Source organism: Camelus ferus, chromosome 19 (assembly GCF_009834535.1).
Source record: "Camelus ferus isolate YT-003-E chromosome 19, BCGSAC_Cfer_1.0, whole genome shotgun sequence".
NCBI lineage: Eukaryota > Metazoa > Chordata > Mammalia > Artiodactyla > Camelidae > Camelus > Camelus ferus.
The window spans coordinates 5,621,311-5,692,870 of NC_045714.1; the positions used below are offsets into that span (position 1 = coordinate 5,621,311).

At 49.0% G+C, this 71,560-nt stretch overlaps 1 protein-coding gene across 1 annotated transcript; it reads left to right on the forward strand.

Moving 5' to 3' along the window:
- Positions 1–15,382: 15,382 nt before the first annotated feature.
- On the forward strand, positions 15,383–17,277 carry CEBPB (CCAAT enhancer binding protein beta). The gene has a single exon (XM_032461360.1). It carries the CDS (start codon positions 15,609–15,611, stop codon positions 16,647–16,649), a length of 1,041 nt encoding a protein of 346 aa, XP_032317251.1. The 5' UTR covers positions 15,383–15,608; the 3' UTR covers positions 16,650–17,277.
- The last annotated feature ends 54,283 nt before the right edge of the window (positions 17,278–71,560 follow it).

Below are 71,560 nucleotides of genomic sequence, written 5' to 3' on the forward strand. Positions count from 1 at the left end.
CATAATTTTTAAAAATGGAGGTGGTGGGGGTTAAACCCAGGACCTTGTGCATGCTAAGCATGTGCTCTGCCACTGAGCTATACCCACCCACCAAGCCTGATTCCTTATAAATGCTCCGTATGTGGTGGACTGCTGTCTTATGGCACAGAGGAAAGGAGTTGAAGGGAAGATTGGAATCCATTTTCCAGGGTCTGAGGCATTCACAGGAAGTGAGAGATTGTTCCCTGGGGCTTGGCAGGCGAAACGTCTTGGACCTGAGCTGACCCAGCTCTGGGTGGCCTTAGGGAAATCACTGTCTGGGCCTCCATTTCTTCATTTGGAAAACAGGACTGATAATGCCCACCGTGTGAGATTGGGAGTCATCAAGGGCCGAAATGTGCCCCCTCACTCCCATTCATATGTTGAAGTCTTGGCCCTCAGGCATCTCAAAATGTGACTGTATTTGGAGTTGAGGTCTTTAAAGAGATGACTAAGTTACAGTGAGGTCATCAGGACGGGTCCTAATCCAACATGACTGGTGTCCTTATGAGAAGAGGGGATCAGGGCACAGATGCACAAGGGACGAGGATGAGGACACAGGGAGAAGGCAGCCATCTACGAGTCAAGGAGAGAGGTATTGGAAGAAACCAACCCTGTGGACACCTTAATCTCAGACTTCTAGTCTCCAGGACTGTGAGACAATAAATTTCTGTGGTTGAAACCACCCAGTCTGTGGTTCTTTGTTATGACAGCCTGAGCAAACTAATGCAGGATGATGTGTGAATACAGACAGGCATACGGGAGGTCCTTGACAGAGGCTGATTTCCTTGGCCCAGAGCCACACGGAGCCTCGCAGCCTGACTTGTGAACCTTGGCATCTCTGTGGACCCCGCGGCCTTGGGATTGCTGTGGTTACTCTGCAGCCTGGCCCACACCGGGCCTGGGCTTGGCCCCACCTTGGGAACTCAGCCCACTTAATTTCTGCCCTCCTCTCTGGTTCGTTAATCAGTCAATCCACAAACTTAGCATGGACCACTGTGGCCATTCTGTGAATTATGGCATCACTGTTGTGTCAGCAAAGGTCCAGTTTTGGAAAACGGAGACCATTTTAGTCATTACAAACAGAAGGAATGGAACACAGGAAATTGCCTATACAGATGATGGAAGAGCCGAGATGCCAAAAGGGCAGGATGAGGCACCACACGATGAGCTTTAGTGGAGGCTAGAGGGACAGAAGCAGGGTGTGGTATCACTAGATCCCAGAAACCAAGGCTAGAACCATGGTGGGGACTGCCTCGTGGGCACTGGGACCAGGAAGAGAGGGCCTGTTGGGGAGGGACTGGTCCTTTTTGCCCCCAGATCGCTGATCTGCCCTTCCCCTGTTCTGCTCTGCGTTACAGAGGGGCTGACCTCTGCAGGCTGCATTTCCCAGGCTCCAGGTCAGCTGACCTCCCATTGGCCAATAGGAGGTCCTGGTGGGAGATGGGAAGCTTGAGGAAGGGAGAAGCCAGAGTATTTTTCCTTCTCTCCTTACACCTCGGGCTGCATCTCCATCAACAGCCGAGTCTCTTCCATGGCTCCAGCTCCTGCGGGACAGTCGCTGTGTTTCCAGCTTTGCTGAGTGACCACAGGCCCTGGGCTACTGTAACGATACCTCCTCCCTCTGTCCGTCAGAGGCAATGGCTTTCTGCTGCTGCTAATTCTGAGTTTCTTCACAGTCCCTTGGTTGGCTTCTGGGCTCCTCTATCATCTTTGTAACCCATTCCTTGCTGGAAAGTCTGTTTAAATACTCAGTGGTTTCCTTTCCTGATATGAGTGGTTTCCTTTCTTGACATGAAAGCAGACTGGCAAGTGGCCAGCCCAGCAGGCCTTTCCAGCCCTTACCCACTTCTTACAGATAAGAACCCGGCAGACTATAGATGAGAGAGGCAGCTGGGTGCTGGGGCTCAAAGGGTGGCCCTAGAGTCAGATAAGCCTTGTTTCGTTCTACTTCTGTCATTTGTCAGCTCTGTCAACTTCATCAAGTCACTTTCCCTCCCTGAGGCCTCAGTTTCCTCACCTGTCATGTGGGGATGCGGAATGTACCCATCGACACTGGGCTGTTTTGAGGATTTGATGAGATGTGGCAGGAAAAGAACTTAGCCAGAACCTTACAAAAGAATAGTAAAGAGGAGACTTACCCATCAGCAGCCAAAAGACATATGCTATTGTATTAAAAAACAGCGAGGGTGCTGGTGCAAGGAGAAACAGACTGACAAGGCAGAGCGGTGACAGTGGAGCGGTCTGTAGGTATATGAGAACCAGAGACACAATAAAGGCAGCCTCATTGCCCAGTGGGGAAATGAGAGATTGTTCAGAAGATGGTGCTGGGAAAGTGGCCCCAAATAAAACTGGATCTTTAATTCAAACTGAAAACAAAGGTGGATTCTAGGTACATTAAAGTCTTAACATGGAGTGCAAAATTATAAAATTAGTAGAAGTTACATATATGCAATGGAATACTATTCAGCCACGAAAAGGAATGAAATTCTGACACAGGCTACAATATGGATGGACCTTGAAAACTTTATGCTGAGTGAAATAAGCCAGACACAGAAGGACAAATATTGTGATTCCACTTATGAGGTACCTAGAATAGGCAAATTCATAGAGACAGAAAGTAGAATGGTGGTTATCAGAAGCTAGAGGGAGGCGGGATGGGGAGTTACTCTTTAATGGGTACTGAGTTTATACTGGGGATGATGCAAACTTTTGGATATAGATAGTGGTGATGGGTGTAAGGCATTGTGAATATAACACCACCGAATTGTACAAATTCCATAAAACCACTTAATTACAAATGGTTAAAATGATAAATATTATGTTATATATTTTGTACCACAAAAGGTCATACCCTCACCCCCAAAATTAGTAGGAGAAAAGTCAGGAAGTATCTTTATACCTAGAGGTGAGGAAGGACATCTTACAACAAATTACAAAAGCACAAGCATAAAAAACCCAATTCAAAAATGGGCAGACGACTTGAATAGGCATTTCTCCAAGGAAGATTTTCAAATGGCCAAAAAGCACGTGAAAAGATGCTCAATATCATTAATCATTAGGAAAATGCAAATCAAAAGCATAACAAGTTACCACTTCACAGCCATTAGGATGGCTGTTATTAAAAATACACATGCACACACATACACATGCAACAGAAAATAACAGGTATTGGTGAGGATGTGGAGAAATTGGAACCCCAGTGCATTGCTGTAGGGAATACAAAATGGTGCAGCTGATAAGGAAAACAGTTTGGCAGTTCCTCAGATAGTTAAACATAGAATTACCATATGGTCCCCAATTTCACTTCTAGCTAAATACACAAAACAATGGAAAACAGGGACTCAAATAGATACTTGTACACCCCTGTGCATGGCAGCATCTTCACAACAGCCAAAAGGTGAAAACAACCCAAACATCCATTGAAGGGTGAATGGATACCCCAAATGTGGCATATACATAGGGTAGGATATTACTCTGAACAAGGAACGAAGTTTCTACACATACAACAGCATGGACGGAGCTTGAAAACGTTACACTAAGGGGAATAAACCAGTCTCAAAAGGAAAAATATTGTATACTTTCACTCACACTCCTGCAAATAAGCAACAACAGAAAAGACAGCAACTCCAGTGGAAAAAGGGCAACGGATGCGAAGAGAAATTTACAGAAGAGAAAAACCACAAGCTTGGGAAGAAGGCTCAGACTCACTAGTTATAGGAAATGCAAAAGGAAACAACTAGGAGCCATCTCTTTACAGCTATTGGACTGGTAAAAATTAAAGTTGGACATAATAACCTATAGTGGAGAAGAATATGAAAAAGAATATGTGTGTATAACTGAATCTCACTATGCTGTACACTGGAAACTAACACAATATTGTAAATCAACTACACGTCAATTAAAAAAAAAAAAGGTGGGCAGCACCCAGATTTTCTCTACTGAAAGGAACCAGGGCTGGGGCAAGAAAAGTAGAAATTGAGCCTGGAACATCTTGTTATGCCAGAAAATAAGGACACGCTCCAAGAATGATGGGGACATGGTAAAATGACACAGGAGCCAGCTGAAAGGGGCCAATTTGAGCAACGCGATAAATAATGGTAGTAATGGATTTATAACCCATGAAATAAAATAAAATCCACGAGTTCATATGGATATAAATGAATAAGCGAAAAAATAGGGGTATGGTGATTTTAAGATACAGCCACCAAATCTTTGACACTGTTCAAGAAGTGGAATCGAATTCACTTCCTTTGGAGTAGGGGCTGACCTTGGTGATTTGATTCTGATAAATAGAATGTGGCAGAAGGGATGCTGCGTCCCCAAACTAGGTAATAAAAAGCATTGTGCTCTATCTACCCTTGCTCTCTCCCTCTCTCAGATCACTCTCTCTGGGGGAAGACAGTTCCATGTCACGGAGACACTAATCAGCCCTGTAAAGAGGCCACGTGCTGGGGAGCTGAGCCCGCCCACAACAGCCATGTAAGAGCGGCATCTTGGACGTAGATCCTTCAGTACTGAACTGTCAGCTGTGATACCTGCTAGCCACGTAGGGCTGTTAAGCACCTGCAGTGCGGCTGGTCCAAATTGGAATGTGCTGTGTTAAACACACATTGAATTTCAAAGACAACATGAAAAAAATGTCAAGTATCTTATGAATAATTTTTGATATTGAGAACATGTTGAAATGAGAAGATTTTAGATATACTGGATTTGATAAATTTTATTACGAAACTGAATTCCACATGTATCTTTTTCTACTTTATAAACTGCAGCTACTAGAAGATTAAACATTAAACATGTGGTTCCCATTTATGGCCCACATTCTTTCTACTGGACGTTGATGCTCCAGCCCCAGCTGGGCTTTTAGATCATTGTAGCACCACCAACGTCTTGATTGCAACCTTCTGAGAGATTCTAAGGCAGAACCTTCCAGTCATACTGAGGAATTCCTGACTCACAAAAAGTGAGAAAAGGAATGATTATTTTAAATTGCTAAGTTTGGGGATCATTTATTACATGGCAATAGATTGATTGATTTAGGCAAGCATCACAAGTGGAAGTTCAAATTAGTGAAATTGTGAAAAATTAGTGAAAGTTGGCAGAATAACAGGCTATTTAAGTAGTGTAAAAATATCTCCCCATAAGATACTTGTTACAAAGAGAAAATACAGTAACTTGAGTGGTGAAACCTGACACACTCGACCGAGGGATCAATATTAACATCACCAGTAATGGAACAAACGGCTCTGAGGCGCCCCCTGGTGGGCAGTTCTGAGAAGGACACACCACCACTTGGGTGGTTCCTGACAAAGGTGCACAGCCTGGGTCCAACCACGAGGAAACTTCAGACAGAGCCACAGGAAGGACTTTCTATAAAATAACTGGTCTGTCCTTTGCAAAAGTGTCAAGATCATGACTTTTTAAAAAAGACAGATTGAGGAACTGTTCTCAATTAAAGGAGACCAAAGAGATAGGGCAACAAAATGGCAAAGTAATTTGCAGACAGCAGTTCACCTCACCCCTAAACACTTCAGCATGCACACCAGGAGCTAGAGTTCAATATTTGTTTCTCTGTCTGTGAAACTGACATTCGGCGAAATGCACAAATCTTAGGTGTATTTTAGATTATTTTTGACAAGTGCGTCTACCTGTGTTATCCAAACACTTTCCAAGATACAGAACACGAAGTGGGCTGAATTGTGTCCTTCCAAAAGATACCTTCAAATCCTAACCCTTGGTACTTGTGGGTGTGGCCTTATTTGGAGATAGGGTCTTGCAGGTATAACCAGGTGAAGATGAGCTCATACTGAATTAGGATGGGCTCTAAATCCATTGACTGGTGTCTTTTACGTAAGAGAAAGGAGATTTGGATGCAACATACCTACGGGGAAGAAGTCCACCTGAAGGCAGAGGCAGAGGCTGGAGTGATGCAGCTCCAAGCCAAGAAATACTACAGATTGCTGGCAACCACCAGCAGGAAGAAGCAAGGAGGGGTTCTTCTCGAGAGATTTCAGAGGGAGCATGGCCTTGATTTCAGACTTCTAGCTTCCAGAGCTGTTGGAGAATAAATGTATGTTGTTTTGAGCCACCTAGGTTGTGGTGCTTTGTTATGACAGCCCTGGGAAACTAATACAGAACATTTACCATCGCCCCAAAAGTGCCCTCGTACTTTCCCACTCAACCCTGCCCACCCCCAGCTTGAGGCAACCACTGTTCTGATATTTTCCATCACAGAATATTGTTGCTCGTTCTAGAGCTTCACAGAAGTGGAATCACACAGGACATGTTCTTTTGTGTCTGGTGCCTTTCACTTGGCACAAGATGATCCAGTCAGGTTTTTGCACCTATGAATGGTTGGCATTTCTATGATTAAAGTCAGTTTGCTTGATGGGGGAGCAAACGGTGAAGTTGAAGAGGAGGGGGATGAGCCATGAGGACGGGAAATTTCTCTTCAAAGCTGGCCCTGGGGTCTCTGACGTCTCAAGTTCACCACCTACACCTGCTTTCTCAGCTCAGAGAGCAGCTGCGCAGGTTGGAGGCTGGGCTCCATCGCCACCTGGTGGTGATTCTAGACAATGCAACCAGAGGTGCCAGCACTGGGCTTGGCTGGGTGGGGAGATTGTGGATCAGGAAAAGTGTGTATTTTCCTGGATTGTGCCCCCAAATCACTGAGCACCTACTCAGCACTTGAATAATTTCTCTCCCTCTGTGTGTGTGGTGTGTGTGTGTGTGTGTGTGTGTGCGCGCACGCAGAGATGACCTAGGTTGGGCTGACCTTGATGGGCCCCAGGAGAGGGAAATTACACAAAAGTAAGTCCAGTAGGGGCAGAATAAGTTCCTAGAGGCACACGGTCTAGGGAGCACAGAGGAAGCAGAGAGTAAGTAATCTAACTTGGGTGTTCAGGGAAAGTTTTTCAGGGCATTTCTCAGCTGGTGGCGGAAGGGAAGGGTGTTACAGGCAGAGGGAACAGCAGAAGCAAAGATGTGGAGGCAGGACCATGCCATGAATGGCTTTCTAAACTCAAACAAATAATAATACGGTAATAGATATCCAAAGTCAACATTTTAAAGTGGGTCTTCCTCCCACCTCCCACCTCAAGACCCCAGCCCTCCTCCCGTGATAGACTTACTTTAGGGGCTCCCAGTGAACCACATGCTCTTGTGTAGTCCCCTGCCCTGGCATCTGGGCTGACCAGCAGAAGGAGACAGAAATGGTGATGTGCCAGTTAGGGGCTTAAGTCTAAGAAGGCATAGCAGCTTTCACGTCCGTGCTGTTTGAGAAGCCAGCTGCTGGGTAAGGAGTGTGGCTACGGTGGTGGGGAGACCGCCAGGAGAGGCCACCTGGAGAGAACACCAGCAGAGACAGCGTGGCCACATGCAGGGGCCACGGAGAAAGCCACACAACAATAACAGCACGTGCAGAGGCCACTTGAAGAGGCCATGTGTGCAGGGAGAAATTGCATAATGGAGAACCAAGAACTAACTGGCAGACACATGCTTTGGCCATTCTTGCCATTCTAGCTGAACTGCCACACACGGGAATGAAGTCCCCTCGGATGTTCCAGCCAGCAGCCAGGCCTGGAGCAAGAGACAAGCTACCCCTCTGTGACCTGTCCAAATTCCTGACCTGCAGGATCGGGAGCAAACAAATGGGGTTTGTTTGAAGCCACTAAGTTTTGAGGTGCATTGTTATACAATATTCACATCACCCCGGGCCCTACACTGTTGCCTATTTCTTATGGGCCTTCCAGTGGGAGACTACACCCCAGTACAAACACATGAGTACATTTCCACGTCTTCCCTTATTTATGTAGGTCTTTGCACACCTCACATCCTGGCTTGCACTTCGCCTTTTTCTCTTAGGGATACTCCTTGGAGATGATTCTAGACATGTGCAGTTCAATACAGTAGTCACTAGCCAGAGGAGGCTACTTAAATTTAATTGAAATGGAATAAAATAAAAAAATCATTTCCTCAGTCACACTAGCCACATCTCAAGGGCTCAGTGGCCACACGTGGCTGGAAGCTCCCATATGGCGCAGCACAGATGTAGAATATTCCCATAATCCCAGAAAGCTCTCTGGGACAGTGCTTGTCTAGATCCTTTCCTGGGGAGCTGCCTCATTCTTTTTTAGTAGCTGCAGAGTATTTCCAGAAAATGGCAGCCACAGATGTTATATCACAAGGGTTGCTATTACAGTGTCCATTGGTGCAGGTGTGAGTGTTTCTGTAGTATAAATGCCCAGCATTTCTGGGCCCAGTGACGTTTCCCATTTTGATAGCTATGCCCCAAATACAGCTAGAGGTCGGACCACTTTGCAAAGTCACTAAAAGTATGTAAGCATGCTTTTTCCCCCGAAACTTTCATCAACACTATGTAGAATTCAAAATTAATTCTTTTAAAGCTAATGGCAAAAATTTTCAAGACAAACGTGACTCTACTGGGAAACTGCTCTGCTACATCCTTCTTTCACCTCACAGTGCCATGGGGCATCTCTCCATGCTGACGTAGGGATAGCGACCTTGTCTTAAAAAAAAAAAAGTGTAAAATTCACATAACATAAATTTACTGTCTTAAAAAAATACTTGATTTACAATTATATTGATTGTGAATACAATTACAATATTGTGTTAGTTTCAGGAGTACAGCAAAATGATTCAGTTATATGTATGTTATTTTCCATTATAGATTATTACAAGATATCGAATATGGTTCCCTGTGCTATATAGTAAACCCTTATTGCTTATCTATTTCATGTATAATAGTTTGTATTTGTTAATCCCGTACTCTTACTTTATTCCTCCCCCTACTCTGTTTCCTCTTTGGTAACTACAAGTTTGTCTTCTACGTCTATGAGTCTGTTTCTGTTTTATATAGATTTATTTGTATTATTTTTTTAGATTCCGCATGTAGGTGTATAGTATTTGTCTTTCTCTGCCTCACTTCTCTTAGTATAATATTCTCTATGTCCATCCATGTTGCTGCAAATGGCATTATTTCATTCTTTTTTATGGCTGAGTAATATTCTGTTGTATATATGTATACCATATATTCTTAAGCCAGTCGTCTGTTGATGGGCACTTGGGTTATTTCCATGTCTTGGCTATTATAAATAATGCTGCTATGAACATTGGGGGTGCATGTATCTTTTTGAATTAGAGTCTTTGTCTTTTCCGGATATACATCCAAAAGTGGGATTGCTGGATCATATGGTAACTCTATAAAATTTACCATCTTTACTACGATTCAGTGGGATTAAGTACATTCACACTGTTGTGCAACCTTCACCATCATCCAACTCCAGGACTTTGTCATCTTCTCAGACTGAAATTCTGTACCCATTAAACAACTCCCCCTTCCTGTCTCCCCAGCCCCTGGCAACCACCATTCTATTTTCTGTCTCTGTGAGTTTGACTGCTCTCGGTACCTCATATAAGTCTAAGCAGACAGTGTTTATCCTTTTGTGTCTGGCTTATTTCACTTAGAACCTCAAGGTTCATCCATGCTGTAGCATGTGTCAGAATTTCCTTCCTTTTAAAGGCTGAATAATATCCTTAGTATGTACAGACCCCATTTTGTTTACCCCTTCATACATCAACGGACACTTGGGTTGCTTCCATCTTTTGGCTATTGTGAATAATGCTGCCATGAACATGGGTGTACAAATATATCTCTAAAACCCTGCTTTTAATTCTTTTGGGTGTATACCTAGAAGTGGAATTGGTGGATCATATGGTAATTCTATTTTTAATTTTTTGAGGAACTCCCATACTGTTTCCCACAGTGGCTGTACCATTTTACATTCAAGTCAACAGTGCACAAGGGTTCCAGTTTCCTTATATTTTCACCAACACATGTTATTTTCTGTTTCTCTTGACAGTAGCCATCACAGTGCATGTGAAGTGGTCGCTCATTGTGGTTTTGATTTTGCGTTTTCCTAATGATTAGCGATGCTGAGCATCTTTCCATGTGTTTATTCGCTATTCATATATCTTCTTTGAGGAAATGTCTAAGTCTTTTGCCTATTTTTAATTGTTTTTGTTGTTCTTGTTGTTGAGTTGTAGAAGTTCTTTATATACTCTGGATAGTAACCTCTTATCAGATATATGACTTGCAAATATTTTTCTTGAATTCCGTAGGCTGCCTTTCCACTCTGTTGATTTTATCCTTTGATGTCCAGGAGTTTTTAACTTTGATGTGTCAGATGTATCTACTTTTTTCTGTTTGTTTCTAGTGTTTTTGGTGTCATATTGCTTGTCCCTTTAAATGGCTGTGGAGTGGTCCACTGTGTGGTTGTTCTACAGCTGGATTTATCAGCAGATTCTGAAGCTTCTACCTTTAAAATAGGTTCAGAATCTGTCCACTTCTCACCACCTCCATGGCCTGGTGGAGTCCACAGGCATCTGCCTGCACAACTGCAGTTACCTCCTCCCTGGGCTCCCTCCTCTGCTCTTACCTCCAGTACAATCCATCCTTCATAGGCCTCCAGAGGGATTCCTTTAGAACCTAAGTCAGATCCTGTCCCTCTGCTAAAAAGTCTCCATGGCTCCCACTAACCCAGAATGAAGGCAGTCTTTACAGTGGCCCACAAAACCTTGTGCAGTATGGCTCCCACATCTCTAGGAGATCATTTCCTGCTACTTTCCCTGTACTCCACCCACAGCAACTACATGGGCCAGGCAGGCTCCTACCTCAGGGCCTTTGCACTTGCTGTTCCCCCTGCTGCTATCTGCATGGCCCACTCCCTCATTGCTCTCATGTTTTTGCTCACCTGTCACCTCAATGAGGCCTCCCCTGACCACTTTAATCTAAGGTTAAAATCGATTTCCCGGCACTCCCTATCCCCCTCTATGCTGTATTTTTCTCCATGGTGCTTACCAGAATCTAACACATTCTATACTTTATTCTTTCATTTTGTTTATTGTTTGTCCTCCCCAAGGGGAATATCAGCTTCATGAGAACAGCAATCGCTTCTGTCTTGTTCATAAATATATCTCTAGGGCATGAACCATAGTAGATGAAAAAAAAATTGATGAATGACAACATGAAAATGAGTACCTTTTGTCTGTTTGCTGGACATTTGTATTTCTTTCAGTGGTGGCTTGCTCATGTCCTGTGAGCATCTATTATATCCATGGTGCTGACCTCTGTATCCCGTAAGCAAAGTATCCAGTAGGTCCTCCCTCAGTCAAAAAGCTTCATTTAAATCACTCCTGCATTCCCAGAGCTGGCCACGTGGTGGCAGCATATACCCAGGCAAGTTTCACTAGTCAGCTCAGGGTCTCCCAGGACTCCAAAATTTTGGATCCCAGGACACTGGACCTGGCAGCTCTTAGGGATCTAATCTAGGCCCCATTTGGTAGATGGAGAAAGTGAGGGCTCAAAGAAGACGTGTGGTGGGAAAAATCTCGAAGATAGGAATCAGGGGAATCTAGCCTTTAGGTCCGGCTCTTCTACCAGTTCACTGTGATTTGGGGGGTTGGGGGAAGCTGTAACCCACTCTGGGCTTGTTTCCCATCTGCCTGCTTTGTGAGGTTTTCATGACTCGCTGTGTTCAGGCCCTTTGTGAGGCCAAGGGGAGGTAATTCGCTCCCATGTGTCGAGGCAGGCCAGTGTGAGGGGGAACAGCAGGCCCAGAACACCCAAGAGAGAAGGGATATATTACCACCATTTAATACATCAGAGACTGAGATCTAGAGGGGACCCCAGGGTGCCACAGCCAGGAGGGTACAGGGCAGAAACAAAAATCCAATCCCACAGTCCCCCAACTCCATATCCACTAGTGACAATCTCTCTGATGGTTCCCTCTTCAGTCGTATTTTTTGACCTGCTGGCTGATTTCTAAGCCCCTCTGCAAACACCTTTACCACTCTCTGTCAAAGAAGCAATAATGGGACCCTTCTTGGGCAAGTCACCTCAGTTTTCTCCTCCTGGAAATGGGGCTAAGGAAAAGCTGCAGACACTGGGAAAAGGATTTCTGGAAGCAGCCTGGGGACAGAGGAGGGAGTGTATCTGGGTAGAAAAGTGTCTGTTCCTCCACAATCCCTGCCTGGCTTCTGCTCACCACTTGTAGCCATGTGGTCCCAGCCCACAGCTTCCAGTTTTAAAAGAGAAGCTGGAAATTTGAATTTTGATGTGAAGTGTCTTGGTTTTTAAATGTTGGCAATAAATTCATTTAAAAAACAAAACAGACAAAAAATCCAAAGCAAAACACCATGGGGTCAAGCCAAACACATCTGTGGGTTGGATTTGGCTGCTGGCTGCCAGTTTCAGACCCTTCCCCCCCCCCCCCCCACCGCGGTTCCTACAAACACCTACGCCAGACAGTAACTAGGAGAGGTCATTGTGGGTGGTGTCAGGTGGATCCTGGTTTCTGGGCCCTCGCTGCCTGCAGGGCCACTGGGGCGTGCTCCAGGCCTCTGGGCCATAGTGGTTCAGCTCACATCATCCCCCTCCTTGAGGAAAGGCTGAGCATTAATGGTGGGGCAGCAGGCAGGGCCTGTTGAGCAACGAACCTTGTAAAAACAAGGGCTTACGTCACCTGTGCACGCAGCCTCCCTGCAGGACACCTGGGGTGGCACTAGGATGGGAACTGCCACTGATTTCACCGTCAGGCCAGAATGGGGAATCCAGGGCAGGGCAGAAGCAAAAGGCTCAGTATTTGGTGGGTGAGGACAGAAAGGCAAGACCCTGATGGGGCTGAGTCTGGTACTTGGGGGCTAGTCCCTAGGGTCTGGGTTGTACCTTGACTCACTGTGTGACCCTAACCACCCTTCTCTGGGCCTCAGCTTTTCCATTCAGAAAATGGGGTTCACATCACCAGACCTATTATGATTTATTATGAACCCAAAGTTCAGGCTGAAAGATTTTAATCCTTCCCACCCCTTGAATGTGGCCTTGAACAGGCACACTTGTCTCTGCTGGGCCTCAGTTTCCTCATTTGTAAAGAAGAGATAATAATAGAACCTCCTTCCTACAAATTTTCCAGAGGATTAAATGAGTTAATATGTGCAAAGAGCTTAAAGTGTGGTTCAGAGAGTGTGAAAGATTGGCTTGAGGACCCACAGCAAATCCTCCAATTAGCTGCAGACTCCCCCAAGTCTCACTGCATCTCCCCAGAACCCTGAAGGGGGGTTGCTGAGGCTCAGAGAGGGGAGCCATCTTGTCCGAGGTCACACAGCCCAGCTAATAGTGGGGGAAGGGGAACCTCACCTTCTCCTCAGCTTTCTCTATTGAGCACCTGCTGTGTGCTGGCACTGATTTAGGCACTGGGAAACAGCTATGAACAAAACAAAAATCCCTGCCCTGGTGAGGCTGACAATGGTAGGGGGCAGTAGGGACAGAAATCAAAATGGATAAGGGGTAGTGTTGATTGTAATACGAACGGTGAAGGAAATGAAGCAGGGGGATGTCTGGTTCTAGGTCCAGAGGGGGTAGCAAATGCATTCATTCACTGGTAAATTTTGAGCATGCCTGGCCCAGGGGTTCCCATATTTGAGGGCCAGTGCTCATGGAGGGGGCAGTCTGGAGGGGGACTGAGGTAGACAAGACAACTAGGATAATGGTGACTGGAGATAAGGGCTGGGAAGGAAGTTCACCAGCAGGTGGGGCAGGGAGGGCCTCTTGGAGGCAGTGGCCCTCAAGCTCAGCCCTGAGTGTCCCATTTTGCAGCTTGGGAGGCCTGGATGGATGGCCCTGGGGCCTTGGATCCCTCCCCAGCCCAGAGGCTGCTGGGAAGCCTCAGAAAGCCAGCAGGCTGGGCCAGTGTTTCATCCTGTCCCTCCCTGCCCCCCCCCCCCCCCCCGCCAAGGGCGCTCAGATATGTCATTTCTCCAGCTCTCCGGGGCGGAGGTCACCCCAGCTCACCAGATAACACTGAAGGTTGAGCAATGCCCGCCTGCCCGCCAGGGCCAGGGCTGGGGGCAGTGGGCCGGGGGTCAGTACCAGGCAGAATGGGAGCTCCTGCCTGGATGGCCTGCACCGGGAGTGGCAGAGGGGTGGGTCCAAGGAGCTGCCCAAATGACCCAGGAATGGTGCCAGAGAGGGCAAGGGGCTGCTGGAGCCCACGGCAGGGGACAGGGAAGGCCTCTCAGGCCTCTGTTCAGATCTAGGTGGCCCATCTTGTTTCCCCATCTGTGAACCAGGGGCAACAAGGGCATCCTCCTGGCAGGGTGAAAAAGCAAACTCTTGGTCCAGGCCCACCCTCAGTGCACAGTAAGGACCTGGTGAAAATAGGGGAAGTCCCTTTTTTCTCTTGCATGGCTGGAACTCGGCCCACCAGCCTCAGAAACAGATGTTTTGGCCTTATGTTGACAAATAGGTCTGCAGGTGCCTGGACAAGGGCTTTTCTTTTTAGAATAGTTGGGGACATTAGGCCATGTCACCAATCTGGGCCTCTTTGTACCCTGGGAGGAAGCCCTTCTTTCTGATGCGTGTCCCAGAGCAGAAAGCTTTATGTTTGGGAGTCTGTGGTGGAGAGAGTAATATAACTAATAATAACAGTAAAGACATCTGCACGCACTTAAGCTTGGATAAGTGAAGTGACTCCCCCAAGGTCACACAGTGGGTCAGAGCCCAGCACCCGCACCGCCCCAGGTTGAGGTGGGGTGGGGCTGGTGAAGACCCGGGTGTGGTCTGAGGGGGCGGGCAGGTGCAGAGGGCGGGGCTGGAGGAGGGGCGCGGCCGACCCCCGCAGAGGCCCCAGAGAGCTCGCTACTGACCTGCACTCCCCAAGCACCCCCGACTTTTCTTACTTAAGAGGTGAAGTCACCGCAGGTGTGAAATCCCCTCCTTCCAAGAGCTGGGGATAAGGGCAAATTTAGGGGCGGGGACGGGCCCAGGGAAGGGTCGTGGAGTGTGGAGGTGGGTCACCTCTCTGCTAGCCAGAGCTGGGGGTTGGGGTCTCCAGGATCCCGCCTGGGGCGCGTCCCTTCCGTGGGGCGTCGGGACTGGGTGCTGCAGGATCCTGAAGCCATTGCCTCCTCCAGCAGGGGGCGGGCCGCGGCCGTGTTTGGGGTAGGGGAAGGCGATCGCGTTGCCCCCTCCCAGGATCCCCTCCTCCCTTCTAGTACAGCCTCCAGCCCGGAGGGGGCGGTCCGGGGGCGGGTTCGCACCTCCTTGTTCCCAATCCCGGGGCCGACGGGTGGGGGTAGGCAAGGGGCGTGAAGCCGCCCCCTCACCCCCGGGCCAGGGGACCCCCAAGGGCGCGCTCTGGGTTTCTAGTCTGGTCACTGTGCCCCACTGCCGCCCTCCTGGGGGTCTTGGGCGGCCACAGCGTGTCCTCTGCGTGCCCGAGGAGGGGTGGGGCGGACGTCAGGCGTGACGCCGCCGTTGCCATGGCCCGCCTTTATAAATAACCGGGCTCAGGAGAAACTTTAGCGAGTCAGAGCCGCGCACGGGACCGGGAAGGGGACCCACTAGAGGGTCCAGCCGCCAGCCCCCGCACTAGTAGCGGCCACCCCAGCGGCAGTAGCAGCAGCAGCAGCAGCAGCAACACAGCAGCGACAGTTCGGAGTCGGGAGGCCGCGCCACCTGCGGGCCGGCCGGAGCGGGCAGCCCCAGGCCCCCTCCCCGGGCACCCGCGTTCATGCAACGCCTGGTGGCCTGGGACCCAGCATGTCTCCCCCTGCCGCCGCCGCCTGCTTTTAAATCCATGGAAGTGGCCAACTTCTACTACGAGGCGGACTGCTTGGCTGCTGCGTACGGCGGCAAGGCGGCCCCTGCGGCGCCCCCCGTAGCCAGACCCGGGCCGCGCCCCCCCGCCGGCGAGCTGGGTAGCATCGGTGACCACGAGCGCGCCATCGACTTCAGCCCGTACCTGGAGCCGCTGGGCGCGCCGCAGGCCCCGGCGCCAGCCACGGCCACGGACACCTTCGAGGCGGCTCCGCCCGCGCCCGCCCCCACGCCCGCCTCCTCCGGGCAGCACCACGACTTCCTCTCCGACCTCTTCTCCGACGACTACGGGGGCAAGAACTGCAAGAAGGCAGCCGAATACGGCTACGTGAGCCTGGGGCGTCTGGGGGCCGCCAAGGGCGCGCTGCACCCCGGCTGCTTCGCGCCCCTACACCCGCCGCCCCCGCCGCCGCCGCCGCAGCCGGCTGAGCTCAAGGCGGAGCCGGGCTTCGAGCCCGCGGACTGCAAGCGGAAGGAGGAGGCCGGAGCGCCGGGCGGCGGCGCCGCAGGCATGGCGGCTGGCTTCCCGTACGCGCTGCGCGCCTACCTCGGCTACCAGGCGGTGCCGAGCGGCAGCAGCGGGAGCCTGTCCACGTCCTCGTCGTCCAGCCCGCCCGGCACGCCGAGCCCCGCCGACTCTAAGCCGCCCCCGGCCGCCTGCTACGCGGGGGCGACGCCGGCGCCCTCGCAGGTCAAGAGCAAGGCCAAGAAGACCGTGGACAAGCATAGCGACGAGTACAAGATCCGGCGCGAGCGCAACAACATCGCGGTGCGCAAGAGCCGCGACAAGGCCAAGATGCGCAACCTGGAGACGCAGCACAAGGTCCTGGAGCTCACGGCCGAGAACGAGCGGCTCCAGAAGAAGGTGGAGCAGCTGTCGCGCGAGCTCAGCACCCTGCGGAACTTGTTCAAGCAGCTGCCCGAGCCCCTGCTTGCCTCCTCCGGCCACTGCTAGCGCGGCCCCCGCGCGCGTCCCCCTGCCGGCCGGCCTCTGCGCTGCCGGGCGCGCCGCGGCCGCTGAGACTCCGGGAAGCGCCCGCGCTCCCGCCCCCGCCCCTGGTGGCGCCGGCAAAACTTTGGCACTGGGGCACTTGGCAGCGCGGGGAGCTCGTCGGTAATTTTAATATTTTATTATATATATCTATATTTTTGTCCAAACCAACCGCACATACAGATGGGCCGCCCGCCCGTGGTGTTATTTAAAGAAGAAACGTCTATGTGTACAGATGAATGATAAACTCTGCCTCTTCTGCCCCCCCTCTCCAGGCGCCGGCGGGCGGGCCGGTTTCGAAGTTGATGCAATCGGTTTAAACATGGCTGAACGTGTGTGTACACGGGACTGACGCAACCCACGTGTAACTGTCAGCCGGGCCCTGAGTAATCGCTTAAAGATGTTCCTACGGGGTTGTTGCTGTTGCTGTTGTTTTTGTTTTTGTTGTTGGTTTTTTTGGTCTTTTTTGTATTATAAAAAAATAATCTATTTCTATGAGAAAAGAGGCATCTGTATATTTGGGAACCTTTTCCGTTTCAAGCATTAAGAACACTTTTAATAAACTTTTTTTTTTTTTGAAAATGGTTAAAAAGCCTTTTGGGGGCAGTAGTTGGCTTTTGATTTTTTTTCCCTTTATTTTGGATTTATGATTTTATATTTGCTTTTCTGGTGTGTGTAGGGTTGGGGGGGTGTGTGTGTGAGCTGTTACAATTTTTGGCTTTTTAGTTGGTTGAGTGGGGGTGTTGCAGCTGCTTTTTCTCTTCTGCTACTCCCCCCTAGGGCCTGTGCTTGGAGATGGGGGTACCAGGCCAGGGGTGGGGGAGGGGCAGAGGAGTGCTGGGTCAGGCTTTCAGGGTGACTCAGTGCCCCGGGTGTTGGGGAGGAGTGGCTGGGAAACCTGTTTGGGGAGGGGGTCCAGGGCCTCTGGCTGGTCCTGAGTGCCAGACTTGGGTTTAGAGGGGCGTGGAGGGCTGTGACTTCTGCACAATGCTTGGATACCCAATCAGCAGGCCTGTGACTCTGAAAGAGGAGTGGGTGCAGGTCTTGGTCCTGCTGAGCCCAAGTCAGGGCAGATTCTTTTGGTAAATGCAGTGGGGCAGGTTGTTTAAAAAATAGTATGTGTGTGTATATGTATTTTTAAGAGAATAGCTTGGGTGTGTGGGCGGGCTTGTGTCTGTGTGCCCCTGGCCAGCGAGAGGGGAGAATCTGGGCTAGGTGGGGAGGCGGAGGGAAGGGTTCCTATACTTCTACTCCTTTCCCTAGGGGTGGGAGATGTACCACTTGTCCTCTTTGCCCAGTTGTGGACACTGAGGCCCAATCTCACCTGCTTGCTCAAGGTGGCTGAGCCCAAGCTGCAGTCCCTGATTCCCTGGGAAAGAAATGGCCCCTGGCAAGGCTTCTGCTTCCCTGCCCCCTGATACCCACCCGCCTCTCTGCACTGCACCTCCACCCCCACTCTAGCCCTGGACGGCATTCCTGAGAGCTGAGGATGTAGACGGAGGGGTTAGTGGATACACGTACAGCGTCCCACGGTGCCTGGCACGCAGGAGGTGTTATATAAGCGTTTGCTCTTGTTATTATTTTTCACTGAGAGGCTCCTGGCATTTGGCACTTGAGTCTTTAGTACAGCGTGAGTGTGGCCAGCACTTGCCAGGGGCTGGTGTCCAGTAAACCCTGGACCTGCCCCATCTCATTTAAACCTCACAACAACTTCTGGAGAGGCTGGTACTATTAGAAGGCTTGTTTTTAGAGCCGTGGAGCAGACTTTTGGCTGTCACATCCCTAAACGTGAGAAATTGGCTTGGGGGTCCGCCTGCCCTAGGAATTCATGGGTGGAGGTTGGAAGGGGGAGCCTCATAGATTAGTTTGTTGAGGGCATGGTGTGGCCTGGGATTTTGGGAGCAGCTGCTGTTACTGTGGCTTGAGAATGGGGAATGTTTTTCCCTCCCTTTCCTTTTGGGGGCCTGGATGTTCTTTCCCTGTGGGACCCCAGGATGTGGGGGATAGAGACACTCAGCCCCCACCATTATGTAGCTGAGGATCAAGGCAAACACCACCTCCCTAACACTAGTGTCTCCCGTTTGTGGCCTGAGGGCTGTACAGAGCACTGGGCAGAAATAACCTCACTTTGGCTCTGGGCCTCTGGTCTGGCCCTGGATAGGTCTTCTCGCCTGGAGTGGCCGGGTGGCTGATGGGAACCTGGAGTCTCAGAGTCAGCCCAGTACCAGCGACAGCATATCGGCTCAACTCCCTCTGGGTTTTACCTGCTGAAGGGCAGGGCCTTGGGGGCTGGATCCTGGGAACGAGGTAGCTCAGTCTTTGGGTGGGGAGGGGGTGTTGCAATTTAGGAACGGACCTCTTCAATCCTCACTCTCCTTCTGGTCATCGAAGGTTGGCTAGTGGCTGCCCCTCACCCATTTTTGCATCACGAGGACACAAAGGAGAGAGGGGAGCAACCTGGCCAAAGAGTGACCCCAGGCTTCCCTTTCCTGAACGACGTAGCAGAGCCAGTGTTGAGTGCAGCTCTTCACACACTCCCACCCTGCTGTAATCTACGTAAGCACCCAGGGAAGTTGTTAACACCTGTTTTCAAAAGTAAACTGAGGCCCAAAAACAGTGGGGTTAGTGCTCAGGTAGGACAAGAGTGGAACCAGTTAGAAAGCTAAGTCCGACCCCCAAGTCTCTGGGGAGAGCTTGGGGCTGAGAGCCTGGTTGGTAATCCCAGCCCCTCTCCCAAATTCTGAGCCCCCGCCTGGAGGACTCCTTGCCCCACCCCCAGCTCAGGCACCCCACGTGCCAGAGTTAAGTGACTTGCTGACGGTTTCAGTTTGGAAGTGACATTAAGGGGACTTGAACTTGAACCCATCTAACTACTGCTGAAGAGGTCTGGGAGAAATAGGTAAACAGGTGAGGGCTCTGATGGTGGCCTGTGTGGCCTAGTGTGGGAGCACTGTGGACAGAAATGTGCCCAAAGGACTTGGGGAAACGTCATAGATTGGGGGAACACCCACCCTATGGCTCCACTAGGCTAGGAGGTCTAAAGTCTTGTAGAGTGGAGGGACTAGTCCATTCAAAAGCTGGGAAACAAGAAAGAGAGCAGGATGGGGTGAAGCATGAGGAGGCCAGGGACATGCCTCAAGGAATAAGAATAATAGTGGATGCAAGTTCAGTGCTTACGATGTGCAAACAGCACTCCAAGACCTTGGCACAGATGGATTTGCTGGTTTCTTCCATCTGCCTGGGAAAGCTGGTCATGTTAACCACAGGCCCATTTAGTGGGGTTGACCACTGAGGCTAGCTGGGACCCCTAACCTGTTGTTTGCTCAGGACAGGAGAGTTGACAGAACACATTTACACCTCATAATCTTAGGCAATTGCCTCACAACCTGGTGACTTTACCAAGGAGAAAAGTGGGTGTCAGAAATGAAAGCTGTAGACACTGCTGGGTGATGGGCCCTGTGCTCAGGGTGTGCTGGCTCATCGGTGTCTTGGAGGCCATGGCTTTCGTTATTGGCATTTTCCTCCCAAGCAAGCGGGCTCAGAGAGGGTAAGTGGCCTGTTCAAGGTTGCACAGCTAAGAATGGTAGAAGTTGGGGTAGGAAAGAGGAGGGGAACTTCCCCATCTGAACACCTAAAGAATGTCCTCCTCCCCTAAAGTCCTGTTCAGACCTCCCTGGGACTTTTTTGTTTTTGTTTCTGAGATTGTTTATTTGTCCAGTTTTTTTTTCATTTATTTAACAAACATTTATTGATAACCTGTTGTGTGCCAGGCCCTATGCTAGGTGTTGGGGACATGTGACCAAGATGGAGGTGACAGTTTATGGGGAGACACAGACAGTAAATATCTAGTAACTGGAACAAGATAATGACAGGTGGGGGTGAGGGCTCTGAGGCAAGGAAAGTAGGGCAGGGAGTGGTGGGGAGGTCTGGGAAGGCCTCTTCTAGGAGATGGCATCTGAGCAGAGGCCTGAGCCAGGTGAGTTGTGAGGAGGGAAGAGCATCAGCTTCCTGAGCACTCACTCTACACCAGGCGTCGTGTGTACCTTATGTGCCTTTTATCCTTGCGAGAATCCAATGACGTGGATGCCATGTATCATTCCCTCTTCCCTAGTTGGGAAAACTGAGGCACAGAGAGGCGAAGACACTGGCCCAATGGCTGATAAGTGACCAGGGTGAGACCTTCTCCTCCTGCCTCCTGCCCCCGAGACCTCTCATCTGTTCTGTTTTTCTGTCCTGCTCCCACCCCCTTAGTCCTTTCTCAGCCTTTCACCTACTTGGTGACTTGTGATGGAGTCCCAGTGGCCCCAGCTAGCCGGCCATGTGGCCAGACCCCACTCCTTGGGAGTTTTCAACCTTGTATTGGTTGTGGCCATGGGCAGGGAAGTGAGGGGGGCCAGGGTGGGCTGGGAAATTAGGGGCTTCTGGGGCTCCAGGCTGTCAGAGTTCGAGTCCCTTCCAGGTGCCCTCTGAGGCCAAGAGGTAGGAGTCCTGTTTCAGAGTGGAGACCTGAGACTCTGAGAAGGGACCTCACTTGCCCAGAAAGAAGAAAAATTGGGATCTGAATCCAGGTCTGTCTGAGACCCAGGCTAAGCCACTTTTCTGTCTACTAGTTACTGTACATGGGAGAACAGATGAGCAAACCTCGATTTTGCACCCTTTGACCCATCTTTGAGTAAGATGCAGGGAAAAAAAGCTCTGAGCTTTGTCCCTTACTTGCTTGGTGACATTGGGCAAGATGATTGACCAGTTTGGGTCTGGGCTTCAGATGACGGATTAGCAGGCTAATGTCGGACTATGATAAAGGCTTTGGGGAAGTGGTAGAGGGTGACTGGGGAGAGTATTTAGAGAGCATTCCAGGCAGAAGAAGCAGCAGGTGCAAAGGCTCTGACATAGGACCAAGCTCAGTATATCACGGAAAGAGTGAGGAGCAGTGTGGCTAGAGTAGAGGCAGCCAGGGGTGGAGTGGGGAGAGGGGGACAGATGGTGGCAGGGTCCTTCATGCAAGGCTGTGGAGGCCAGGGTGAGGCTCAGAGAGGTTGTTTTGAGGATGGATGATAGGGTGTTCCTGCCAGGGCTTGGCACCCGGAAAGCCCTTAAGTTTGTCGATGGGATGACACAGGCCCCTCGGCCTCAGGATTAGGCAAAGTGCAATGGGTGAAGGGGGCAGGGAAGCTGCTTGCCTGGGCCCAGGAGATCTTGTGGGTGAGGAGCCTCTGACCCAGGGCCTGGAGCCACAGGCAGGAATGAGGGGAAGGGCATGCCAGGAGTGGGGTACGGGAGGAGCAAAGGCTGGGAGCCAAGAGAGGGAGAGTTCTTTGGGAAGCAGTGACTGTAGGGGAGAGGGCACTGAGGAGGGAGAGAGGGGAGGCTGGAGAGGGAGGCGGGGCTAGGCCTCCCTGAGGCCTCCGGGTATGGTATTAGGCTATTATGGGGAAGGTAGGACGCTTGACCCCAGGAAGGGTGTCTTCTTTTTATTTGATTTCCTAAGTAGTACCTGATCATGGTGGGAAGGTTGGAGAATACAGAGTATCAATAAAAGAAAGGAATAAAAAGCACCCATAATTCTACTACCCAGAAATAAACCCTGGTTAACTTTCACAGCGTGGCCTTGGGCAAGTCACTTTACCTCTCTGTGCCTTAGTTTCCTTGTTTATAAAATGGAATAATAATAGTATCTGCCTCATAAAGTTGTTGTGAGGATTAAATGAGTTAATCCATGTAACATAGTTAGAGCAGTGCTGGCACACAGTAAGCCTTCATCATCATAATTAATAACATCATTACTATCTTGTAGGGTTAAGAGCCCAGATGCTGGCATTTAGCTGCCTGTATTCTAAATGTCCTGAGGTCACCACTTCCTGGCTGTGTGATTTGGGGTGTGTGACTGTATCTCACTGGGTCTCAGTTTTCTTATCTGTAACAAGAAGAGACTAAAATTCCTTATAATGTTTTGTAAAGATTTGACAGATTAATTCATGCAGGGTGATCGTAGAGAGAGACCTCTGTGTGCAGCAGTTATTTCTTTCCAGAATTTTTGTTCCACGTGTATTTTTTCTTCATTGTAGCTAACGTTGCCTATTTGATATTCACACACCATCCCCCTTTCTTCCTTAGCAATGGGACCCCCTATAGCTGGGGCAGGTGGCAAGTGCTACACATCCCAGCTTCTCTTACAGCGATCGATGACCAATAATATATAAACAGAGATTATAGGTGAGGTTTCCAGGAAAGCTCTTTAAAATGGGCTGACTCAGCTGTGAGATAAATTCCCTTTTGCTTACCCCCTCTGCAATCACACTCATCCCCCTGCTTCTTTATATTTCCTGCCTGGAATTCAGATGAAGTGGCTGGAGCTTCTGGGGCCATCTTGAACATGAGGCAAACATTGAAGCATGGAAGCCACTGAGAGTGGTGAAATCAAGAGATAAAAGACATTGGGTTCTTGATGGTGGTGGAACAGCCACACCAGTCCTTGTCTGCCTTGCTCTGGATTTGTTTACATGGTAGAAAAATAAATCTCTGCTTATTGAGGTCTCTGTCATTTTGGCTTCCTGTTACTGGCAGCTGAATCTATTTCTAACTGATACATTTGCCAAAACGGAATCAACCTGTGTGAGCTGTTTTATGACCTGTATTTTTTAGTGATGCCCCAGTGCTTCCTTGTCTGAGAATGTTCTACTGACACTGTTGCACATGAACTCAGAACGAGGAGCTTGCTCTTTGCTTAGGAAGAATAATTTCCATCAGATATGGTGGAAGGATTTCTTTTAATTCATTTTAATTACAGAAGTAATGCATGAAGACATTCTGTCATGAAAGTTTTCTGCCTGTTCTCACGTGTCTCCTCTGAGACTCTGAAATCTCAGTGTCTGTTAGGATAGGATTGAATCAGGCCCTTGGAATAGACGGAATCTCTTCTGCTAACCCTAGTGAGCCCAAATCCTGCTCCCACCCTCCATATATGATCCACCAAGGAGACCCTCAGTTTGGAAACAGAGAGGATCAGCCCCTGTTGTAGCTCACAGAGTGTGTTGGCAGCTGCGCTGGGACCAGATACCCCGCACCACCCCAAATAACCCCTCTGCCCCATGCTGCCACTGCCACCACCTGCTCCACCGAGCCCTTGGCCTGCCAGGGCTGGGAGGCACCTTGGCCAGCCTGCCTAGGGCCAACCCAGCTGGGATCTCTGTGAGGTGAGTCTGTAGGCCAGGGAGCTGGGTGGGTGAGCCTTTATATTTATAGCTGTCACCAGATCCCTGCCTCACCGGCCCCAGCCCTGGAGCCCTAATGGATTGGAGGTGGCCAGGGAGGCGGAAGGCTCCTCAGAGAAACTGGTGGGTGGGGGTCAGTAGGCTGTGGAGAAAAACTGGGGTAGGAGTTGGGGCTGCCTGGGCTGCTTTACTCAAGCCTGGCCTCAGTCTTGTCACGCCAACTGGGGCCAGTCATCAGGCTTACCTTGCTGATGCTCTTGGGGGTTGGTGAGGGGCAGGGATAATGGGGACCGTTTCTTTCTGTTAGTCTTGCAACTCAGGTGTAAAGCACTAGCTAATCACACTTCCCAGTTCCTCGGAGAAGATTGCCATCCGTCCTTTCAGGGTCTGCATTGCATTTTGTTTTATTTTCCACCGTCATCCTGGCTCTCCAATCCATTCCACCTGCTTCTCAAAGCTCCCACCCCAATGTGGCTGATGTCTGTCCTATATTCATCTCATTGGTTTGTGTCTTTTTTTCCTAGTGAAATGTACACACACACGAAAGTAATACAACATAGATATACAGCTCATTGGATTTTCCCTGTGTGGACCCATGCCTGTAACCAGCATCCAGATCCAAAAACAGACCATTCCAGAGCCCCAGAAGCACCTTCTAGTCGCCATCCCCCCGCCACCTAAGGGTAATCATTACCCTCATTTCTAATACAAAACATTAATTTTGCCTGTTTCTTCACTTTATATAAATGGAATCACACAGTATGCATCCTTTTGTGTATGACTTCTTTTATTCAGTATTGTAACTGTAATGTTGATCCAAATTGCTGTGTGTATCAGGGTTTGTCCCTTTTTGATACTTAATTCCACTGCGTGGCTATATCATGATGTATTTACCCATTCTATTGCTAAGGGACGTTTAGGTTGTTTCCAGCTTTCATCTCTTTAGAACTGGGCTGTGATGAACATTATAGAGTACATGTCTTTTGGTGAACATATGTACATATATCAGTTGGGTATATGCCTAGGGGTGCCTTGCTGAGTCATAGGAAATGCTATGAGTATGTGTGTTAATTCCTGTTAATCACATTCAATCTTAGATTTTTTTCCATTTCTTACTTTTTTTTTTCCTGTTTTAAAAAAAACTTTCTGTCTCGGTCAGTTCGTTTGCCATAACAGCATACCACAGGCTGGATGGCTTATAAATAACCAAAACGTATCCCTCACAGTTCTGGATGCTGAGAAGTTCAAGATCAAGTTGCTGGCAGATTTGGGCGCTGGTGCGGTCCTGCTTCCTGATTCGTAGGTGCTGTGTCCTCACATGGCAGTAGGGGCAAGGGAGCTCTATGGGGTCTCTTTTGTAAGGGCACCAGTCTCATTCCTAATGGGACCTAATCACCTCCCAAAGACCCTACCTCCAAATACCCTTGTATTGGGTTATTTCCACACGTGGATTTTGGAGAACATAAACATTCAGTCTATAGCACTTTTTATTTTGAAAAAGATCTCAAATTTATAGAAAAGTTACAAACATGGTACAAGGAACATTCCTCCCCTCCCCACCCCAAATTATTTGGGAATCAGTGGCTGACCTGTTGCCTGATCACCTCCTGGTACTTAGATATATAGTTCCTACAAACAGGACATTTTATATATAACTGCTGTAACCATCAAAATCAGGAAATTAACATGATACATTATGCTATCTACTCAGACCCATTCAAGTCTCACCAGTTGCCCTAATAGTGGTCAGTGAAAGGATCCAGTTCAGAATCACATGCTGCATTTAGTTATCATGTCTTTTTAGTCTCCTTTAATCTAAACAGCTCTTCAGTCTTTGCCTGAGTTTCATGACCTTGACACTTTTGAGGATGACAGTCCAGCTATTTTGTAGCATATCCCTCACCTTGGGTTTGTCTGTTGTTTCCTGTGGTAAATTTCAGGTCTTGCATCTTCAGATCATGCAGATAAATTGCAAGAGTGATGGTGTGTTCTTCTCTTTGTCCTATTGTTGATGGTGTTTGCTCCCCACCCTCCAGTTCTATTGAGATATAATTGACATATAACATTGTATAAATTTAAAGTGGACAACAGAATGATTTGATATAAGTAGATATTGTGAAATGATTACCACAATAAGTTTAGTTAACATCCAACACCTCACATAGTTACAAAGTTTTTTTTTTCCTTGTGTTGAGAATAGTGGTATTCACTTTGATTTCTGGATTGAAGAGGTATCTGCCAGAATTCACATCTGTAAAGTCACTTTTTTCCCCTTCGCAATTAATAACAGTTTGAGGGGAGGTACTTTGAGGCTATGTAAATATCCTGCTTCTCATCAAACTTTCAATGATTAATTTATTTTTGTTAGCTTCTTTGCCCTTTTGACATGTCACTGTTATTCTTTGAGCACCTTCCTTACCTTCTGGCATGAATTATTCCAGGCTCAGCTAGTGCTTTCTCTGCTCCAGCCCTGGAATCAACCATTTATCCAAGGAGTCCTGGCTCCTTTTTGTAGAGGAGGTATTTAGAAGCCAACATCTTGGTAGGAAGTGTGCTCATTGCTACTGGGGTGTCCCTACTCCTAGCTGTATGTGTATATATATGTGTATAGACATAGATATACATTTGCATCAATATTCTTTATCTATCTATCTATCTATCTATCTAGCCATCTACCATCTGTTTAGAGAACTATGAGTTTACAACTGATAACTCTCATTCTAGTCCAGCATATTTATTCTAATTTTCTATCTTTCTATATTTGCAACTTTCTTTTCCAGCAGTGAGAAAATTGGCTTCCGTTATCCTCAATATATTTACTTATTGGACAGTCCGCTGTATGCAACCAATTTCCTGTCTCTCCACACACACACCCTCCTCCCCAGTTGGATGCCTTCCTTACCCTGCTCTGGCCCTCACACAGTGTCATCTTTCTTGTGAATAATTTCAGTTCAAATTTCCTCTATGCATTTTAATTTTTATTTAATTTGAATATATAATATATGCTCATTGTTTTACAAAAGTTATGAAAGGGTTTGCAGTGAAAAGTTGTTCTCCCTCCCACTTCAGCCCTCATGCTCTCAGTTCCCTTTCCCAGAGGTCACTGAATTCCCAGTAGTTTTTCTTGTTTCAGGTAGTCTGTGTGATAACATTGCGGCACTTTCCAGAAAGGTACGTACTATGTTTTTTCCATTCAGCAGTGTATCTTGGAGGTTGCTCATATCAATACTATAGAGCTGCCTCAATCTTTTTAATGATCACACAGCATTTCATTACATGAATGTACCATAATCATTTAACCATTCTCCTTTTGATGGACATTTAATTTGTTTCCAGCCTTTTTCTAGCTCAGACAGTATTACAGTGGACAACCATATCCAATACTTTCCTTGAAGACTATGTTTGAGAGGTGTCTTCATCTTGCTCTGTGTCCTTCTAATTCATTGCCTTTTACTCTGATGCATAATGCTCCTCTGATGTACATGCCACGCTTTAATGTACTGTTCCCCTGATGATGGACGCTGATGTGACCTCCAAGTCCCCATAGCCACAAACACTATAATGATGTCATTGAATGTGCAGGTTAGGTTGTCTGGAAACTGAGATGGCATTTGGGGAGACTGTGAGGTTGACTCTTCGTGGTCCCCTGCCAGTGTCAGACAGTTATCCTTCATTGACCTTTTTCCCTTCACTATTTCCCTGTGGGGCTCACGAGTCAGATGGGTGTGGGTCACTAGATGTTTGTCATTTAGATGTTTGACCTCGAATAAATGAACTCCCCCTTCTAAGCCTCAGTTTTCTCATCTGTGCAATGGGTCTCTTATATTCCTGACTTGTGCAGTGTGGGGCTTGGTGCAAAATAAGTTTGTGATAAACAAATGTGTCCCAATCAATTAGAGTCCCCAGACCTTTATGGCAGAAGTCTCTACATCAGGCTCAGGTTTGGGGACACTGTCCCTTAAAGGCAGAGAGAGGGCTGACCTGGAAAGGACCAGGGAGTTAGGGGGGTTGAATTGGGGTTGTTGTGCCCCAAGAAGAGTTGTAACCAGAGTTTTGATTAAGTAATGTTTGAAGGGAAAATGCTAATTTAGATGGGGACTGGTATTTATTTCATTCATTCCTTCCTTCATTCATTCATGTCCCTCCTAACAGCTTGTGACTTTGGGCAAGTGACAACTTCTCTGTGCCTCAGTTTTCTCTTCTGCAAAACAAGGATGGCAATTATATTACCTATCTCATAGGTGTGGTGAGATTAATTGAGATGACACAAACAAAATGCTTAGAGCAATGCCTGGCACATAGTAAATGTTCAATAAATATCAATTATTATCACAATTCATTTTTCTAACAAATAATTTACTAAGAGTCTGCTACATGCCAGCGTTTGTTGTCTCTCTCTGCCCAGAACTAGAACCACCTGGAACCTCAGAGTCTAAAATCAGAGCCCAGAAATGATGATATGATCTCAGGGTGTAACCACCCCCACCCAGCAGTCTGTCTGGCAGGCGTAGTTTAAGATCCCCTGCTTCCTGCATATCCAGGCCATGGCTTCTGACACCCCTGTAAGCTCCCACCCCCTAGCTCCCCAGAGGTTGTGACATCCTCAAACCTTCTCCAATAGCACTGATCTGAACACTTGTGGACTCAGAGAAAAACAGACTCAGGCAGCAGAGCCCCAAGTATTTTTGGACATTGCCAACTGTCCCTTGGGGGGCAAAATCACCCTGGGTTGAAAAACCCTGGTGTGGAGGGTGCAGCAGCTGGGCTGAGCCCCTACAAGCTGAGTGCCTTAGTGTGTGACACTGGGGCAGCCCTCTGCACTCTCAGGGCCTTGGATCTCCATCACTCAGGGGACCAGGCTGAGCCAGCACAGAGGGGCCTCCAGCCTGGTCTTACTAGAATTCTGGTCTCCTGTGTGTTCCTGTCTTTCTGTGCATCATGGTTGCAAGTTCTAGGAGGCAGAATGAGGATTAGGGCCCAGGAGAGACAGGTCTGGGTGGGGACATCCCTATGTTTGTTCTTCTACCCCAGGCCTGGCCCTCCCTCCAAATGCAGGGGAGATAATAATTACAAAAGCAGGCCTTAGGTTGCATCTCATTTAATCCTTATAACAGCTCTAAGAGGTGGGAGCTTTTATTACCCCTATTTTCCAACAATGGGACAAATCACAATTGTGTGTCACCTGACAGGACACACAGGAAGAAATCAGCATTTCTTCTATTACTTCTATTATGGAAGCATCAGACAAGTTCAAAGTGCAGGACACTCTGCAAAATAGCTAGCCTGTCACCCTCAAAAGCAGAAGAAGATCCAGGAGAGGCTGAGGAACTGTTGGAAGAGCCTACATACAACTGAGGGAAGCTAGGTATGATCCTGGACCAGAAAAAAGTCATAAAGATCTTTATGGGGACAATTACTTAATAGTGAATATAGTGTGTGAATTCAATAGTGGTGCTGCATCAGTTAAGTGTCCTGAATTTGATAATAGTACTGTGTATGTAATGGTGAGGGGTTTAGGGATAAAAGGATATCATGTCTGCATCTGGCTCTCAAATATTTCAGGATGAGAGAGAAATATAAATAGAGGGGAAATGATGAAGTAAGTGGGGTGAAATATAAATGATCTGGGTGAAGGATATCCTGGAGTCCCTGTAATTCTTGCAATTGTTTCTGTAAGTTCAAAAATTACAATATAATAAATTAAAAAACAAATCAAAACATCTGATCTTCAGTATACCCAAGAGGAATGAAAATATTTGTCCACAAAAAGACCTGTAAGCATATTCACAGCAGTTTTATTTATAATAGCTCCAAGCTGGCAACAACTCAGATGTCTTTCAGCAAGTGAGAAGATCAACAAATTGTAGTACATCTATAAATGGAATACTATTCAGCAGTAACATGGAGTAAACTATTGATTCATTCATGGAGTAAACTATTTTTTTAAATGATGGATTTAAAAAAAAATTTTTTTTTTGAGTTATAGTCTATGGATGGATCTTAAAAGCATTATACAGTGGGAAAGAAGCCAGACACAAAAGACCACATTTTGTGTGATTCCTCTGATGTGAAGTTCAAGAACAGGTCAGACAAATCTAGAAGTCACAATAGTGGTTCTTTATAGGTGGAGGAGTTATCGCCTAGTAAAGGACATGGGAGAGCCTTCTGTGCTGTTGCAAAAGTTCTATATCTTGACCTGGATGGTGATCACATAGATTTATACATATAGAAAAAAACACTGAGATAAAAATTTGTTGAGATAGTTCCCTTTCTGCACTATATCCTACATAATCAAGATCAAAGTAAAATAATAAAAAAAAATTAAAGATACACATCGAAAATAGGAGAATGAGGTGGGCAGGGAGTGAGGAGTGGAGTTAAAGGGAATAAATAAATGAACCTGGAGAGGAGCCTTGCGAGGACAATGATGACAATGTCATAAATTGAGATGTCAGCTCAGATAACTTGGCCCTTCATACCTGAGGTTCAAAAGTAAAAACCAGAAAGGACACAAGAGCTCAGAGAGGGGGATTACTTTGCCTGAGGTCACACAGCTGGTGGGTAGCAGAGGCAGGATTTGAACCTGGGTCCGGGTGACCCCAGAGTGTGCTCCTTACCCAGTGCTCTGGCCTGGACTCACTGGACTGGGCAGCCCTGCTGGGCTCCCAGAGGCTCCCCAGGGCCTGACAGGGGATGATGAAACCACTGCCTGGCAAAGGCCATTCCAGCCCAGAGCTTAGGGCTCCAAGTGGGGAGGGGAGGCAGTGGGACAGAGGGCAGCCCTGCCCGAAGCTCCCATCCCTGGAGCCTCGCTCCCTGGCCTGGGGCAGCCCTGCCAATCTCAGCCCGCCTCCCGCTGGCCTTTGCCTTCCTTCCTGGGCCAGCATGTGGGCTCTGGAGCTCCACAGGCTTGGGTGCGAATCCCAGCTCTACCCTGATCTGGTTATGCAAGTTGGGCTGAGCAACTCCCCACTTTGTGCCTCAGTTTCCACTTCCAGAGCCTGTCCATGAGAGCATCTACCTAATAACATTGATAAGCAGACTAGAGGAGTTGTGTGCAAATCTCGGCACAATGCCTGCACATACTAAGAACTCAATAATAGTACCTGCTACTGTTGTTGTTATTACTGCTCCTTGTGGGAAGTGGGGAGCCCATGTTGCCCTTAGGCCTTATAGACACCAGCATGTTAAGACAGTTGGCGTGGAATGGAAAGTTTTGGAGAAAGGAGGCTTCAGACTTCCCGAAGTTTACTCAGAAGACTCGCTTAATTCCCACTCTGGCTTTTGAAAAAGCTCTTGGTATGCTGAGGCAAGACCAGGGCTTCGTGGGCCTGCAGCCTGGGCAGGTGCACAGGGCCCTGTGCTCAGAAGGGTCCCGTGCTTGGTTTAATGCTCTACTGTTGCATTTTGAGGTTCTTAATGATTTCAGATTGAGGGGCTCTGTGTTTTTGTGTAGCTGGTCTGGGCAGAACTGTGGCATCCAGTGAGATCACCAAGCACTTTCACTTGGGTTTCTTCTTATATGTTCAGGAACATTCTTTGAGTGTAGATGTTCCCATCACTAACCTTGCTGACCTCAGTTTCCTTACCTGGGAAGTGGGAAGAATCACTTTGTGCAAGGCCACAGGGAGACAAGAGAGGACCCTAGTCTTTTGGTTCCCACTTCCCATTAGTGGCTGAGCTAAGGTGAAACTTGGGGAGATAAAGACTTGGTGGGCCTAACCGTGTGCCCCTGGAGCACACAGTAGGTGTTCAGTGGATACAAGCTGCTCTTCGATTCTCTGACAGGCCTTTTTTTAAACCTTTTTTACAATTGAATTTTGATTTCAAATGGTGCTAGTAATACATGCATCCATTCTCTTAAAACATGAAGACATTTCTGATGAGACTGAAATTGATCTTGGACCACCTGCCCCAGGACCAGTCCCTGCCTCACCCTCCTAGAGTGGTTTTTTGATTTGGGGGTACAGACTTCCAGACTTTGTCTATGCATTACTTTAATCTGTGCCAATGTGTCTTTTCCTTCTTTCCTTTCTTTTTTTTTTCCGTTATACTTTTTAAAATGCAAACTTTTTATGGAGTATAACCTGGGTTTGGAAGAGATGATAGATTTTTGCCAACTCCACCCCCCAAAGGCCACTCAGTGAGCATGTCTTTTTCTGGCTTCACACCCCCTTCCCTGTTTTCTAGCCCATCTCTCTTCTTGTTTCCGGGTCCCTGGGTGTCAGTCCTGCCTGTCAGTGTGGCATTCCTGATACTCCATGATATCCACATGCTTGGTGCCCAGTAAGTAGAAGGCTGGTAAATGAATGAATGGAAGCAAAGAAAACAGACAAACAGCAATGAAACCCAGTTCTGCATCCCTGAGGGTTCCAAGGAGGTGGGTTTTGGTTAACTGGAGTCTCTTGTGAAACCTGTGAAAGTACAGACCATACAGTATCAGCAGTAACTGAGCCCAGCATTTTCCAGAGAAGAATATTGACATTGTGGATGTCACAGTGTCCTTAGAAGCAGCCAGTGGGATGGTGCTGATGGCAGGTAGGAGTAGGGGCACTGGTCTGTGGGATCAGCTACACCTCAGGCTCTGGTATTTTGCTGAGGTCCCACAACTGGGAAGTGGCTGCATGAGGTCCTGGACCCAGCGTGTCTGATGCCACTTTCCACAATGTTTCCAGTTTGTTCTCTGCTGTATCTGCGACCTCCAGCCTGGCACATGGAAGACTGTCGACGATGTGCTCCAGGAATGGGCACCTGCTGTGTGCCAGGCACTGGGCTAAGCCTAGGAATACAGCAGAAAATGTGACAGCCCCAAACCCTGTCTTCATGGAGTTTGCGTCCTTATGGTGGGGGATACAACCTGTCAGATGGTGAATGCTGTGGAGATAGTAGAGAAGGAGGAGGAGAGAAGGAGTGCTGGTGTGTGTGCATATGTGTGTGCACAAACACGTGCATGATGTTGCATTTAATACAGAGGTCAGGGAAGGCCTCAGTGAGAGAAGGTGATATTTAAGCAAAGACCTGAAAGAGGTGGGAGAGAGCCATGGCGATATCCGGGGAATAAGGAACAGCAAGTGCAAAGGCCCTGAGGTGGGATTATGTTTCCTCTGTTCAAGGAGCAGCAGGGAGGCCAGTGTTAGGGGGACTCCCGTGAGTAAGTGGAGAGACATAGAAGAGGTGTGTGGATGTGGTCCTGGGGAGGTGGGGTTCTGAGCAGAGGAGGATATGATTTGATTTCTTCCTCCCCGGGTTATGGGGTGGTGGCAGCCAGAGAGAGAAAATGAAAGAACTGGTGGGCAGTGCTGAACCCAGGGTCTGGTACCCAGTAGGCAATCAAACAACATTGGGTTACTGCAGAGACTATGTGGAGGCTTTGAATGATGTGACCTGCTACCTTTAATGGGGTTCCTGGAGGACTGGGTGATGCCTGAGGGGACCCTCAGTGAAAGGCTTGGTGCCCCTGATGATCTGGGGGTTGGGGTGGGGGAAGACCCTCCCTGCATTGGGGCAGAATTGGCAGGTGAGTCGGAGGAGGTGGCCAGGCCAGGGCTGGTAGGGAGCTGGGAGCTGGTGGGGGCACCAGGGAGAGTGTTCTGACAGGATGGGCAGGAGGGAGAGGCAAAAAGCAGTCTTGATCCTGAGTGGGGCTTCCCAGCTTCCCAGTACCTCTCTTGTATGAGTTTCCTGGGAGCCCAATTCCTGGCTTGGTAGTCTCTGCTCTGTGACTCCTACCCTGGCCCCTCTGATCCTCTCAACACCCCACTTCCCCACCCTCCATAGCTGGGGCTCCAATCACACTCATCCTCACTATGGCCAGTGTGTCCCTGCCCGTACCTACACCTTAACCCTCTCTTCACCCTCACCTTCCCTCCTGTCTGACTGTCCCCCATCTTTCCAACTTGCTGTTTCTCCTTCTACTCTTTCCCAATGCTGTTCCCTCTTTAACAAATGCCTTTCCTTCCCTTATGTTTCCCCAAGTTCATGTCTACTCGTTAATTCTTAGAGGAGAGGGTCCTCACCCAAAGAGGCTTTCCCTGACCCTCCACTTGCTCCCCTCATGTATGTGTTTACCGCCAGGACACTATTTGGGGTCTGTATGTCTATGATTATCTGTCTATGTTCATTCTCTCCCATAGGTGCTGAGATCCTAGGGCAGGAACATGTCTGTCATGCTGATGCTGGGCTCCCAGTGCTTAGCAGGTTCTCTGAATCCTGGATAGAGAATGGAGAATGGAGGATGAGTGGTTGTGTCTGTGAACAGAGATGGATGGATGGATGGACCTGGATGGTACGGGTAGACCGGGTGATGCTGTGAGCAATGAACAGGTGGAGGAGGGATGGGCGGGAGGGTGGGAGGAGGGATGGGTGAGTGGGCGGATTAGCGATAGCTAGCTGATAGGAGACTGAACCAGGGTAGTGTGGAATGCAACAGAAAAATCCTGGCCTGAGAGTTAGGAGACCGGGGTTCAAGTTCAGCCTGGCTGCGTATCAGTACCAGGAGTCTTGGGCTTGACCTGCCTCTCTTTCCCTCTGCTTCCCTGTTTATTGTTTTTTTTTTTTAAAGCTTCATATTGCTTATATTTCACTGTGTAGAGCCCTTTTGATTCCTCCCAGACTTTTTCCGGAGACTCACATGAACAGAACAAAAGGGAGATGTTGAGGTGTATCCCCCCACCTTGCAAGCTGGCAGCACAGCTGGAAAACCCAGCTAGACGGTCCGTCACTTGCCACAGCACCCCCACTCTGTAAATCTATCCTCTCTGGGTGAGTGTTTGCTAAAAATGCAGATTCCCTCTGCCAAGGCTTCCACTTTAGGTGCATTAGAGCAGGCCCAGAGATCTATGATTTTAACAAGGTCTACTCCATGACTCTGGGCTCATTCCTAGGTAAGACTCACTGCCACCTTCCAAGAAAACTGGATCCTACAGGTTAGCAGCCCAGTGTGTGTGTGAGCGTGTGTGTATGCACGTGTGTGTGTATTGGGGGGTGGGGGTTGCTGTGACATTATATATATATATATACACACACACATACACAAAAAGACTGGAGACAACCAGGTTGTCCATCAGTGGGGCCAGGTAAGCCCATTGGGGCTGGACAACTCCCTAGAAGACCCAGCAGGCATTAGAAATAAGGGAGAAGTCTTTGATAAGACAAGATCTCCAAGATATGGTTCAGTGAAAGAGCAGGTGCAGAACAGTGCCTATTGTCTCACTACTTGCGTTAAAACATTCATAAAAGAAGAGAAATACGGATATGCATGGACGATTCTGGAAGGAAACACAAAAAACTGGGACCAGGGTGGCCTCTGAGGAAGGAAACTAGGGGACCAGGAGCTAGAGGGAAACCCTAGATTATGTCTGAATCCCTTCCTGAGTCCTGGGTTCAAATTTTGACCCTAATTAGCTATGTGACCCTAAGCGCTCTCTGAGCCTTAGTTTCCCTGTGTGTTAAGAGGAGTGTAAATTTCCAACTCTGGCCTGGGCTGCCTAGAGAACCCAGGCAACTTGATCTTGCTTCTGCTTCTGCTTCTGTTTTCCAGGATGTTCCTGGTCAGGCTTCACCTTCTAGCAGCCCCACTTGGTCCAGGGAGGGTGGGTCTCTGGGGAGGGGGTAGCCCAGTCCAGGGTGGGGCTGAGCTGGAAAAACCGGCAGGGTTGGACCAGTTTGTGCAGGCACCATCCTCACTTTTCTGCCTGGAAGCTCTCAGGGTCACTCACCCCGACCCCACGCCTCTGAGGGGCTGGGGCCAGAAGAACACCCCCAACTCATGCTTCAGGCTGGAGACCTGGGAGAAGGGGAGAATGATTGGGCATTGAGCTGGGGTTGGGCGGCAAGGATACAGGGAGATTGGGAGAGACAGAGAGGGAAAGAGAGACAGAGAGCTGGAGAGATTCAATGAGAGAGAGAGAGAAAGAGATAGGGATAGACAGATACAGAGACAGAGAGATGCAGAGAGACGAAAGACAGACAGACAGACACACACACACACACACACAGCCAGATGCAGGCTGAGAGAGGCAAAGAACCAGAGTGGGGAGGAAAGAGACAGTGGAGCTCTCTGGGTGGGGGTGGGGGCTGGCTGCTCTGGTCAGGTGCCTGGGGCTGGCCAAGGTACAAGTGTGTTTGGGGGAGGGAGGGTGTAGGGCAGGGACAGACGGTGCTGGAGTCATCCCCAGCAGGGCAGTTTCCACACCTCTAGGTTGCAGCTGCAGTTCTGAGTATTCCTAGAACCAGCTTAGGGCCCCTTACTTCTTGCCCCTCCAGCACTCCCTTGGGACCTTGTACCTGGAGGCTGACTCCCCAGGAGGCCCTCTCAGAGCAGGGCTGGGAAGGTCTGAGGTGAAACTGGGCTAATTAGTGCTCAGAACTGAGATAATCACTGCCTGGAATGTTCCCTAGGAGGTCCAGGTTGGGGCAGGCAGCCAGGGGGCCATGGGATGCTTGGGATTGGCCTAGCTGGCCTCTGCCTACTCGCTGCCAGAGCCCTGAATATTGGAAGGAGGAAGACAGAGGGGGCCTGGATCCTCGGTCTTAGAACCTGCAGTTCCTCAAGTCCCTCCAGGCCATCCTGTATAGCAGACCCACTGGACTCCAGTCTGATCACATCTACCCTAACCCCTGCTTAAAGCCTTCCATGGCTACCGATGGCCTGTAAGCTAAAATTGGAGCTCCTCACCTTGGCCTAGGGATGCCTGCTGATCTGTTCTTGTTCCTACCTCATCACTCTGGCCCTCCCTTTCTACCCTCCTTACCCTTGAACAGTTCATGCTTGGCTTACTTCAGGACCTTTGCATGTGCAGCATCCCCTCCTGGCATGCTCTTCTTCCATTTCTTCCCAGAGCTCTCCCCTATGCATCCATCAGGCCTCAGTTGAAAGTCACCTCACTTGGGAGGCCTTCCCTGCACCTCTCCTTCCTAGCACTCAGCACTCTCCTTTCTCTTAACGAGACTCCTTATTTGAGGCCTGCTTCCTTCACGCAAGTGTCAGCTTCCTGAAGACAGGCACCAGATCTGCTTGGTCACCACCATGTCCCACAGGACCTGACACAAGGCAGGTGCTCCATAAGTCAGTCAATTGACCATCAAGAAGTGGCCTGGACTATTTTTGCTGTGTGGATTCCTCCTAGGAAGGGACCTTGCTGACTCCCAGGACTCCCTGCATCATCCACTCTGACTCCTCTGGTCCCAGCCTCAGAAGATCATGCCTCTGAGTCTTCAGAGCCATGGGGCCACCCTGGCTGTGATGTTGTAATGAATCACTGGCCAGAATCCAGTCTTGATTATCTCTAGGCAGTGCATGGCCTGCCTGAAATTGTGGGGGCTGGGACCATAGGCCATCATATCAGGGGCCCCAGGTGTCCCACTGGGCCTCTTGCCTGCGGCTGCAGATAACAGCACAGGCCTTGGTGGCCTAACCTCAGCTGCAGGCACCTGTGCCAAGGATGTGTTAGGTGACCTCCAGCAAGTCCCTACATCTCTCTGGGTTGCCAAGTGACAGGGGATGGGGTCCTGCCCCATAGGAGAGAGCAAGGAACTGGGTGGACATGGGGTCTGTGGCTGGGAGACCTTGGATGTAGTAATAACAATGACTTTTCAAGGAGAGTGAAATGAGAAACTGGGGGTGGGGGAGAGTCCAGGGTGACTGATCAGCCCAGAGGTACCCTGGATGCCTGAGGTTTCCAAGTGCCCTCGGGCCCATTGTGGCAGGGCAGAAAGTGCCGGCAAGAGAGGGTTTGAGGCATTTCTAGAGCATTGATCCCACCATACTTTTGTTTCCTCATTGTGAATTAGGGATAATGAATTTCTACTTCACAGAGATGTGCTTTAATAAGATACTCTCTGTGAAGTGCTTGGAACAGTCCCTGACTCATAGGAAGCAATCGATAACTGCCATTATTATCACCTCCTAAAGTCTTGCCTTACCCTGTCCCCACCTCTCCGTGTTTCCTACCCCAGCACCATTCACAGGCTTGGGTGATTCACCTGGATGATTACAACAGCCTCTAAATGGTCTGCTCCCAGTTTCACCCCTATGTCTATCCTCCATGTGCTGCCAGACGAAGCCTTAAAAAAACCTAAGCTGGATCACCCTCCAGTTCCCTTGCTCAGTTGTCTCCCATGATCCTCACTGCCCTCAGAATAAGGATTAAACTCCTAATCACAACCTGCAGGTGCCACACCATGGCTGACCCTTCTCTCCCAATCTCCTGCCACTCTCCCTCTCATTCACTCTGCAAGAGTGCCTTCCTTGATCCCCCTTTCTGGTCTCATCTCATGGATCCCTCCTTGCAGCCCTCATTATGGCCATATTGTTTACAGTTGCTTAGATGATTATTCGATTGAGGTCTGTTCCCTACTCCAGAATGCACGGCAGGAATCATGTCAACTGTTTCCTGCTGCATTCCCAGTACCCGTGACAGGGCTTGACACTCAGTAGGTGCACAATAAATATTTGTTGAATGACAGTGAACAATGGTTTGGTGAGTTGGAGGTGTTGGAGGTGTTGGAGGTTAGGGTGGGGGTGCTGGACATCATTGAGGCCTCATGTTCTTCCCACCTCGTGGTCCTGCCATCTCTTTCCAGCCTAGCTCCTCATAGCTCCATGATGGCTGCCAAAGTGCCTGCCATCTCTTCCTCACATAGCCATGGCTGAGGCAGGAAAAGGCCTTCATGTGTCCACTTAAGAATGAAGAATCTATTCCCAGAAGTCCCTTGGCGACTTCCTCATCTCACTGGCCACAGATGCATTCCATGTATAGCCTCAGCCATTTACTGCAAGAGGTCAAAGAGGGCCATGTTTGGCTTGAGCCAATCAGCATTCACCCCAGGTGCCATGGGCAGAATCTGTCCTTGCACAGTGAGAGGGAGTCCAGCTAGGGCTAGGTCTGGCCTCAAGCTGTGGACCTCTGAACTGCGGGCATTTCAAGCATCCTTGAGGCTGTGGATCCCTCACCTGCCCTCCTTCCTTGGGGAACCCTTGGGTGGTGGCTGTGGGAGGAAAGGTAGGGCTGGGCGAGCGTTTCAAATAAACTAGGCGGCCAGACACCTTCACCTCAGTAAATATTTAGAGCCAGTAATGGAGAGGAGGTGGTAAGAGGCAGCCTGGGCCAGAGATACCAAGGGACAGAAAGACACAAGGGAGAGATGGAGAGACACTAAGGGAGAGACAGAGAGGCATTGGGAAGAGACAGACACACTGAGGGAGAGACCAAGAGAGCTACAGAGGGAAAGACAGAGGCTGGGAGATAAAGAAGAGGAGAGAAACAGAGAGAAAGACTTTGCCAGGAAGGCTTTTGCATCAGCACCTTGAGCAGTTAGAGGCTCCATCACGGTGGGAGCAAAGTCCTCATCCCCTTCTCTTTGGCTTGATATCCTGGCCATGTTGTGTCCCAGCCAGAGCCTTGTGCCAGATGGAATAAATGACCCTCTTTCACAGGACTGTCCTGAGGGCCCAACACACTGGGATTACCATTGACCCACTGGTCTCCTTTGGCCTATAAATGGCCTGGAGTGGTGGCAGAAATTGTTGCCTCAGTGGACGGGGGAGATGTGCCCACAGTGGGAAGGCAGGAGGGGTCTGGGCTGTGATTTTAAAGCCTGTGTCCTGTCTGTGCTGCGAGGGGCAGGGAAGAGGGGTATGCTGGCTGCTAGGTAGAGCTAGCCAGTAACAAAAATTCTGCTAATCATAATAATGGCTACTGTGTTATGAGGGCTCCCCAAATGCAGACATCAACCCTTTGAGGGAGGCACTGCTTAATTCCATTCATCTTGTAAACAGCTTCAGAGAACTGCAGCAACTTCGTAACCACAGAGTTGGGGTTTGGAATCAGACAGGCCTCGGTCTGAGTTCCTGCTCCACATCTGGCAGGCTGGGTGATGTGGGGGCAGTCACCTTCTCTCTCTCAGCCTCAGTTTACCCAATTATAAAATAGGAAAATCACAGTTTAAAGGATTTAAAGAACATGAGGATTAAATGAGATGATGGATACACAGTTAAGTGTCCAATAAATGTTAAATGATAGGTTGGGGAACAGTTTTAAAGTAATTAAAAAATGATTCCTTTAATTAATCCCCTTTTTTCAGAGGAAGAGCTGAGGTCCAGAGAGGGGAAGTGACTTGCCCAAGGTCTCCAGCCAAGTGGAGGAGCTGAGATTTGAACCCAGTGGGGTCTGAGGCCAGAGCTCACCACTGGCCTTCCATACCACTGTGATGGCTCAGCCCTGGATGGCCTGTTGGAGACTCAATCCTTGTGGTTCAAGGAGATGCCCGTGGGCTGGCCTGATATCCCTCTGGCCTGGCATTAGCCACTATCACCCGTTAGGGTGGTTGCAAAATCCCACTCCCTTTACCAGTCGATAAAGGGTGCCCATTGCAAAACTCAGCGGCAAAATTATTAAGTGTTGTGTCATCCTGTGGCCAGGCCCTGGGTGCCCCTTTCCTGCCTGGAGGCCTGGGTGAGGCCAACTCCACACTCTCTCCTTCCCTGGCTCTGACCCAGCAGAGGCTGGGGTTGGGGTCAGCAGGGGGCTTTCGAGGAGTGGGCAGAGGACAGACACAGGCACTGGGCCCACCCATAGTCCTCCACTCTCAGGAAATGGCAGCTCCATCCTCTGGATGCTCAGGCTCAAACCTTGGGGGTCACTTGATTCATCTCTTGCCCCACATCCAATAATTGGTCAGGAAATCCTGTTAGCTCTACCTTTAGAATACATCCAGAACCCAACCAGCTTTTCCCCTCCACTTCCACACCTGGATTCAAAGCGCCTCGTTGCTGGTCTCGCCATTCTCCACACACCACCAAAGGGATCCTGTTAGATCTAGGTGGATCCTAAGTCAGATCTTTTCCCTCTGCTTAGAACCCCCATGGCTCATATCTTAGAGCACAAGCCAAAGACCTTACAAGGCCCACAAGGCCCAGCCTCACCTGGCCCCGTTGCCTTTCTGATCTCATCTCCACCATTTTTTCTCCCTTGCACACTTTGCCAGCCCAGTGGTCTCCTTGCTATCCCTGCAACACATCAGGCATGATCTAACCCCAGGGCCTTTGCACTTGCTGTTCCCTCTGCTGGGAATGCTCTTCCCTCAGCTCTGTCACCCAGCTGGATCCCTCAGTTCATCTCATCTCAATGTCATCGCCTCAGGGAAGCCTTCCCTAGTTACTCTGCTAAAGTGTCACCTCCACTGTCACCTCCAGCCCTTTCATCTTTCTTCCTGACTCGCCATCATATTATTTATTTGTTTATTTGTTCAATGGCTATCTCCTTCCTTAGAATATCACCTTCCTTAGGGCAGGGAGTATTGTCTGTTTTGTTCACAATGCTTCCCTGGCACTCAGCCCAGGCCTGGCACACAGTAGGTGCTCCCAAAGGTTTGCTGAATCAGGGAATGGGTGAGCAGGAGGGGCCACAGCAGCCCACATTATGCCTCAGCAAACCTCACCAGCCCTCCTTTCTCTGGCCAATAGCTTGAGCATGGTGCCAAGAGCACATTTCATTCTCCTTCAAGCTTGCATTTGTAGGGGGTTTCTCTGGCCACCTTGTCAAATGGCCTCCCTGACTGCACAGCTCCCACCCAGGGCCTCTACCTAGCTCCCTGACAGCACTCACCATGAACTTGACTTGTTTTGTTTGTGTCCATATGTATTATCAGCCCTCCTCCCCTCAGACTCTGAGCTCTCTGAGGACAGAACCTCATCTGCCTTGGTTCCACTACTGTCCCCCGGTGCCCATCATGGGGTCTGGCACCCTGTGGGACGTGTCAGTGCCTGGCTGATCACAATTTGCATCACAAGCCCCATTGGCAGGGCCAGTTGTGGCCAGGAAGGAGTTAAGAGGAGATGCTGTGCCTGGACCTGCAAATCAGAGACAGAAGGGGGCCCGCTGGGGCCTTAATTATAACACATCCCATAATGACGCGGTGTTTTAATAGGCACACAAAGTGTACTAATCTGATATTATATCTGGGCTTTTTACAATAGATACAATCAACCGGCCATAGTTTGCTAACTCATTCTCTACCTATCTCCATGCTCCACCTAGATTATTATCGGCTTCCTTAATTAAGTGGAAGGCAGAGCTCTGCAGGCAATGCCCACAGCCCCAGCACCGACGAGTCCGGCCCGGCCCTCCCATAAGCTGGGATAATAGCTACTCCCACACGGAGTGAGGCTTGTGCCGCCTTCATCCCAACTCCCTGTCCCAGGCTTGGGCGTGACAGGCCTGTTCAAGGCCTAGTGAGTGACAAACGCTAACCACCAAGGACTCAAACTGGCAGCCTTTAGGCCGGGTCAGCCTCGAGGTGTGTTGGGTTTGGCTGTGTGTTGCTTTTGCTGAAAGTCAAAACAAATTGCCAACACTGAAAAATTAGGACATTGCACACAAACATGCAGATTTCTGGCATCTCTTAAGAAATGAGAAGATCCAAGAACTCTGAGGTCGTAACTGCTGTGTTCTGGAGCTGAGTGTCCCCACAGCCACACTCCATGGCCACAGCTGCCCCCAACCCATTTCACTTTTATGGCCCTACCTGGCTCCTGTAGGCAGCTGAGTTTGCAACCCTGCTCTAGGGTTAAGGTCAGTTACCCATTGGCAAGATGGGACACTGAGGCTCAGAAAAACTAAGTGACTTAACTGATATTGCACAGTAAGCCTGGAACTCAGGTCACAATCATTTAGTAAATCTTTACTGAGCATCCACTGTATGCCAGGCGCTGGAGACACGGAGAGACCATGATAGATATCGTCCCGCCGTCTAGTGGGGTGACCGTCTTCTGCTCCACGGCCATACTATTATCTTTATTGCTGGGTAACAGAGTCTGTTGGAGACAGGTCCTTTCTTATCCCCTTGAGGTAGCCAGAAGTAGGTTTCCCATAGCTGCTGGGCTCCATCCCGTGACAGGGACTGGAAGCAGTCATCTTGGAAGGAAGCCCTTGGAAGAGTTCCCACAGCAAGGCTGCCCCTACTTCCAACCTGGGCTCTCAGAGAGTGGGAGGGGTGACCAGGCTCTGAGGACAGGGGTTGGGGGTAGGAGTGGGGGTGGGAGATGGGGAAGTGAGCAGACAAGGCACAGTAGTATCAGCTAGACAGAACAGGAGGACTTTCCCGTCCTGATTGAACCCAAAGTTCTCCCACAACCCTTCAAAAGGCAAGAAGTAGAGGGACAAGTCACTGGAATACCCAAGTTCCCCACTTGCTAGTCCTGGAAAAAGGCACTCACTCAGCCAGCTTGGGAGAAATTACTCCTCCCACCCCCACAGCGCCACCAGTGGTCAGGAGGAGAAACTGCAGCCTGGAACCTTCATAGTCCCTCAGACTTGGACCCACCTTGGATCCCACTGACCCCAAAGCCACCAAGGCTATTGCAGACCTGCTGTTCTCCCAGGAGCCACATCTGAAGAACATTAAGCAGACCGCATACTCTGTGGATGGCTCTCCATTGACGTGGGGGGATGAATAACAGTCCCAGCCATCATGTGCGTTTGCTAAAAATAAACTTGACATACTTTTGCGTTGGGAAACAATGTAGATTCCAAACATTCTCAAAGGGCAGAGAGGGGAAAAAAAGGAAGAATGGAAATCAAGTTTTTGAGCTTAGTAATTAATAAGCCTGTAAACAAATGACTCACCCTCTTTCCTGGCTGTTTTTCTTTCCATTTTGCGTGGATTTTCGTAGGGGCAAGGGGAAGGAGGCCAAGTGAGCCAAACTGATAGGCAAGACAGAGTCCAGATGTGTCTCCTTGGGGCGCAGGGTGGCAACTGTCTTGAGGAAGAGTTGACCAGTTGGAGAGTGAAAGGAAGAGCTTCAGGTGGAGGGAACAGCATGTGCCACAGCTCTGAGAACTGAAAGAGCTCGGCATGTTTGAGGAATAGTGAGGAAGCCAGTGTGGCTTGAGTGGAGTGGGCAAGGGGGTGAGATTAGAGAGGTCCACAGGGGCCAGAGCACATGGTGCCCTACTGGCTGTATTAAGACATCTAGACTTAATCCTGAAGATGGTGGGAACCACAGAAGAATTTTGAACCAAGAAGGAACATTATCTGATTCACACAATGATGTTTGTTAAAAATTAGATGATAAGAAAATAAGTTCTGAACATACTCTGTTGTTTGGATGCTTCTGGTATTTAGATTTCCCCAATAAATAATTACCTAGTGGTTATGTTTCTTAAGGACTCATATGGTTCATGTCTGTCTCCTCTCCATAGAATATCAGCCTCATGATATCAGAAACTTTGCTGATCTTGTTTACTTCTGTGTCTCCAATGCCAAGACCTATGCTTGGCACACAGTAGGAGGCCAATAAATGTCAAGTGACCTAGCTCTTTCCACAAGGTCAGTGGTCTCTTTTCATTTGTCAGAGGAGGAGTGGAAGATAGGGAGGCCTTCACAGCCAGCCTAGGATGGTCCCAGGAAAAGCCAGGTTTTATTTAGTTCAAAATAAGAAGTTTTATGGCTGGAAAATCACTTCTGTAAGGAACTGAGCTCCCCAGAAATTCAAATAGGGCCCACACCACCAGCCCCACAATACCTCTCTCTGATTGGAGACAAACTCTGTGCTGGCTCATAGACGCCACTTGACGATTTATGAGGTTGGCATGTTGCTATGTCCATTGTGCAGATAGAGGAGCTGAGATGCAGAGAAGAGCTGACATGCCCAAGGGTACATGGTTACAAGCCAGGAAGCCCACACTGCAATGCAGATCTGACTGTAAAGGCTTTTGCTTTTAACCCTTTTTCTGAGCCATAGACTTTGATTGAATCCCAACTCCACCACTTAGATGCTGTGTGACCTGGGGCAAGTAACTTTAATTTTCTGATCTTTATTGTCTTGCTACTTTAAATGGGGATGTGGATATTTGCGTTGCAGGGCTGCTGGGTGGGGTTGGGGAGATCTGAGTGGGTAACAGCCACACACAGATGCTCACAACATGTGTACCCCTTCTCTCTCTGCTGAGGTCCTTCTGCCTTTGGCCCCCATCCTGGGCTGTTAACCGCCTCCTAGGTCTACAGGCCCCCACCCGCCCACTTTGTGTTGATTCACCCATGCCATGAGCTTTTTGACTTCTGCTGGCATTTTCTTCCTCCTTTTCTTGGTAAACCCACACTGCCTTCTCTGATTGCCAAAGCTCCTCTCAGGGAGAGGCGGGCAGAGGGGGGAGACCCCATCATCCCACAGAATGTCTCCACTGCTTCCCCATCCTTCCCACCCTCACCACGCCCGGCTGAGGTCACTAGGCGCGAGACTTGGACCAAGAATGCAGGTCACAGTTGGGGGTTTAATTAATCATTACGGGGCAGGTGGGGCTCTGGTTGGTCCAGGGAACCCTGTGGGGGGCCAGGATGGTGGGGAGCCAGAGGGGCAGGCGATGTCAGAGGAAAACTTCTAGGAAAAATGGTGCTCACAGCCCATGGCAAACAACTATGTGGAAAAGCCAAACTGAGTGGTAGGGGTGTGCAGTGATGGGGGCAGGGATGGCAGGGGTGGGATGGGCTTGGAGACGCTTCGTGGAGGAGGTGTGTCTTGAGCCAGGTATGCAGAGGGGAAGTGAAGGGCTGGGTGCTGGAGTCAACTCGCTGGGCTTGAATCTCAGCTCTGCCCTTTTCCCATTGTGTGAATGTGGTCAAGTTCACATCTCTCTCCGAGCCTCAGTTTCCCATTTGGAAAATGAGATAATAATCATAGCAACCCCCTAACAGAGTGTAGTGAGGACTAAATGAGATGATGCAGAAAGTGTGTAGAGCAGGGCCAGGCATACAGCTAGTGCTCAATATGTGACAGCAGGGGTGGAGTGTCAGGCAGCCCTGGGTCTGAGTCCCGGCTCTGCCTCTGTGGCTTACGAGGGGATTAGGACTGTAGGTATAAGGTGTCCAGTCTGATGCCTGGCACATAGTTGCTGCGTGGTCAATGGGAATGAAATCAGGATTTTTGTGTGTCTGATGCCCTGTGTGAGGCCACCCTGACATCCTAGTGGGAGATGACTTCCTTCCCTTGTGAGGTGGGGATGTTTCTACCACTTTCGCAGTGAGAAACCTGCGGCTTAGGGAGCTGAAACCTCGGTCTGCTTGGCTCTAGAGCCTGTCTTTCTGTAAGGGGGTTTGTCACTGTGTGTGTGTATTGCTGGGGGTATGTCCCACTGGGTCCCTTATGGGTGCTAATGGGACAGCCTTTTTTTTTTGACTAACAGATCCTGTCTCAGGTTTATTTGTACAAACAGGGGACAGCCTTTTAATGGTTAAAAAAAAAAAAGCAGTGAAAGCAGCAACTCTTGGCCCAGGGTTCTGGGATCCAGCAATGTGTAATCAGGGCCCCTGTCCCAGGATGGGGACTGGGGAGTGGTTTTGTATATATGGAGGCTGGCTTGGGGTCTTGGGATGGGGGCTGCCCCTGCCAGGCCCAGCTTGGGCCTTTCTCCTCCCACTTGACCAGCCTCACCACACTATTCATTATTTACTTTTGTTACTATTGGCATTTTGGGCCATTCTTTTCAACTGTCTAGAATCTGAATCTCCTTCTGATGTTTGAAGAATTTGATGCTGAGAGTATGAGACTAGGTTTCCAGCCTCCATTGCAGCTAGCACATAGACATGTGACTTGGCTCAGCCAATCAGACATATCATCCTAGACCTGTGGGGAGTCCATTCTGTTCCCATTCAGAGGCTCTGGTTCCATGCAGGTCCCTCCCCTGCTCAGAATTCTCCATGGCTCCCCATTGCTCTTAAGACAAAACCCAGACTCCTCTCCATGTCCCACAAGGATCTCACTTCCTCCCATCTGTCTCTTCCTCACTTCTCCAGTTACATGGGCCTCCCTCAGCTAAACTCAACACGCCAAGCTCACACCTGCTTCAGGGCCTGTGTGCTTGTTTTCCCTTCTTTTACCCAGGTGAGGAGATGGGCTGAAGGGAACTGTGCAGGGTGGAAGGGGAATTGGAACTGAAGTTGACCTGTCCTCTGCCTCAGCCTTGCAGGGGTCTCAGCCTTTGTCAGAGACCCTACCTCCAGGAAGACAAGACAGATCCCCTTTGAAGAGGCAAAATTCCATTCACTTCAGCTCAGCCTAACTTACACATCCCCAGGGCAGTGCAGTGAGTGTGGTGGGGGTGATATTGCTCCCAAGAGGGTGGAAATTTATTCTTGTGGGGTGAAAAGCACAGATATAAAAACAAAACAAAACAAAAGGTATGTAGTATAACTGTGGCATCAAAACTTCATGGGGAGGCAATCAGGAAAAAATGTCTAAAAATACTCCTTAGGAGGTAGCCAAAAAAAAAAAAAAAAAAAAAAAGAGTTGAGAAACTTTGGTTTAACCAAGTTAAACAGATCACCTAAACTTGATTTGACTCAACTCCTCAACTCAACCAAACTCAACTCATTTCAATTCAGTTAAACTCACCAGTTTAATTCATCTCAACTCTTCTCAGCTCATTTTAACTCAGTATATATACATCAGCTCTGTGTACCTCAATTGAGTATAACTCAGTTCAGTTTAAAACTCACTTCAATTTGATTTAACTCAACTCATCCTAACTGAACTCACCTCATCTCAACTCAGTTCCGTTTATCTCAGTTCAACTCAGTTTAATTTACCTCAACTCACCTCAGTTCCATCCACTGCAGTTCACTCAAGTCAATCCTGCTCAATTTAATGCTCAACTCAGCTCAGCTTCACCTCACCTCCTCAACTTACTTCATCTAAGCTCGATTTAACTCCACTCAGCTCGACTTGACTCAAGTCATCCACCTCAGCTCACCTTAAACACTTACTCCATTTACCACTCCCCCTCCCCTGACACCCTCCAGGCCTTGCAGCAGAGAGATCCCGCAGACCTCATTCCTGCCCTCAACATGCTCCCAGTCTAGCTGGTGACTCTGACATGACCCTTCAACAGGCGCTGTGATGGGGGAAGCACTAGGTGCTAAGTGAGCAGCATGTGGCAGCTCTAGGGAGCCCCAGAGGATTTCCCACAGGAAGAAGAGTTAGCTCTGGCAGAATTTTGGGAGGGAGCACATTCCAGGCAAAGAGAGCATGTGCAAAGGGCCAGAAGCAGGATGGATGGGACACTCAGAGACTTGGAAGTCGATCAGGCTGGGGGACAGGATGGGAGGGTGTGGGTGGCTGGGGCCACGCACAGTCTCCTTGTGGAGACTCTAGCCTGGGGAAAGTGGGGAGCTGCTGCAGCATTGAGCGGAGGAGAAATATGATTTAAAGGATCCCTTCGGTTGCTGGGAGGAAACAGTCCAGAAGAAAGACTGGACCTGTTGGGCAGTGACTGAGATAAGCAATCCAGCATTAGGGTGTTGGTGGGGGGCAAACAGGTGGAGAGCTTAAAGAAAGAATTTAGGAAATGGATAATAAAAAGTGACCAGTAATTAAGCACTTTCTTTGGACCAGGCCTTATCTATTTGCCTTATGTATATTAACTAATTTAATCCTTCCAACAACCTCATGAGGTAGGTATTACTGTTAACCCTATTTTGTAGATGAGGAAATTGAGGCTCAGAGAGGCTAAGACATTTGCCCAAGGCATACAGCTTCTAAGGGGGCAGATCTGGGGGTCTCAGCTCAGGCACTGATGCTCCAGAGCCCTTAGGAATATCTGGGCATCCACTTCAAAATTTTCATGGCCGATCCATTCTGCAGGTTTCCACGCCACATAATAGGTGCTCAGGAAATTCTTGCTCTGTGAGTTTATGGGGATTTAAACCATCATTGCCATTTGAGTTGGGAGTGCCTGTCCATTTCAAAGGAAGAATCTGTTATCTTTGTTTCACAGGAGATGAAACTGAGGCCCAAGGACACAGAGCCAGGAAATGGTAGGGCCAAGATTTGAATCTCAAGTAGGAAAGTGTTCTACTTGAACACAGGCAAGGTAGTCATCATCAAAGTCTTCAGCCACTTGGATTTTAATTTCACAGCTTATGTGAACTGAGCAGGCCCTGAACACTGGACAGGGGAGGGAATCTCACCCTGGTCCCTCCCTGCTTAAAATTCTCCCGTGTTTGCCCACTGTCCTGAGGATGCAGTCCAGGCTCATCCCTGCATCAGACCCTGCCTGATCTACTCCTGACCCCACCGGCCTCTCTTACCTCACCTCCCACAACTCTCCCCTTCTTGGTCCCTGCTCCCGCCTCCTCCAACACACTGTTTCTCACCCCAGGACCTTTACACATGCACTTCCCTCTGCTTGGAACACTCTTCCCACGGCAGCTCCATCCATCCTTCAGTTCTCAACTCTAGGGTCACCTTCTCAGAGAAGCCCTCCCTGAGCACTTGAGCTCAGGTCTCTGCCAGTTGTTCCCTATCACATCACCTTAAAGTAATATCCTGCTCCCATGATAGAATTTTCTTATTTGTTTATCGTTTACCTCCTCTAGTGGACTGAGCTCTGATGGGCAGGGACCATGTCTATTTTGTTTGCTGCTATACTGCCTAGTATATAGTAGGTGCTCAGTAAACATTTATGGAATGAATGAATGAGTGAAGGAATGGATAGACACAGTTTAATAATCCCAGTGTTAAGAAGAGGAACAGAAGTCTTAGGACCTAGGCCAGGGTCCGAGACCTCTTTTCCCTGGGTCCCCCTGTCCTGGGAAGGGGCCCTCCGAGGGAAGGAGGGCAGACGTTGGGGGCAGCGGGCAGGGCTGGGCGAGGCCTCCTCGTTCCTTACTGTTTTCATCCTTTCGGTAATTATGGGCTCAGACACTCCTCGATGCCTTCCCAGAATAATAGTCAGGCCTGTTATCAGCAGCATCTCTGGGACCTTTTCACAAACAGTCATTAATCAAGTCTCGCCACCACCCTGCCCTTCCTCCTGGTGGAAACCGAGGCACAGAGAGGTGAGGCCACTTTCCCAGCATCACACAGCCAATGTGGGGAGGATGGGCTGTTTTGCCCCCAGTTCTGTGGTGTGGGATGAGGGCCTTTTCTCTGTTCTGCTTAGCGGGGAATCTCTGAGCCTGCCATGGCTGGGGGGCCCTTCCCCCAGTTCCCAGCCCCCAGCCTTCCTTAAAGCCCTGGGGGCCTTCCAAGGTGGCCTCTTAATCACTGCTATTTAATTAAGGAGGTTAAACAACTCTGAGGAACCCACACAGGCCTGCCTGGGGAGAAGGTGGCTGGCCATCTTACAGCAAGGCCCTTGCTTTCCAGGCCCAGCCTGGCAGGGCACTGCGCTGCCTCTGCCCGCTATGGGCCCGGGGTCTCTGGGGAAGGTGCTATAGGTCTCCATTGTTGGTGTGTGCCCCCTCCCCTTCTTCAAATGGTGTGTGGGAGGCGCTGGCATCACTTAATGAGGCCTCCACAGCTGCCAAGGAGAGCTGGAGGAGTTGAAACAGGTTCTGGGTGAGGTGAGTTTCGTGGGCTGGGCAGAATCCGTGGCTCTTTGCCATGTGGGTGCTCCCTGGGGCGTTGAGGGGTGGGCGTGGGACCCCCACCTCCTCCCTGTCCTCCCTTTGCTCCCATCAGGTTGGAGCAGAGGAAGCTAGGTAGGGGACAGTGGGGATAACAGAGGATGGTGGTCAGTACTGGAGGCTCACAGTGGTAACCTCCCACCCCCAGCTACCCTAGAAGCCTGTTAGTACCACGCCAAATAGGACCACAGCAACAGGGTCTGGGGATTCCCAAGACATTGCTAATCTGTGCTCTGACACAGTCTTGGGCCTCAGTCTTCCAATATGAGAAATGGGGGTCGTTGAATGTAACGATCTCACACTCAAAGCTTTGGTTTAGGAATGATCCATCCCAGACACAGCTGTCTGACTTGTTGTGTGACTTTGGGCAAGTTGCTTCCCTCCTCTGGGCCCCTGTAGCTTGGGCTGTACCTGGTGGTGGTAAGGTGGACCGAGTGATAATGAGGTGGTCATTCCTGCTGACCCTCTGTCTCCACTGAGGCTGAGAACACCTTGTGAGGGTCGCCCAGACTTGCTTTCTCCAGGACACACAAAGACGTTATTCAGTATGTCTTTGCTGGCCCTGGGGAGACTAAGCCCTGCACTCAGGCCAAGGAGGCTCGGGAGGAAGCTCCTAGCTGGTGCCTGGACACTCCCTGAGGCTGGGCTGCAGGTCCCAGGACCTGGAGGGCCAGTCCCTGCATTGCTGAACCCTTGGGGTCCACAGTCGAACAGGCTCAGGCAAGGCTGGCTCAAGGCAGCACCTGCTGTGTTTCCAGAGCCCCTGTGAGTTGGGGCCCTGATGCCTCTTTGTCTTTCCCAACTTTTGTTTTTTAAAGTCACCTTTTTGGAAGTACAATTTATGTACAATAAAACTTACTCTTTTTTTTTTTTGGTGTACAGGTCTGTGAATTTTGACAAACTTACACAGTTTCATAAACACCACCACGATCAAGATATACATCAAGATATAGATTTCCATCACTCCAGAAAGTTCCCTGCTACCCCTTTGCAGTCAGTCCCTCTCGGTATCACCAGCCACTGACAACCACTGAGCTCCCCCAACTTTTTATTTTGAAAATGTTGAAACTTACAGAAAAGTGCAAAAACCTTACAGTGAACCACTGTAGTACCTTCACCCAGATTCCCCAACTGTCAACACTTGGCCCCATGCACACACATTCTTGGTCTCTCTCTTTCTCTCCCTCTGCATGATTTTTGCTGAACTCCTTGTAAGTTGCAGACATCCTGACCCTTCACCCTAACTTCAGCAAGCACCTCTGAAGAACAAGGGCATTCTCAGAGACAACCCTGATGCCATTATCACATCCAAGAAATTTAGCATTGATTCAGTCATATTACCTAATATTCAGTGTGTGTCCAAATTACTGAGATTGCTCCAAAATGTCCTCCATAGCTATGTGTGTGTATTTAAATTTTTCTTGTCTCGACTTTAATCAAGGATCAGGCCCTGCGTTTGATAGTGTCTCTTTGTCCTTTTATTTACAACATTCTCTCTGCCCTGGCTCGATACATAATGTACTCTTTTTAAAAACTGCCCTCATGGTTCTCCATACCTGGGGCTCTGGGGCAAGTCTCGAAGGGGAACGTGAGTACCAGGGGAGGGGGCTGCTGACGTGGGGACGTAGATGTCCTGAGAGACTTTTCTTAAAAGCTTTGTTTAAAAGGAGAGGGAGGTAGGACAGGAGAGAGAGAGGGAGAGACAGGCAGACAGACAGACAGATAAATGAGTTCATTGTTCTAACTTCCAACAAGGCTAAAAAATTCAAAGCAAAAAGTAAAAATGACCCAATTTGAATTGAGAGGATCCTGAGCCTGATGGTTGTGGTTCTAATCCTGCTCTGCCTCCACCTGGCTGTGGGACCTTTGCCAGGAGACCTCACCTCTTGGGCATCAATCTCCGCATCTATGAAATGAGGACAATGTCAGTCTGCCCACCTCCCCCCACCGTTGTTGTGAGGATTAAATGAATTAATGTATCTAGTGCATAAATAGCAGTGACTCTGGTTGTTAACAGGTTGGTGACAGCCCCTCCAGACATTTCTCTCTATACCTACATGCATGGATGTATGTGAACATTATATATTGTATAAATTGGATCACCTCCTTTACCCCCTCAAGAATTCATCATAAGCACTTTCTCACATCCCCCAATGTAGCATTCTTCTATTGTTTAAACTTTTAAAAAAACATTTATTAATTTTTGTCAATAGATAATACATTCATATGGTACCAAATACCAAAGGTACAAGACGTGTACAGCAAAAAGTCTGTCTCCTTCCTGCCCCTGATTCCTCAGTTCCTCACTGAGATATTTTCTTGTTTTGCTTCCCAGGAGGGTTCTATGCACAAACAGAAACATATTTTCTCTCTTTGTGTTTACCTACAGATGTTAGAAGACTGTACACATTGTTTCTATGCCTTGTTATTTTCATGGAGCAGTACATCTTTGGGATGGTCCATATAGGTGCATAAAGACTGCCCTTCTTTTTTATTTAAGGCTGTGTGGTAGTCCCTTGTAGAAACGTACTATTTAAAGAACCAGTTCCTTATTCGTGAATATGGAGGTGCTTGTAGGCTTTCGCCATTACAAATTGCGAAAGATAACCTTGTGCAAACATCTTTGTGCCCATGTGCTAGTCTGTAGGATGTATTCCTAGAGGTGGAATTGCAGGTCAGATGTCATGTATATTTTGAGTTTTGCTCTGCCACCATTTTCAATGACTGCATGAATCCCGGTGTGTTTAATAGTCCTTGATTGGTGACCATTTAGGTAGTCCCAATTTGTCTTTCTCATAAACAATGCCACAATGAATATCTTTGTGCTGCTGTCTTTGTGTATGGGAGCGGTCAGCTTACGGGGAATTCCCAAGAATCTGACAGCAGATCAACAGGAAGTGCTGAGAAGAGAAAATGGACCCAAAGGGGCCTGGGTAGCTCCTGGGCCTGTGGGATGCATGATGGTCAGAGTGGCTGCCCATCGGATCCTCAGAGTAACAGAGTCCTCTAACCTCTCACTGCTAGAACGTGGTCTGGGACTTATACCATAGGGGCTGCCTGAGAGGCTGTTAGAAATGCAGTCTTGGGCCCCGCCCCAGCCCTGTCGAATCAGGACCTGAATTAGGCTGGTTTTGAGAGGAGCTGCCCTAAAACAAATCCTGAGACCCCAAGACCCATTGCTGGAGGAAATGGTTCAGCCTTGGGTCTGGGGCAGTCTTGAGGCTAAACCTGGCTTCACCATCTGCTGGCTTGCTACTGGAAGTGAGCTGGATGACCTCTCTATGCCTCAGTTTCCTCATCGGTAGACTAGGAGTGAGAGCAATACTCACCTCATAGGGTGGTTGTGAGACTCCAACATGATAATTCAAATAGAAGTGTCTAGCATGTGCTTGCACATAATAAGTGCTCAATATTGTCATTTTCATTGAGGTGTGTATTGTTTAAGGAGATGTAGGAGACAGATCTCTTTGTCTTTTGATCTCCCCTCTCTGTCTCTGTCATCACCATCCTCTCTGTCTCTGTCCTCATCTCTCTGTGACCACCTGTTTCTCTCTGTTCTGCCTCAGTGTCTCTCCTTCTGTTTCTGTCTCTTACTCCCCATCTGTTGGTGTCTCTCTCTGACTCTGTTTTTATCTCTAACTTGTGGGGCCATACGAGCTTTATAAGCATCTATGAAAATGCTAAGAACCTGAGACAATGGGGCTAAAATGCAAAGAGGAAACTGCACACTAAAAATTAACAATAATAAACGGCAAAATCATACCATTACACAAACTCACATATGTACAACAACAACAAAAATGTATGTTTTCAGTGGGATGTGGGGCCCTTTCAACCTGCTCGGTGGGTTGTGGTGGGGGCCTGCCAGGCCTCACAGCTTGGTCCATCGTCACCTTTCTTTCCTGCTTCTTTGGACCTACTGCATCCTTGGTCCAGGTAGAACTGAAGATGAAGGGAAAAGATTCTGGCTTTGGATGGTCACTGAATTCCTTCTCTGTCATATCCTCACTGTGTGATCCCGGGGAGGCATAATCAGTCAGTGGTTTGTGTTCTTCTGGCTCATTTACTGAGCACCTACTATGCCAGCCTCTGGTACACAACAATGAATGAGACAGATAAAAGTCCTTCCTCACGGTGCTTGTATCCTCGGGGCTGTGCATGTGGCAGGTAATGGAGAAGTGAATGAGTGAATATGTGGAACAATTTTAGATAGTGCTAAGTTATGTGACTAGAATGGTTATGTGATAAAGATAGGGGTGAGGCTACTTTACACTGGGGATGAGAGTAGGGATCTGGGAAGGGTACTCTGACCTGAATTCAGAGACCAGAAGGATAAAGAGCTGAGCATAGGAATATCATTGCAGGAGTGGGAATAGCAAGTGCAAAGGCCCTGAGGCAGGAAGAAGCTTGAGGGCTGATCTTGATTGGAAGCTTTCAGAGGAGGAAAAGATCTCAGGAGCAAGACAGCCTTTGCTGAATGTTTTAAACAAGTCACTTGCCCTCTCTGAGCCTTAGATTCCCCCTATGTAAAATGAGAATGGTAAAGACACAAGCCTTAAGGATGAGTGAAGGTTAAATCCAGTGGTGGGCCAGAATTTTTATATTGGAGGGACTCAGGAAATGAGGGGTGGGAGAATTTGTCTTGAACCTGTGGCACAGCAGGACCACTTTTTGTGTTTGGATTATTTGGGGTTGCTTTGGAGGGTGACAATGGAGATTATTTTGGGCTGAAAACAATGCTCCAGTCTCTTCATGCCTCAGCCCCTGATTTCAGGAGTTAATAGCTTAAAGCACTCGGCATAATGCCTGGCACAGAGCAAGTAGACAGGAATGGGGAGGGCATTCCAGGTGGGAGGAAAGGCGTGGAGATGGGAATGTTTAAGGCGTGTTAGGGGAAGAGTGAGGAGACCAGCTTGGCTGGTGGGGAGGGGTGAGAGAGGAGGCTGGAAAGACAGGTTGAGGCCCAGGATGAGACCTTGAATGGCATGCAAGAGGAGGGTGGGCCTCAGCTTGTAGGCAGTGGGGAGTCATTGTGTGTTCTGGAGCAGGAAAAGCCGAGGAAATGTTTTGGTTTGTTTGTTTTGTTTTGGTTTGGTTTTCAAGATATTCAATATATTTTTGACATTCAGAAAGGCTTAAAGGCTAGTAAAATAAGTTTCCATGTAGCCATCACTCAGCTTAAGAAGAAAACAGCCCAATATAAGTGATACCCTCCATATGTCCCATCCCAATTGTATCTCTCCTAGAAGTTACTGCAGACCCGGATTTGGTGTTCATGATTCCACACATATCTTTGTCCTTCTGTTGTTTGTTTGAAGGAGATATAAAGTACCCCCAGCACAATGTGCAGAGCTTAATTGTACAACTTGATGGCCCACGGGAGCACCACCCAGATCAAGTCACAGACCATTCTGAGCCTTTGGTTTTGCTATTCTTGAACTTCATATAAATGGAATCATTCTGTGTGTGCTCTCTCGTATCTGGCACTTTCACTCAACCTTTGAGATCTATCTGTGTTTGTGTCAGTGGCTCATTTCTTTTCACTGCTGTGTAGTAGTCCACTGTTTAAATAGACCACAGTTTATTTAATCACCCTACTGTATAGGGAGATGGACATTATTTCCAGTTTCCGGTATTTTGAATAGTGCTGCTATGAACATTCTCGTATATATCTTTTCACGGACATAAGAACACATTTCTTTCAGTATATGTTCAAGAGGGAGATTGTTGGATGATGGGATATGCACATACTTCGTTTTTGTAGCTATGGCCAGTTTCCCAAAGTGGTTGTACCACATCTTTATGCCTTTATACACACCATACACACACACACACACACACACACACACACACACATCCCCGAGAGATCTGGGGTGCTGTTTTGGTTGTGGGTGTGATTCTACAGATGGTGTCACTTGTACTTTTGCTTCTGCAACTTGCTTTTTTCCACTCAATGTTCTGTTCTCAAGATCCTTCCCCGTTGGTATAGCAGCTCGAGTGCATCTATTTATTCTCAATGTAGGATCTGTCCTGTGAACAGACCATAGCGCTCTCCTCCAAGCTCTGGCACATGGATGTTTAGCTTATTCCTGACTAGGATTCTCTTTCTGGATTTCCATAAGCATCTGTTATGTGTTGGGTGAGGCCAATGAGGATGGGGGTGGAGGGGCTGTTGCATTCATTCAAGTGGAAGATGAGGATGAGGGGCTGCTGGTGAAGATGATTTTGAGGGACATTTAGGGAACTTGGTTGAGGTGGAGGAGGAAGGAAACAAGACTTGGATTCTGGGAGCCAGGAGCCTAGGGTTGAATCCCTTCTCCCACTTTCTGGCTATGTGATCTTGGGCATGTCACTTTGCTGCTCAGAGCCTCAGTTTCCTCATTTGGGATCATTCTCCCTGCCTGGCAAGGGTTGAGTGAGCAGAGCCATTCAGTGGACTCAGCAGGATTTGGATCCATTTATTAGCTGGTTAAGTTTGGGCAAGTTGCCTCATCTGAGCTTCAGTTTCCTCATCTGTAAAATGGGAGAATAATACCTGCCTCCCAGTGATTTTGCTATAAAGAAATGTGTTTCCATACATAAAGTACTTATTAAATGTTCAGTAACTCATAAATACTTACTATTACTGCTGCTGCTGTTGTTGTTGTTGACTTCTGCCTTTCCCACTAGATGGTGGGCGTTGAGAGGGCAGGGCCTGCTCTTTTGCCCCCATCTTCCTCCCGAAGGTCATCAGAAATATTTGGAATCTAACAACATACTACTGCTGCATCCTGGGTGGGTGACCTTGGGTGAGCCCAGCCCCTTCTTAGAGTCTCCATTTTCTCCTGTAAAATAGGGCTCATGGCAGTGCCTACCTGACCAGGTGGTTTCCTGTCAGGTGGTCAGACACATGATCTTAAAAGGAGAAAGAGTGGTTAGGGTGGGGCCCTGTGAGGGGGCAACACTTTCCTAGCAATGCTGTGGCTGATGTAACGTGGGGAGACTGCCAGAGATGAGGAGGGGAGGGTTGTCACTTCTGGCTGAGCCCCTTTGGAAAGGGAACATGGGGGCAGTAAGAAGAGAGAAGAAGGGGGATTCTGGCTCTGCCAGCCCACTGAAGGCAGGTTCCAGCAGCAGGGCTGTCTAAGCCCCTTGCTGCAGAGTGAGGACACTCAGGCCACAGCAAGAGGAAGGCTGGTATCCCAGGTTGCCAACCTGCCTCTGAGGCCCATATGCTGTGTGGCCCCGGGTGCCTGGTGCACCTTCTCTGTGCCTTGATTTCCTCTGCTGTAATTGTCTCAAGGAGGCCTCGCTTCCTTGTCTGCTGGATTTCCCGGCCCCCGCAGACCCCCTGGCCCGGCCCCTTTGCCCGTGTTGAGGCTGAGGCCAGGGCTCAGGGCCAGGGCTGCGCACCTTGACAACCCGCCCACACTAGGCACAAAGGCCCATTGTTTGGGCCCACGTTGGCGGGGAAGCGGGCGGAGAGCAGCCGCCTTTCACCCAACCCGCTTGTGGTCGGCGGGGACTGAGGAGCAATTCACAGAGGTCCCCACCCCCTGACCAGGCACCTGGCCAGGCCGCCTCCCGGGTAGGCACCCTTGCCAAACTGGGCCAGCTCCTACCCTGAGCTGGGCCTCAGTTTCCCCAGCTGAGAGAAGGGAAGCAGAGCAGCTCAGGGACTGACTGGGAGGGCAGGGTTTGCCACTTGGCCTGGCTGCCCTGAGATCCACGAGGCTGGGGCCTCCCCTGTCACAAAGAAACCACTCTGCTGTCCTTGAGGAGGCCATGGGCACTGGGGCTTTAGGGCCTGACAGGCCTGGGTTCTAGTTCTGGGTGGTTTTGGATGCATCTCTTCACCTGCATGAGCCTTATTTTCCCGATCTGTAAAAGGAAGCTTGGAATCCATGACTCTCAGGGTAAAAAGAGAGAGTGATGCCACAAGTGATGGCAGCATTCACTTGGCCATTCATTCACTCAGAAGTCCATATGGGGTGTCAACTGTGGACAGGGCTGGTTATAGAACTTTTGGGGCCCTGTGCAAAACTAAACGCAGTGCCCCCATTCAAAATTAAGAATTTCAAGATGGTGCCAGCACTAAACCAAGCATGGAAACTTCTGAGTGCGGGGCCCCATGTGATGGCCTGGGTCACACGCCAACGAAGCCCACTCTGACTATGTGCCAGGTACTATTCCAGGCATGGGACACAGCTAACGAAACAGAGGAAAGCCTCTGCCTTGTAGAACCGATAATTTGTCACGGGATCTAGGACTCCCTCAGGGTCGCCTGGTAGAACTTTTGAAGCCAGATGCCCCTAGAGGCCTGCTCCTTCCCGGCCTGCTCACCAGGCCATGCAGGGTGAACTGGGGGTACCCAGGCTTCCCTGCAAGGCTCTGGTGTCAGTGACCCCCACATGAGGCTGGGACTCCACTGTAGTAATGGCTGACATTCACTGAGTGTGGATTCTGTGATCCTGATGAATTCAGAGCATCTTTGTAGTAGCTCTGTGAGGAGGCAGGGCAGTGTGGCTATCTGCTGTACAGATGGAGAAACTGAGGCTCAAGCCAGAGAGTGGCAGAGGCAGGATTTAAACCCAGGCTGCCTGGCACCAGAGCCTTAATCTCCCCATCCCATCCTCTGCCAAAGGGGCAGTGGTGAGCCAGGTGGTGCGTGCCTGAGACAGAGGCCTTGCTGGGGTTCAAGGCTGTAAAGGGTGCGGGTGTGCTGGTGGCTCGCCAGCTGCCACCTGGGTTGTCCCTGCTGGGTGGCCCTGAGTCACAGTCCTGTGTCCTGGGAAGCTGTCTGTGCCCTGGGCGCCCGTGGGGCCTGAGTCACAGTAGAGCACACCCTGCTACCCTGCCTACCTCCCGCCTGGGCCTCAGGATAGGCAGGCCCTCAAAGCAGGTCCCTAGTCAGGAACTCACATTTATGGCTGCTTTCAGGGGCAAGAGAGAGGCATCTATTTGCAGCCCAGAAGCACATTTCTGCCTTCTTTTATTGAGCCCAAACCCATCCTTCCAAGCTACCCCAGGATAGATTAGATAGCTGGTGAGTTACTGAGCTCCCCATCACTTGGAGCATTCAAGGGAGGGTAGCCTGTCATGGTTGCTGAGGAGTGTTCCTGCACCAGATGGGGGCTGGTGCTGGAGTATATGTCTTCCAAAGTCCTAAACTTTGTTCATGTGCTTATTTTTGGATAGCTACTGTGAACAAAGGTGCAAGCTCCAAAAACTACAAAAGGATATGGAGTGAAAAGTAAGTCTCTATCCCTCTTGACCCCTAGTCTCCAACTTCCTCCCCCAAGAAGTATCCACTATTTACCGATTTCTTTTCCCCAGAGCTAATTTTATGTACACACAAACAAATATGTAAATTGTCCTTTCCTCTCTTCCATATACCCACACAAATGGTAGCCAGTATATTTCATAATCCATTCTGCCCCTCACTCTATTTTTGTTTTGACAACTTATCTTGGACACTGTTCCAGATCGGTACACACAGGTCTGCTCCATTCTTCTTACCTTGCCACATGGTATTTCATTTTTTTTTTCACTAATCTATAACGCATTTGGTTAAAAGTCTTCTCAATCTTGAATTTAACATTTTGGGATGTTTACTGTCCTTTGCTCTGGCAGTGGCCTGAGAAATTTTTTCGAAGTTTGCCTGGAAACTATACGATTTTCCCATGTCTGTGGGGCTTTTTGAGTTTAATTTTGGTTGAAATCATAAAAGAAGTAAATGAGAGAAAGAGAGGGGGAGAGAGAGAAAGAACACCCTCCACTCATATCCCTTCATGCCAGGCACTGGTGATCTGACGGTGAACCCCCCAGGTATCAACTCATCTACCTGTAGTGTGGCCAGGCTGTGGGAGGAGGCACCCATGTATGGAGCCAGGGAGCCCAGAGAGGAGAGGACTTCCTGTGTGTGTGTGTGTGGGGGGGGGTCAGGGATGGCTTCTTAGAGGAGGGACTATTTAGGTGGGTCCTTAAGGGATGCATAGGAGTTCTTATGAGACATGGAGATGGGCCTTCCAGGCAGAGGGAACAGCATTGAGTGAAACTACTTGCTAGATCCAGAAATGACTACCAGCTTCCATCTATTGAGCACCTATGTGCCAGGTACTGTGCTCAGTGCTTCATAAGTCATTGCTACATTAAAACCCCCACACTTCTAGGCTATTATCACCCCTATTTTACAGAAAGAAACTGAGGTGCAGAGCATGGTAACTTGCTCATCGCCACACAGCTATAGGTATTAGAGTTTGGATTTGAACCCAGCAGCTTGTATTCTTGGCTGTTCTAATATTCCATGAGGGTAAGAGGGATAGCAGATGAGTCCCTGAATGTTCGACCCCAACCTACTGACCTTCCTAGCTCAGGTCCTGCCCCTGCTCAGAGGCCTTCAGTGGTTCCTCACGGCCCCAGAGCTCACTGTCCTGAGCCACCCTCTGTTCCTCCGGGCAGCGTGGATGCGTTGAGCAGTACCAGACCTTTCTGGGTCTGATCTTGTGTGCTGAGTGCTGCAGGCGCTGCCTAGCTGTCAGGAAGAAGCCGCGAGTGCAAATAATCGGGCAAGGGAGCGACTGGGGTTGGGGGCTCGTACCCTGACCTGTCCGCACTGGTGGATTTTGGATGTGACTAGAGATGGACCTGGACCTCGAGGTCTTGGTGCCCTCAGGCCTCGGGGCTCTGTTTCTGCTGTCACACTTTGGCCCAGCCCCCCTGGGCTGTGAGCAGACTCTGTGAATGTGAACGGACCTTGCCCCAGAGAACCATTTGTATGCCCCTGGTGGGCACTGGGCCTGGAGCTTATTAAATCCCACTGACCCTGCAATGTGGGGATTCATCACCCTATTTTGCAGATGAGAAAATGGAGGCCCAGAAAGGGCAAGTGACTTGTCTAAGGCCACAGAGCAAGCGAAAGGCAGAGCCAGGACATGAATCCAGTCCCTGGGTTTGTCTCTTAAGCACCCCACACTCCTACCCCCTGTTCAAGAGGATTTTCCAGTCTGCCCCTTGGCAGGGGCTTAATCTCTCTGTCTTACCTGGTCTTTAGGAAAGGGGCAACTAGCCCATTGCCCTGAGGAGCTTGAATGCTGTACACAGGGCATCGGGACTGAGGGGGAACCTGTGGATGGCCTGGTTGCTCCCCTACCCCCAGGATCGAGACACAGGTCCCACGTTTCCTCTCGCTTCTCCCAGAAGTGAGAGAATAATAGTCGGTTCAAATGTCAGGCCAGCTCAGCTGCCTGTGGGGAGACTGGTTGAGCAGGTCTGGGGGAGGGATGAAGAGAGGAAATTATTAATAATTGCAAAGCAACCAGCCCTGCTACAGGCCTTGAGATGTGCCTGTGTGTGTCTTTGCAAGTGTGGAGTTGGGGGTGCTTATCCTAGGGACCCCATCGAGTAGGGGGCAGCCTGGGGATCAGCTACAGCTTCCTGGGAGCCTGTGTGTAGGGGTGAGGTGGTGGGGGCACAGAGTCAGCCTCCCCAGGTTGAGACACACCTTGGCCTCCCTGCCTCCCATCAACCTAGGTGAGGAGAGATCTGCCAATATCAAGAGGAGGAAGAAAAGAGCTCACTGTGTTCCTTTGGGAGGCATCTCACCATGCACCAGATTTAATTCTCACAGCAACCATATTAGGTTGTTGTTTTTATCTGCAGTTGACAATTGGGGAAACGGAGGTACAAGGGGTTTCAGCCATGATTTGAGCTCAGGGTGTTTGATGGCAGCTCGACTTCCCTCCCTGTCTTCTCTGCTGGTGGAGGGATCCCTCTTCCCTGGAAAAGGCCCCTATCCACTCCCTCAATGTCAGCACAGTCCCCGATGCAACACCCCAGAGGATGGGTGTTGATCTGACGCGTCTCTGGATCTCAGTCTCTTCATCTGTAGAATGGGCACCACAGTAACGCCCTCCAGAGTGGTGTCAGTCCACAAGGGGAGGAGGTAAGGAGACATCTTTTCTTTCCTCTTTTCTCCAGCACCCGCTGCAAGGCCTGCCCAACAGCCACGGCCACAGGTGGATCTCCAATGGGTCTTCCTTGAACCCCTGGGTGTCTAGCAGAGCTGGTTCTCTAGCTGGGCTTTGAAAAATTCACTATGAAATTGAGTGATCAGTTTACATTTTAGCAGGAAAATGGCTTGAATGGTGGAACTCAGGGCAGAGTTTTGGGGAATGGATAGTGGGAATTCTGGGAGCCAAAATGAACCTCTGGGCCCAGGGCTGGCTGTCACTGACAGCAGAAGCATGCTCGGATGGCCTGTCACCATGCCCCAGGACGGGTCGCGTCTGTGGGGGACCTCCAGGGCATCCCCCTCTCCGGTCTGCCCTGATGGGCCGATAAGACCCAGCCTCAGAGGAGGCTAATTACAGGCCTCAGTGGTGGCGGGCAGACGAGTCATGAGGTGGGGGTGACTCAGAGGATTGCTCCATGAGCTGGGCGGGGGAGGGGGCCGCCCATCTGCCCCTCACACGCTGGCCTGAGGAGGGCCTGGGCATCCTGGCGAGGCCCTGCAGGGCCATTGGGTGCAGCCAGTCCAGGGTCTCACCCTTGGGCCTGTGACCTAGGCCCCTATGCCTCTTGGCACCCTTGGGGCTTGGCATTGTATCGGGAGCTGGGGCTGGCTGGGTTTTCCCCTTGCTCAGTCCCAGGCATTGGCTTCTGGGAAGTGGGAATCTGGGCTCAGAGGCACCAAACGCCTTGCAGATTTCCTGAACCACAGGGACAGGACTCCGGGAAACCCACATGAGCGAGAGGTAGAACCTCAAACATGTGTGGACTCTGAGAATCAGCAGATGATGGTTTCTAGAACCAAATATTTCCAGGTTCAAGGAGTCATGGATTAGCAGATTTGTAGAATTACAGATTTATAAGATCAGGGAGGCGTTTACAGTTGGTTCCAGAGAATTCATACATCCACTGAGCTAGAGATAAAAAAAAAACAAACATAGCAACTGAAGAATTTAGGGGTAAATTATCTTGCTGTCTTCGACTGGCTCCCAGACAGGTCAGAAAGAAAAAGTAATACAAGAAAATACAAGTATAAATATTCATTGTTCTTGTTCCTTCGTGAGGGAAAGCACACGAAGCCAAAGGTCAATGACTGGTGAATTGAGGTGTTCATTGCACCGTTTTGTTTATTTTTTAAACTTCTTATGGGTTTGAAATTTGTCACAATAAAAATATGGGAAAAAGTAAAACAGGGAAGGAAACGTAAACATAAATCGTAGCATGTAAGATTGTGCAACTTGGTGATCTACGATATGACTTTCTGACCTATGTGTCTGTATTCTCTTGAGGCTTTTATTGTGTTTTTAACTTACGCACATATGCAGAGCACCTACTATGGGCCAGGATCTGCTCTAAAGACTCTTCAAATACTAACTCATTTAATGCTTACAACTCTGTGAAATGGGTGTTATTAAGGCGCTAATTTCACAGATGAGGAAACTGAGGCACAGAGCGGGGACTAACTTGTTCAGATTGTGCTCAGTGCACATAATTGGGCATCTGCTGTGTGCCAGGTCTAGTGCTAGACTCTGGGACAGAGCAGCCAGCAGAACAGACAATGTCCCTGCCCTGGGAGAACTTGGCAGGGGAGACAAATAATAAACAAACGAGTAAGATTGTCCCAAGTGCAAGGAGGAAAATAAGCTGCTTTGATGGAGGGCAGGGGGTGGGGGCTTCCTCCCACTGAGCGAGCAGGAGAGGAGCGCCCCTCTGAGGAGGTGGTATTCCAGCTGAGACCTAAGGGGAGGAAAGAGGCTCACCAGGCAGAACGCCTGCTGTCTGCCCAGGCTGTGCCTTCTGCCTGGAGCGCCCTTCTTTCTACTTCTCTGTGCCAAACTCCCACTCACTGTTCCAGGCCTGGCTGAGCAGGCACCTCCTCTGAGGGTAGGAGGTGGATTGGGGGACTTCCTTGACCCATGGGGGAACCTGTCCTCCCGTCTCCCCACCATCTTCTCTCTCCTCTCTGTTCTTGGTGCAGACCTTGAATACAGTGAGCCTCCATTTGAATCAGCAGCACCAACCCACCTGCCAAAGATGGAGGTCCAGAGAGGTTAAGAGACCTGCCCAAGGACACACAGCTACCAAGGGTTCAAGGAGGGATCTGCACTAGGGATTTACGGGCTGCCTTTGGCTATTGTTTACCTGCCCTCTTCACTGCCCACTTTAGGTTAGAGCCCCAGATGTTAGCTCTACTCCCAGGGAAAGACAGGTAGGTCATCTGAGTCTCTAGGGTGCCGCCCTCTGAGCCCCAGTGAACACCAGGAGCTCACTCGAGGCAAGTGGCCCACATCACCTGCCCCTGGACTGGTCCAGACTCTGTTCCCCAAGCCGGTTCCTGGCACTGACTGGCACAAGGCCAGGCTGCCCGCACACCTGCCTCCCATCCTGGTCCCAGGGGCTCCACCAGGTGGTGGGGATAGGGAGGTGCTCAGGAGGCTCTGCCTTAGACAAGGGGTGCTTGTGAGGGGTGGGGCAGGGCTCAGTTCAGCTCCCCTTCCTGGGTCTCCCTCACAGGAGAGCCTAGTGAGGTGGATGGAGCCCAAACACTGGAGGCCTCAGACTCAGTACAAGGCCAGCTCTTTGAGGCTCTTGAAGCCCTGGATATTTTGGTCTTCTCATCTGTAAAATGGAGACCATAAAACCACCTACCCCAGGGATAAAACAATAGCACGGTGGCTGGCACCTAGTAGGTGCTCACTAAATGCCAGCTATTCTGGCTGCATACTTTACTGCTGAGGATTTCTATTATTCCAGTTTCATCCCCTCATCATTTCACCAGTATTTACTGAGACCCTACTACGTGTCAGGCCCTGGGCAGTTTAGGGTCGCATCACAGAACAGAACAGAACAGAGAAAATTCCCACCTTTGGACATACACAAATAAACAAACAGCATCATTTCAGACCACGGTAAAGTCTCAGGAGGCAATAAAGCAGAGAGGTGTGATGGAGAGTGACCAGGGGCTTCTTTAAATGGGGTGGCTGGAGAGTGCTTCCCTGAGAAGCTGCTGTAACCTGAAGGGATGGTGTCGATGATGAAGGGAACAGCAGAAGCAAAGGCCCTGAGGTTGGAACAAGTTAGGGGGTTCAAAGAACAGGAGGGCAGCCACTGTGGTGGGAACAGAGTGAGTGAGAGGGAGAGGGTTGAAGAGAAAGGGAGGGGGTGAGTCCTTCAAGGCCTTGAAGGTAGGGGTGAGGAATTTGCATTTCATTCCTACGGTGATTATTATAAACAAAGGCCAAAGTTATATGTGACTACAATATACAAAGTGCAAACTCATCATGATTCACTTCCAATCCAGACCTTGGGCTGTTTGGTTCTGGCACCTTAAAGAAAAGCACCTGCACACTCCTCCCCTGTAGCTTTGCTTTTTTAAAGAAATACAAAGGTAACAGGTCCTTGCAATCTGTTCGATGTGAATGTGAGTTTGCTAGTTGCGAATGTGGCCATAGTCTCATCTTTGGTGCTTAGTGGGAGAGTGAGGTGGGCTGGGGAGGGAAACAGTATAACCTGCCCTGATTTCAACAGTGCTGTGCCAAAGGGGGAAGGCTTGGGAGATCAGCTGGTCCAACCCACTGACTCCTCCATGAGGAACCTGAGGTCCAGACAAGGGGAAGTGAGTGGCCAAAGGTGACACTATGAGTCAGAGGCAGATGCAGGACTTGAACCCAGGCCCCCTGACTTTCAACCCAGACTTTCTGAGAAATGGGTGTCTTGCCATGTGCTTCCCCTTGTTCTTTCCTGCCAGACAGTGTCAGCTGCCCTTGGGGCGGGGGAGGAGACTTGGAGCAGGGGTCCAGAAGTTTGGGGCCCACCCGTACTCTACCGCAGAGTTTTCTTCAGCAGCTCTACTGGCGTTTGAACCAGATCATTCTCTGTCATGGAGGATGTCCTGTGTGGAGCCGTCAGACCACTTCTCAGATGGAAAGAGGGCCACAGGGCTGCCTCTCAAGGTCAAAGAATTGGAAAAAGGGAAGGGAGAAAGCAGTTTAACTCAGAGTTACTAACGATTCCTGAGGGTTTAACCCTATAATGACAATTGCTAGATGTTGAGGTAAACCACAGGCATCTACTGGGTGAATTAACTGAAAAACTTCTCCAGTGTCAGGAGAATGGATCCTTTGGCTCAAGACACAATTTCCAAACAGAAAAGGTTTCACATGGAGATCAACAGGCCATGATCTGGAAACGTTAGGTCTGGAACTCACAGAATGGGTTCAGGACGGTAAAGCTTCTGATGTCAAAGACGCATCAGCCGAGGGTTTGGAAAGAATCATTCCCTGACCTGTGAATGTGGAAGAAAGCATATTGGAAACAGAATCTAGTTTTTAAGAATAGACTTTATTTTTTGGAACAGTTATAGAGTTACAGAAAAATGGAAAAGACAGCATCCTACACCCAGCTTCTCCTATGATTAACACTTTAACATTAATATAGTACATTTATTATAGTTAATGCCCCAGTGTTGATGCGTTACTATTAACTAAAGTCCATAATTTATTCATATTTTTAACGTTTTTGCCTAATACCTTTTTTTGGTTCCAGGATCCCATTTAGGATTCCACATCACATTTAGTGGTCATGTCTTTTTAGGCTCCTCTTGGCTGTGACAATTTCTCAGATTTTCCTTGGTTTTGGTGACCCTGACAGTTTTGAGGAATGCTGGTCAGGTTTTTGTAGTCTGCTCCTCTACTGGAAGAATTTGTCTGACATCTTTGTCATGGTTAGACTAGGGTCATGGGTTTTGAGGAGGAAGCTCTCAGAGGTAGAGTGCCATTTCTATCATATCACATCAAGAGTGTCAACAAGATTTACCACTGTCAATGTTGACCTCAATCACCTGGCTCAGGCAGTGTTGTCAGGTTTCTCCACTCTGAAGTTACTCTTTTCCCCTCTTTCTATATTCCTCTTTGGAAGGAAGTCACTCTGTGGATCCCCCACCTAAGGGTCAGGCATTTGTGCTCTGCTGTGCAAATGATTTAGAGTTGGTTTTGTTCAGGAGAGTTGTCTGTTCTCCCTTGTTTATTTATCTGTTCAATCCATCAGTATGGACTCATGGCTATTTATTTTATTTATATGTTGGGTTATAATCCAAAAGTCGTTAATTTTGTTGCTCAAATTATTGCAGCTTTGACCATTGGGAGCTCTTTGGCTTGGCTGCCTTGCCCCCTGATGTACCCCTATCGATGTAGTTTTTTCCTTCTCTCTTTGCTCATTTCCTTACTTCTGGTACTACAAGATGCTCCAGGCTCATCCTGTATATTTCTTGTCCCAGTCTTAGAATCAGCCATTTCTCCATGGAGCCCTGGTCCCTTTTATTGGAGAATGGTGTTAGAAACCAGTATCTGGGTGTCAGGCATGCCCATTGCTAGTGGGGTGGTATTTCTTTTAGTCCTTCTCAGCTGACAGAAAAAGGAAATTTATGTGTGTATGTATGTGTATTTACTAACCTATGAATATGTACATATCTATAAATATTTCTAACTGCAACCATCTATATCTGTATTTTGCTAAACATGAGTTCATACTGATCTCTCCAGAATCCATTATGTTTTATAATGTGATTTGAATTAGTGGTGTGTCACTATATTGATAACCATAATTATCACTACCACTTACTGTGTGCTTATTATTTGCTAAGTACTTTCTAAGTGTTTAAGTGTTTAACAAGCATTATCTACTTTAAGCTGCATGACAGCCCCAGACCCTGGTTAGTCCCCTCAACCCCATTTTACTGATTTGGTAATAGAGGCGCAGAAAAGCTAAGTACCTTGCTCAAAGTCTCCCATCTGGTAAGTGGTGATGTTGGTGTCAAACCCTGCCTCAGTCGTGTCAGGCATTAAAATGCATCTACATCTTGCATTAAATAGAATTTATATGCAACTAAAAAAAAAAAAAAAGAAATGTAGCCTTACATTTGACTGGTTAATATAATATTATATTTCAAAGACATTTAACCTAAATGTCATGATTTCCTTTGAAGCCAATACAATATTTTGGATCTTAGACATTTTCTGTCTGAGACTCTGTTGTCTCTAATGACCAATGCATGAAAGAGCTCAGGCGTGTCCACTCAGCCACCCTGCTGGGCCATTCTCAGTATCTCCCTCCAACTGGTCCCATGGGAAATTTGCAGGGATTTACAGAGTCTTCTGGGAAACATGTCTTAGGCAGCACAGATCCCAGAGGGCCAAAGGAAGTTGGAAAGGAAGCATGGGTGGAGGGAGGGGGTGGGCAGCCTTGGTGCTCTGACCCCCAGGTGTTCCTGGTGTCAGTCTGGTCTGACCTGCTGGGCATCTTCAGTGGGGAGTCTTGGATAGCAGCCTGCCCTGACCCGCAGCGTGGCCTGAGGGCAGCCCAGGTTCCCTCCTGCTTTTACTCATGTAAGCTCTCTCCTGTTAGGCTGGCTCTACCCTCCTCAGGCCCCAGACCAGCCTCATTCCACCTCCTCCAAGAAGCCTTCTCTGCCTGCCCAACCCTCAGTGATATCCATGTTCCCTGAAATCCCAAGCATACACCAAGGGTCTCAAACTAGTGGCCCTCAGATGTGTTTTTTTTAACCTGCACAGTGTTTTCTAAAATTTTGATTTGGTAGCTAGCATTGAAGAGCAAGATATTTCATGGGAAATGTCAACACCCAGCCTCTCACAAATGTTGAAAGCTGGACAGCCCTGAGCTCACATTTCCACCAACTGGTTTAGCCCCATGCCTGGCACACAGTAGGTGCTTGGCCATTGTTGACAGCATGAACTTGCCAAACGCACTCAGCTTGGGACCCTGGCTTTGAGGGCAGACAAGACTGATTTTCAGTGCCAGCCCTGCCTTTTCCTGGCCGTAGGGCCTGGGGAAAAAAATGTTTCTTCTCACTCAACCTCAGTTGACTCATCTGGAGAATGGACTTAAAATAAAACCTACTTCATGAGGTGGTTTTGATGATGAAGTGAGCTAACGCATGGGGTGGGCTTAGAACAGGATAGGCTCTTAGGGAACCTGGATAAAATATCTCCTTTTCTCCTTTGGTTTCCTCCTTTGTTTTCCTTGCTTTGCACCTCTCATTTCCTAATGACCCCACTATCCACCTGTTCATTCCACAAATGCCTACTGTGTGCCAGACACATGTGAGAGACCCAGTTGCTACCCTCAGAGAACTCCTCTTCCTGGTCTGGCTGAGGAAAGAGACATTTTATTCACAGACACAGTCATCCACTTACTCACTCACCTGTACAACAAATGTTTACTGAACACCTACTGTGTGCCAGGAATTGTTCAGAACACAGAGGATATAGCCATGAACAAAACAGACAAAAGTCCCTGCTATCATGGAGCTGGCATTCCAGCCTAGCTCCGTCTAGCCCACAGACAATAAAGCACTAAGTCCTGGAGGTGCTGCTGCTTGGTCAGGGAAGGCTTCTTTGTGAACAGGGAGGGAGTGAACCATGTGGCTGGCTCTCTGACGTAAGAGCATTCCAGGCAGAGGGAATAGCAAGTGCAAAGGCCCTGGAGCAGGCACACGCCTGGAGTGGTTGACGGGCAGTGAGAAGGCCAGTATGACTGGAGGAGAGTGAGTTACATATTTCCATAATGTAAGAATTCCTCTCCTCCCTGACTTCCCCTCTCCTTCCCCTCCTCCTTTCTCTCTCTCTCTCTCTCTTTTTTTTTTACAATGAGTCTCTTAATTTTGTAATCCAAATACACAATGACAGTTTATAAAAATAGAAATAATATCTGGGAAGCCCTAGGCATGTTGGTATGCAGGAACAGTGACTGCTATTATTATCATTTCTTCTTCTCATTTCTGGTAGGAATGAATCACTTAACTTCTGAAGTTTCCTAAAGAGGCAATGGACCCTTGAGCCCTTGTCCCACAGTGGAGTGCCTTTCTTCTTCTTCTTCTTTTCTTTTTCCAGCTTCATTGAGATATAATTGATATATACATTGTGTAAATTTAAGGTGAACCACGTGTTGATGGGATACACCTATGTATCTCAACATGGTTACAACCAGAACCTCAGCTAACTCCTCCAGGGGAGTGTCTTTCTTCTACCCCATCATTCTGAGGGTTTCTGGAAGGCGAGTGTGTAGGGTGGGTATATGTGTGTCTGTGACAAGGGCAGATGCCTCTTCCTTCTTCCCGCTCCCCCTTTTCTTTTCTATCTGCAACCTCATCAGCAGAAAGAAGCACCCAAATACGGGAGGTCTTGTTTCAGGGCCACTGAGAACGTGTGAATTCTCTAGAGTTAGTAATACAGGTTGGGAGAGCAGTTCATTGTGTCAGAAAGGAGGTTCACAGAGTGCTTAAAATAGGGCCCTGCTCCCACCTGCAGTCCTCTCACTGTCTCCAGAACAGAGCTTGAGGGCTCCTCTCCATCTCCCCACCTTCCCGGATGCTACCCGGTCCACCCCCTCATCTCCCAAACTGACCATTGTGGTCACCTCTTCCCTGGGCGCCCTGCTTCTGCTCTGGGCCCCACAGTTGGTTCTCCTGCTGCTGTCTGTCCCACCGAGGAGCCTCCTCTAAGTGTGACAAACTTAGTTTGTCCTGTGGTCCTGCGAGGAGCAGGGAGGGAGGCAGGGAGGCTGGTGCTTGGCATGGAAGCTCTCAGCAACCTTCTCGTGGTGTGACTTGTCAAAGTTGATAACCTCTCTGCTCTCTGGTCCCATTTTCCTTGCCTATCCAAAAGAGAGTGACAATTTCTGGGACTCCCTTTACTTCTCTTCCAAATCTGCTTATCATTATGTTGGCTTATGGTGACACTTGGAGAAGTTTATGGGTGGGGGATCTTCACCAACACAACTTCCCCGACAGCAGGAGCAATCCTTTGCCAGGAGCTGACCACGTGTGGTGCCAAGCTGGGCGTGTTCCCTGGGCTTAGCACATAGGGCTCTTTTTACCCAGCCACACCGCCTTTCAGAAACTTGAATTCACTAGGCTGCCTTCAGTCTCAGGGCCTTGGCAGGTGCTGTTCTGTTTGGGATGCTCTTCCTTCTTTGGCCTAGTTAAACTCCTACTTGTTCTGATTCTGGCTCAAACACCACCTCCTCCAGGAAGCCCTCCCTGATGACACCTCCACAAGCTGGGTCACCTTGTTAACCACTTTCCATCACTTAGCACAGTTGTAATTACTTTATTTATTTGCTCTCAGCCCCCACAGGGCTTCCCATCCCATCATTTGGGCTTAGATTTACCCCCCCCCCCCCCACCCAAGAGGGAAGTTGGGAGGCCCAGGCCCATGAGTCAGCAAAGTTCTCCTTCCTCTCTTGGCACTTTCTCTG

Coding starts and splice junctions, on each gene's coding strand:
- CEBPB (XM_032461360.1), top strand. CDS start 15,609: ATGCAACGCCTGGTGGCCTGGGACCCAGCATGTCTCCCCCTGCCGCCG.